This window comes from Apostichopus japonicus, chromosome 23 (assembly GCF_037975245.1).
Source record: "Apostichopus japonicus isolate 1M-3 chromosome 23, ASM3797524v1, whole genome shotgun sequence".
In the NCBI taxonomy this organism is placed as follows: domain Eukaryota; kingdom Metazoa; phylum Echinodermata; class Holothuroidea; order Aspidochirotida; family Stichopodidae; genus Apostichopus; species Apostichopus japonicus.
This window is the reverse complement of record NC_092583.1, coordinates 6,677,575-6,749,663: the sequence shown is the minus strand read 5'-3', so window position 1 is coordinate 6,749,663 and position 72,089 is coordinate 6,677,575. Positions and strand designations below refer to the sequence as shown.

Here is a 72,089-nt window from a genome sequence, read left to right as displayed (position 1 = left end):
TTGGCAAGTCCAGTTAATTGCTTACGTTAATTGTTATTCGATTGTAGAAACCTGTAGCCAGATGGAAATTAATCAAATCAATTCAAGAAGTAGCTTTTGGCATTAAATTCGTCAATTTCTGATAAGTTTACCCAACTCACTTTAATTTGGACTACAATTGATCATCCACGATCTTACGATTGAATATGCCTATATCACCAACCAGCCGATACTCATAGCTAGTACAGTAACTACTGGTTTCACCTGTAAGACATGTTACCGTGTTACAAACACAACGCAGTGATTGCAGATGCAAGGTTGTGGGACATGAACAGTAGTAACATGTGTTACAGGTGGCACCAGTAGTTACTGTACTACTACTAGCTATGTGTTTCAAGTATAAAGAAGGTACGGTACCGCTTGAATCCAGTTCATACCTCTCTTTAAATTACGCCAATTCGTCATGCCGAGAACGAAGAAATGCCATGTTCGGGTATATCCATATGCCTATACTTATAGCATAAAATGACTAGATACGACTTCATTTTAGAACTCGCACTCAATAGTTGGTACAGCAACTGCTGTTAATGTCCCGCAACCGTGCATCAGTAATAACTACTTTGTGTTCGTAACATGTGTAAAATGTATCAGAGGACTTGACAGTAGTTACTGTACGAGCCATGAGCATCGGGTGCAGCCACACAATGATAATTAGTTATTGTAAAATGCCTTCCGATTCTGATATTTTGCCACCCAGAAATAAACTTAATGTAACGATTATTAATGATACAAACAGCAAATGATAAATGTCCATAATCTTAGTCTTTTCCGTAGTTCTCTAACAACTTCATTGCTGTTGCATATAAAGTATTCATATCGACCCCCCCTCTCTCTCCACCTCTACCCTTCTCTCTCCACCTCTACCCTTCTCTCTCTCTGTTTTGTTATAAATGTATTTTAAAGACAAGAACAATGATTTTTCGTTATTTGTGAGTCAAAATCAAACTTTAGGTCCAATCTATTATTCTCACCACGATGCCAGTCATAATGTGGTTTGGTTGACATCTCAGTTTTCACAGTCCCACATTTATAGCGATAAATGTCCTTATCCGAGAAGTGATGACAATTGAAATTCATGCAGCATTAATGAGGTCCCAATCGTGCTTGTAATCATATGGAAGAAGTTTAAACTGAGCCAAGAATCGATGAGAAAGGATGCGGGAAATGTATGGATGAAATCGATGGAGAAATTAACGTCTCGAATAACTGGGCTGCATGCTTGTAATAGTTTGGTTGGCGAAGTGTAGATTGTCGAACATAACAAACATTAAAAGAGACAGGATTCGTATTATTCCTCGTCTATATACCTGCCTTCAGGTTAAGTTATTGTTAACGCAAATGGGAAGGTAATGGAAGGGTAGGATGTAAAAGTAGTGGGATGGTGTGAAACAGGGAGATTTTGAAATTCATACTACTATGTATGTAGTCAATTGTCAACAACTCTGAAACTGGACGACATAAATTAATCTGGGAGTGACTCGAATCGGGGACCTTATCATTGAAAGGCACCGGCGTTAACCACTGAGCTAACACACCAAGAGCCACTGAGCTAACACTATTACTTTCAGAAGAAGATAAAACATTATACGAGAAGAACAGGCAGACCAACAACTGACAGAAAGAAATCCTCAAGCCTGAGAAAACAAAACAACCACCTGGCAAATCTATAGAAGAATATTGATAGATAGAGTTAACATACAAGCGGACCATGAATCGAAAAACCTTAACTCCTGATGCTGTTACGCGGCTCAAACTATCTAAGAAAGCCTGGTTATGCAAGAAGATTAAGAGAGAAGCGTTTGTACAAGGGAAAGCTGTCTCCACGAGCCATTAATCATGAAAGGGAAATGAATAAACAATATCAATTAATATATCATATAAATTATAATAATATATGGAAATAGGAGATACTGACTAGATATATCACACCAGCGTCACTCCTTTATCACATTTGAGGTGCAGGGGGGAGGGGGTCGGGTGAGTGGAGGATTTCTGTATAACAGATACGGGACATCTTACTTACCAACAGGTTGGGATATTCCTGTATAATTAGCATAAACTCGAAATGTAATACTTTGTGGCTGAATTCTTGTATGTCTTCCTGTTACACAGTTCTGTATCTTTACTATGAGAAAAACGGTTTGTCTTTACCGCCATCTTTAAGGCCTAATGTCCGGCAAAGCAGATTCACGATACGACCTGTCAAGGCCTCCACTGCAACAGTCACTTTGCATGAGTGTATGATCGCGAAAAGGGAAATGTTATGTGACCGGAATAAATAATGTAATGAACACACAGACTTGTGTCGTAATAACGTGAAGTAAAGTGGTGACAGCAGGGGCGTAAAACCGGCCCGGGCATTTTCCACCTAGACCGGCCCATTATTCATTGATATGTTACTTACATAGTGATCGCCGTCCTGCAGGGGGAGGGGTCTAATGGGAGTGGCTTTCCCCCTCCCCATTGAAAGTTTTTTGAAGTTAAGATGCAAAATGGTGCTCTATTTCTCAATTTTGTAGGTTACAATAATCCTTTAAACATGACCCAAAATGATTTTCCAGAATCAACACTTGCTTAAACTGAGAAAAGATAAAAACGTAAACAAAAACAGACAATACTATATGTTTTAGATTGGATTTTACTTAGTTTTTCAAGCATTTTGTGACAACATGCTTGAAAAAAATTGAAAAAACCCTAAATAATATCCATTAGCACGGACGGGTTAATTGCTATAATAGCACGTTCTTTTGTTACGAACTAACAGACTTAGTAATATGGTGTATTCATGAGCTGATACCCACAGTTAAAAATATATTTCTACACAGCCCATCTGTATTCTATAAACTACTGTGAAAATGGCCCCATGTGTAACCCATGCTGTAATTTACTCCACAATTCCATAGTATATTACTATCGTATGGAAATATGATGCGTGGGTGTTATCTACTATATATAAAATACCAAACACCCACACCATTTGCTTTTTACTGCCTACGCTTTCGTCAGTAGTGTATTAACACGAGGTTCTGATACGTCCTATATATAAACATGCTGACATAAGTACGTAGGGTCTGAATATATTAGCTGCTGATATACAATTTGCTGGTTTTTATCTATCAACTCGGCGAAAGTATCCAAGTCATGACCGGTTCCCTAGGGTGGTACTAAGTACCTGTATCCATGTCTGATTTCAGAGACGAGCAATTTTCTGAGAAGAAGAAGGGGCCAGAATGATACAAGCTGTCATTATATCTCAGAGAAAGCAACAAACCAACAACAACCATATTTCCGTTAGTTCACATTTAAGATATACTTTTTGCCTACTGACATGAATAGTTGTACAGAGAGAGGAGACGGGGAGGGGAAGAGATGTGTATGGGGGGGGGGAGAAGATATTAGAGAACGTCTGCCAACCTAACCTCTCCCAACTGTTATTCAAAAACGTTTGCTATGTTATTGAGATGTTTTTTTTAACAAATATCTTGAAGATGACTCGACCTCCTTTATAGATGATATATCTATAACCGCTTCGAAATGTACAGCCTGGTTAGTTACATAACGAAGTTATGTCAAATTAAGCCCAGATATGGAAACTGATTTTCTGATGATAAAAGTTTGTTTATTTACAATTATGTCGGCTTTGACAGAGAGTGAAATTTTCTGGTAAAATTTCTATCAGATTGTTCAATCACACGTGGTATATGTGAAAACTGCATTTTTTTTGCGTTGAATTCTAAACATCCTGACAGAAACACATTGAAAGGTTACTCAAAAAAATAAGGTACCTGATAACAATTTAATGCGTGACGTCACTCAGTGAAACGTCGGGCAGATTGAAACGAGAGGTAATATTATCAAAGATTTACCCATTCAAACAGTAAACCAAAAAAACATTAAATTCGTTATACACAAATAATTTGTGTGCGTGCATGTGTTGTCTGAGTGTGTGTCGGTGTGTTAGGATAAATATTTCGGTGATTTGAATTCTTTCTGGCGGGATCTTGTCTTACATATGCAAAGTATAATACTATCTGTTAAATTTCAATTGTAATCTTAGCTACAAGAATTCTCTATTTCTTTGTCAACTAATTTGGAACAATAGTACGATTCAAGTTGATAACAAGCCAATAATTGCTTATCATGCATTGGAGTGAGCGTGACACATTTGCTTGTTACCCAATGGTAATACCAGTTCCTAATACCAAGGTTACGTACATTAGTTTACCCCTCACTCATTCGCACAATGGGAGAATCCCTGCTAGGGAGAATCCCCTACTAGTGAGTCTCTGCCAATCGTAGTTCACGTGATTGAAAGATTGAAAAGAGGTGGGCCACGGTTGTATAATTCACTTTCTTTCGATCTAATGTCGTTAGTTTTAAATCCATAGAGAGAATATAGAGTGTTTATTTTCAATTGGAATTTCTTACAAGAATGATTTCCCTTTTAGCATTCCTCCCATTTCATGGAGTATAATTCTTCGATAAACGTAATCTCTAATCCTCCAATGACTTGCAAGGAAATGCAAAGAATGTTTTTATAGTTCACATGTTCTAATTGGTTTATTCCTTCCTTTTGCTTCAGGCTTACAACAGCTCAAAGAATACTTTGTAACATGATGTTTTTTCAAGATTAAATAAGTTGCATGAATAAATTTGGTCAGGTGATGAAGTGAAAGTAATATAGAGTTCTGGATGCGTTTTGGATTCAATTTCAAAACCCATACTCTATATGAGAGGCGATTCAAATACCTCTTTTCAAATCAGCAGAAGAAGGAGGAAACTTTATCTTTATTCTGTTCATCGGAAACTTATGCAATTGAATATTTCATTGTCATAGAGATCTAATATACAATGTTCATGGTTCAGTAACGTACCGGAAAATGGTATGGGAAGGAGGGCGGCGGTGAAGGGACTATGACCATGAAAGGGCGGCTATTGCCTCCTATAACTTATGTTTTATATGAGTGATTATAGCTATTGATGTAGTCGACCATGTCAGAGTGTTGACTTGTATTGCACATAAAAAAGCTATAAAACATCCAAACCCATTCCTCGTCACCGTCCCCGTCCCTTCCTCATTACCATTCAGTCTTTCAAAATGCAACAATTGTAAACGACGTGATCAAGTTGGGTGCTAATAGATCCAAATTTGATATTTATAACGATGATTCTAATATTTTGTATTAAGCTAAATACACACTTTTATATGTGTGTGGAACACAGTCATTTGAGGCGGGGGGGGGGGACCTATCCACGCAAATCCTGCAGTTCCAGAGGATCAATAAGCATATCAAGTCACTGCGGACTTCTTGAACAAAGTCTCATAGTTGACGAATTCCCGATCCCCGTGTTTCGAAAATCTACTAGCATAAACTCAAAATGAATCCTGTTTCGGGTTTCGAATAACCGTGCTAATTCCAGCCATTCAGATCCCTAAATAAGATTAGTCACATGAAGTTAACGGTTTGACTTAATTAGTATTGTCCCTTCCTCGTTCAAAACGGTACTGAAATGTGAATAGGTATTGTTTGTTGAAATTTCAGGCTTACTCCAATTCATGATCGTCTGCATAGAATATAGTTGTAAAAGGACACAACTTACAGCAAGACCTCTCTTGCGAGCATAATCTTAAGTAACCTTTTGTGAATAAGAAGATTTTACTGAATCCGTTTGTCTGTTACTGCTTGCTTCGAAGTCATCGATATATCGGGCATAAGCCTATTGTACATTTACGTCTTGGAAGGAAGCGACATTCTTACTGCTTGCTGCAATGTAAACAAAGACAAGCGTGAGCTTCTTGTTAATAAAGATATTCAGATCCGTTGTTCTAATGATAGTAAAACAGGATGAATAGAGATTTCGTTGAAGGCAGTGTCGTTCACTGTTACCAATATATTGTGTCCAACCAACAATACCAATTCAAGCTCGTTAAAAGTTAACTCGTCAAATGGTTCAGAGGGTAGAGCAGTGGACTGGTAACCTGATGAAACTGAGTTCGACTCCATCAATGATTATACACGTTTAAAAATTCTTTTTTCTCTTCAGCAGTCCACGCTGAAGCCTTGATATATTAATTCAACCATATAATTTACCAGCTGATGTGGTGGCCGATGCTGTTAAGAGGGTGACGAAAGACTCATTCCTCGTCGGTCGTGTAAATCGTGGCTAGGGTTCAAGACAGGCCTCTGGCAATAATACCTTTGGCTGTGGCATGGTACTTTTTGTGGCCTAGGATCCCGTACCATGTCTCCCTTGTTGTCGCAAAAGAACCCGGGAGGATGCGCAGAAGGTCGGTCAATCGACCAGAAGCGTGCTAGGTGGCGTGCGTGAATCCTTGCCTTTGGCCAGAGGTGGTGACATCTCTGCGACCGGTATGCTTGCAGCCACCGTCCACTGAATACGTGGCCTGATGAGGCGCTATTCTCCTAAAATTGAGTCTACGGATGCCTTTAAGAGCCATTTAATTATTTTATATTAAGAAACACCCTGTTTCAAACTAGCGCCATCGAATTCCTTAAAAGGCGTTTTTTTTTTTCTTGTCACACTGAAGGTGGAATGAATTTTATTGTAATGGGTTATTTGTGGTAAGCCAAGCAAAACATTCACAGTCATGCGGTTCACAAGGGTTTGCAGGGACTTAATTAAACTCATTGTTGACATAAATGTGTTGGCAAAGATGTAGACTACCTACACCAAAACAAGCATTACATTCGTTGCAATACCAGAGACATACAAGCCAGCAAGCCCATGACATTAAATTTTAATATACATAAATTGCAATCTATATCACTTTTCAAGACAACAAAAGTGTCAATATGGTTCCATTCTAAGCCACAGTGTTGTAACAAATTCTCATACCGGATAGAAGGTAGTTTCGAAAACAGTGATTCTTAAGAACTTTGTTTGAGATTCCCCCCCCCCCAAAAAAAAATACCCAATATTGTGTTTTGATAAAAAAATAAAAAAATAAACTTTGATATGCCGTGGACCGTTAAAAACCACTGCTCTCATCTAGCTAGGGTTGTATTCATATAGCACAATTAATTAGTTTTGTTTTTGTTTTTTGATTGACCCTTTAAACAGTAGAGGTTCACTAGTTAAAGTGACTGGACCATTAAGTTTAGTACACAGCCCATCGGACTAGTTCCTCGGTTGCACTTCAAAACTCAATTGGAAAAATTAAGATTATATGGTCTCATATCACATGTTTATAATTTATTACAAATTTGTTAAGGACAAATGGTGTTGAATGCCATCCAAGGGTGCTCTGTTGCTTATATGAAGTTTAACGAACATATTCTGGTTGACCTCAAAAACAACGGATTAACATTGGGATTAACAAACTGGGTACGACAACCAAACTACCGAACGACTGATCCGCTCTCAACCCCAGTCCCCTTGCATCGAAACTGTGACTGTGTCATCATCGTCAGGTGTGTATAACCATTCCCCTCGAAAGGGAACAGATACTACACATGAGCTTCGGGGATGTCTTCAACTCTTCGGTCTATCTGTTCGTTGTACACGTCTCAGGGTAAAACTAGTTTGATCTCGGAAGAATGTTATCCGATCCCCTGTTCTTTATTCTGTTTGTTTTATAAGTCAATGAACTGCATTCTGATGAACAATGAACAGATGAAGATAACTGCCATTTCTGGAATACCAAGTAGTCCCAGTTATGTCGAACACGTAACTCACTAAATGGACTTTATCGATACTCAATGACAAACCACATCTGCCTTATTTGAAAAAAAATAGTTTATAACAATTTCCCTTCAAGTGGTCCATTTGCTTTCATACTTCTCAAACCTGTACGACAAGATGTTTACACTATATGAGCAGTCTAGAATTCACAGTGAACGTTTAGCGCTTTAATCGGCTTCCGGTAACACGTATCAAACATTCAATTGATGTTGGCAGTTGGCTTTCGTGGAGTGCGGACGTGTTTTCGCTCTCGCTCTTCATCTGTTACAGCTGTTTTTGTACTGTGCTGTGCTATACTTCCCGCCAGGCGGGTGTGATAGCTTGTGTTCGTGTGTTTTCCTCAGTTCGTATATCGTTTGTTGTTTCACTATCCGGTCCTTTGTTTGTTTTGTGTTACTCCCCTGTGGCCTAGCCACCTTCGGTATCATGGCATCGCGCCGTGATTCTCGGATAGTTAAGTTGTCGTTCACCGGTGAACAAGCTGTTCCACCGGTGCAAGTTTTTAGTATTTTGAAGAGCAAGGGTGTTGTTGTGCCTGGAGAGATTGATGCTTTGCAAGCTCTCCAGGGTCGTAATACGTACGATTTACGTTTTACCAGTGACGTGGCCCGTCAGAAAGGGGTCACGTTGCTGAGTAACGTCGAGGGGATGACAGTTACTCCATACGAGCGATCCGTATGGGTAACTATCATCCACGTAGGACTAGAGGTGCGGCAGGAACTTGTCGTAACGGTTTTGGGTCGGTTCGGGGCTGTCAAGGCTGCCAAAATGTGCTCCTATGCACAAGCCCCTGGGGTGTTGAACGGGCACCGACAGGTTCGGATCGACCTGAAACAGGACATTCCCTCCTTCCTGTTTATAGCAGGGCACAAAGCCCACGTGCGGTATCCCGGTCAGCCCCGTACCTGCTTCAGGTGTGGGGAGACCGGGCACGAAGCCAAGGGCTGCCCAAACAAGAAATGTGGGCGCTGCCTTCGTCTTGGGCATGATAGCACCGCTTGCCCAAACGAGGTTGTGTGTTCACTATGTGGGAAGGAGGGACATGTCTTTCGAGCTTGTCCCTCCTCTTATGTCTCTAGGACTAAGAGTGGGGCTATGTCAAGTTCCGACGCACCTAGTACTTCACGAGAGGAGGGGGAATCTGGTGGGGTTTTACCCTCCCCTGCACCTGGTTCACCCTCCCCCGTCGTTGCAGACCCCAACCCCGTGCCCGCACCGAGAAAGTCTCCACCAGCTTCCCCCATCAACTCGTCCAGTTCCGTCCCCAGTCCGCCGCCGGTATCGCCAGATCCGGAGGCTTTGTCTGACGGAGAATCGGTGGTCATCGATTCTCCGGAGGTTCTGTCCGACGGCGACTCCGGGGACTCGGTGGTCATCGGGTCTCCGGAGGCTCTGTCTGACAGCGACTCTGGGGGCTCGGTGATCGTCGAGCCAAAACGTGCCACTGGGACGAGCTGGTACGACGAGATGGGGGAACCCTCTCTAAAAAGGTCGGCCTCAAGTGACGACTCGGACGACGATATGTCGTCTAGAGCGCGCTTGAAGCTTACAGAATCGTCGTCGGCGTAGTTTTGCCCCATTGCCCTCTCATGGCCCATACATTTTCAGTTGCCACTTTGAACGTGAATGGCATGAGGGATCATCGCAAGCGCAGTCGCATTTTCCAATATTGTATTTCAATGGAGGTCGACTGCGTTTGCCTGCAAGAAACACATATTTTGGAAGAAGATGTCCCTCTATGGGCTTATGAGTGGGGTGGTGGGCTGCATGCTTCGTTTGGTTCGTCTTCATCCTGTGGCACTGTCATCCTTCTGTCACCTCGTCAGGCGGGTTGTGCCCCTAGGGTGGAGACGGATCACGAGGGCCGATTGGTTTGCATTCTTTTCAAGTATCCACAGGGTAACATCTCCCTCTGCAATGTGTATGCTCCCAATCGGCCTTCTGCTAGACGAGAATTTTTTAACACGCTGCCTTCCTTTGTTCCTGGTAGTGCACCATGTGTCATGGTCGGAGACTTTAACTGTGTCCCAGACTCGGGTCTTGACAGACTCGGGGCTTCTGTGTCTGCTAGTCTTGACGCTGGGATCACAGAATTGGAAAGATTCACTTCGGCACACCTTTTAGCCGATGTCTGGAGGCATATGCACCCGTGTTGTACGGTGTATACGTGGGTGAGGCCTAACGGAGAAGATGCCTCCAGGATAGATCGAGTGTATGCGCCCGTAAGTTTTACATTTTCGGGTTGCGAGACGCTCAGCTGTCCGCTCTCTGACCATGACACTGTGGTAGCACGTTTTGTTTTGCCTTCCATTTTCCCCATCGGGCGGGCCTATGGAAGCTTAACTGTCGGATTCTTGGCGAGGCAGAGTTCCGCCAGGGTTTCGAGACCAGGTACAAAGGATGGCAAACATTGAAGCCGGCCTTTGCTTCTACATCCCAATGGTGGGATGATGTCAAGTTGCGCATCAAACGCTACGCAATTCAGTATTGCGTGACCCGCGCACGGCGTCGAAGAGAAAAATTCTCCAAGCTGTGCGCGGAGGTGAAGTTTGGCGACCCTTCGGCTGTCACCGCTTTGCAGACTTATCTCGATGAAAAGTACCACGGTGCCCGCGTCAGGGCCCGTGTCGAAGCGGTGGAAGCCGAGGAGCGCCCTTCACTGAAGTTTTACCAGTCCGTTAGCTCATCGGCAGGTGACAGACGCGTCCCGTCTGTGCGCGCTACTGATGGGACCGTGGTTAGTGACCCTCACGGCATTGTCCGCGTATATAAAGAGTATTATTCGAGTTTGTTTACGCGTGGCAATGTCGACTTGTCGGCACAGGCTAAATTATTGAGGGGAATCTCAAAAACCGTTCCCCACGATGTCAATGATATTTTGGGGGCGGAATAACCACTGTTGAGCTTTGGAAGGCGCTTTCGAAGATGAAGAATGGCAAGTCCCCGGGTTCGGACGGGCTTCCGAGGGAGTTCTACCGAACCTTCTGGGCAATAATAGGACCCGACATCAGAGCCGTCTTCGAAGACGCCTTCCAAAACGGACTGTTAAACCAAAGTCAACGTATGGGCATGATTACTTTGCTGCCCAAGTCTGGGGACTCCTTGGATCCCCGTAACAAGCGTCCGATCACCTTGTTAAATGTGGACTACAAGTTGCTGGCTAAGGCTTTGTGCAACCGCCTTGCACTGGCTATGCCGCATCTTGTGGGTGATCTCCAGACCTGTGCAGTGAAGGGTCATTGCATCCAGCAGAACTTGTGGTTGATGCGCGACTTGACCGACTTTGTTATTGAGCGTGATCTGCCATGTGCATTGGTGTCTCTGGACCAGCAGAAGGCCTTTGACATGGTGGATCGCGGTTTTTTAATGAACGTATTGGAGACGTTTCAGTTGCACCCAAATTTTCGTAAATGGATTTCTGTTTTGTATGAAGAAAGTTTCAGTTCTGTTATCGTAAATGGGTTTTGTTCGGAGGTTTTTAACGTAGAGAGGGGGGTGCGCCAGGGGTGCCCTCTGTCTCCATTACTTTATGTTTTGTTTAGCGAGTCCCTCTCTCGTCTTTTGGAAAGGGACTCCAGACTTGTTCCATTCGTTGTGCCAGGGGGTGCCAAAGTGAAATGCGCTCAATATGCAGATGACGTGACATGTGTTGTTTCGAGTCTGGGCTCCTTTCGCGCACTCTCGCAGGATTTATCTATTTTTGAGAGAGCTACCGGGGCGAAGTTGAATCCAGAAAAGACAAAGGGCCTTCGTCTTGGTAGCTGGAGATACAGAGACTTACCATTCGGTGCGTCGTGGTCGGATCAGAATATCAAAATTAATGGTATATGGTTCGGCTACGATGCACCTGGTGATGTCACCTGGAGCGAGAGGGCTGAGGTATTTGAGAGCAGGCTCGAAACCTTTGGCACCCGCTGGCTTTCGATCCTAGGGAAAGTCACCGTAGTTAATCGTTTTGTTTCGCCCATCTTGTGGTACCCGGGCGCGGTGTATCCAATTCCTCGTCGCGTCCTGGTGCGGTTGGAGAGAGCGATATTTTCATTTATTTGGTCGGGTGGTACAGAGCTTGTCAAAAGGGCGGTAATGTACCAAAAACTGGAGAAGGGTGGGTTAGGGGTGGTTCATCTGGGAAGTAAGTTAACTTGCTTGTTATTTAAGCAGTTGTTTGTAGCGGTAACTGACCCAGGGTTGCCTTGTTCATATTTTGTACGTTTTTGGGGCGGTTTGCACCTGCGTCGATGGGTCCCGGCGCTGTTTAGCAACAGAGAACCGCATAGTAGTACTCCAAACAGGGCGGTGCGTGTCATTTGCTCCGCTCTGATTGAGTTGCACCCTGTTGACCTGTCACAGCCGGCCCTCGTTCACAGTTCGTTGCGGGATAGGGCCTTGAATGCAATTTTTGTACAGGGACGTCATCCTGTCGAAGTATGGCGTTCGGTGCATTCAAGGCTGAATGGTTGCAGGCTCCGTGACCTTGCATGGAGAATTGCACACGGTGCCTTGGTGACCAATCTGAAAAGGTATCACTGGCGATTGGGTGATGGACTGTGCCCGAGGACCGGCTGTGACAGCTTAGAGAGTACTGCCCATGTTTTTTGGCATTGCCCCTTTGTTTTGAACTTGTGGGAGTGGTTTCAGTCCTGGACCGACCGTTTAACGGGAGACCGTTCCTGGTCGGTAGGACAGGGTTTTGTTTTGTATGGATTAGATCCTCCAGTTTGTTCCGTTGCTGTGTTGCAGCGTATTATTTATGTTTGTTCTGTTGTAAAAAAACTTATTTGGAGGAATAGATGTGATGTTGTTTTTAGGGGGAAATTTGCCAGTTGGCAGGCAGTCCTGGAGGCGGTGAAGTCTGACATTCGCCTTCAGGTTGAAGGCGATTTTCGCCGTCTATCTAGGGCTGCCTTTTTTGGACGGTGGTGTGCTGGGGAAGGGTGTTTTGTTTCGCTGCGTGCTGGTCGTCCTTTTGTAGTTTTTTAAAATTTCAGTGGGGGGTTGGGCGTTTTGTCTCTGCAGGTCGGTGAGCGTATGTACTTTTTTTGGCTCGCTTGACCTGAGGTTCGTTTGTAAGAATGGGATGGTTTGGTAGTGCCGTTTGGCCGTGACGTTTTGTATCCCGTATGACGGGTCACGTAAAAAGCACATTCAATTGATGTATATATAACGACGAAAAGACATTAAGCATATGGACATTAATTTACTTTTACTTGAGGTACGTCCGTGGACTCATTTGCTTTCGTTATTATCATTTGCTGCAAAATCAACTTTGGTAGCATATTTCTCGCAATCTGGGAAATCAAACTCGACCTCTTCAAGAAAACTTAAAAGTCCCTGAAAAAGCACCGTGTAATGGTATCCCCTCGGTAAGACCAGGGACGATTATATAAGAAAACCCCTTTCATTGGTTCCAAATGGGCAAAATAGAAGACTGATCCAGTTATGTTTTTGTATTACGCTGTTTGGTCAAAGTAACGCAAACCCGGTCACGATGTGGTTCCAAACGGTACCATTATCTGGCTACAGCACTAAAGTCCAAAGGCGTGCACAATGATGGAGGGCGGGAATGCCCCCTCTTCCACAAGATCATTCAATCGCATCTGGCTTTTTCCATAAAATTTCAGCCTCCTATACCTAATTCCCCGCTGCTACTGGCATCTGTTGATGCTTGTTTACAAGTAATTCTCTAATAATATCTTTACATACCCATCTAGCTTAGAAGAGTCTTAGTTAAGGTAGCAGAAGTACACCCAACCATTATCAGGTGTCTATGTGATAGAGATGAACGACATTCCCCCAAAAGGTAAGAACATGTTTATTCCACTCTGCAGGGAAATAGTTTAAACTTAAAAGTTCTTTGACAGACAAAGGTGATGGCTTAAACAAATCAAAATATTACAGACCGACTCACATTTGCTTTGATTTTTATAGACTTATTATTTATTGCAGTACCTATTTTCCGTTATAAAGTTGGGCTTCACAAAATAATGGTGGATCGAACATGTTGAATTTCTGAGCATGTACCTAATAAGTTATGCTTTCATTCTTCAGTGTCAAGTGTGTTAATTCAGCTTGAAATGAAAGAAGGCAAAATGAAGAGAGAACAAAGAATAGCTACGGGAAGAGCCATGTTTCCACCTCCTGGCAACACTTTGTCATCATGACCTGACAAAATGACACACTCATGACACAAATTTAAGTCCTGATATCTTAGAAAAATATTTCGATTTATTCCTTGAAATAGTAACGTTTTATCTCAAAATGGTCAACAGACTATTTTAATCTCAAAATATCAACTTTTCTTGAAAATTCGGGATAATTACATAGTTAGGTGGTACTTTATAAAGAAGGAGAGTGTATGAGGGTACAACGAAAGGTCCAAATAAACTGTTAAATGATTTCGGTGTTTCCCTCAATCTTTCGACCTTTTCGACATTTCGAAATGTTAAAGGAAAAAGCCAAAACTTCCACGGACTTTGGTATAGGCCTATGACAAAACAAAGAATGATAATTTGACGGTTAGCTATAGCTGTCAATTTCCTCGTATAGAAATGAAACCGGGTACAGCTTTTACGTTTGTATACCAATGTGCTATGCAGTCATACGTTTAACATTGACTCGAATTTTCAATGATTACATCTGCCTGGGTTATTATTATACATGTTTAGACATGGCAATACTAAAAATGACAGATAAATCCACACCTCAGCTCCCCCTTCTCCGTCGTTCCCGTAGAATAACCGGCACGCGATTGTAGTAGGCTATATATAGAATTGGTCAAACTCGTGCAGAAAAGTGTGCTGCAAAGTCATTACCATAAAACGGAAATGCTTCGAACGCTTGAGCTTTTGTGATGGACTTTATGTTTTTATGTAACGTTGAACCTTCGTGGTTCACGATCCACACGCTTATGGTTGTCTGAATAATTCTTACGTCATATTTTGGTTCATTCTCCTCTTTTAAATTCGACCTCTAACGACTGTGTTTAGTACATTTGCTCTATACAGATGGCCAATACAATCGCTCTGTCTTTATTATTGATTACTTGCAGTGAGTTTATATATACCTTATAACACACACATGTATCATCGATGATAGATGCCATTCATTTTATCCCCGACGATTTGAGCAAATAACACGTAGGGCGTGTCTGTATGTAACGTTACCACCCACCTCTTGTCTTTAAACTTATAACAAAAAAATTAAATAAAAACCGCCGAGCAATAAGTCGATCTAATTTCCATTGTATCTGTAGGACAGACATTCAAGCTGAAGTTAAAGATTAAAGATCAGGTTGTAAATGCTGTCAACGTTTGCCTAAACAAAATCCCGGAAAGCATGATTATATTAAAGTTTAGGTAAAACCTCTGCAGATGATTTTCGAATCAGTTTGATATAGTACAGACGATAAAGACACTGGCTGCTGACACAATTGACCAATCATGGTTACAACAAGAAGGCAATCAATGCAGTTGATAATCCCAATATTTGCATGATGATAACTGCAAATGCATCTATATCTTATTTTGAAATTATTCGAGGTTTTCAAAATCCCCCCTTTAAATTTCATAAAACTAAATCGGTAAAATGGTTTGAAAGTCACTGGTATTATATTTAGTGGTATGAAGTTGCTTAGCGCCAACCAATGGTGGCGCCCCGCTTTGATAGTAATGTGCCTGCTCCCAAGCAAATGTCCCCCCCCCCCAATATTTGAAACAAATCGCCGCCCCTGTAGACAACCGTTGAGGTACAACCCCTATAGGAAAGTAATTTCGGGGAAGGAAGAAGCTTTTCTACTCACAAACCCAGTGGCGGCGGAACCGGGGGGGCTTGGGGGCTCAGCCCCCCCAATGAAAAAGTTGAGGGGGCAAATGCATGATAAGCCCCCCCAATATTTACCAAGGCTCCGAAACGTGAATCTGCCTATTTTTCAATGCATACTTGTCGATCTGTCCGATGCACACTTATACTATATAGGTGTATTAATTTTAGTAATTGCTGGGGGACCCTGGTCCCTCGGCCCGTTCCCTGGCTATAGACCACATTGTCACCCCAACCGCGTCTTCACGTCCCGTGAAAAGTGGAAGCAGTGAGTGTGAGTACCGGTAAGCGTAACACAACTTCGTCTTAGGCCAATGGCTTGCCTCATTTCAGCCAGCGTCCATATATACAGTCAGGGGGCGGACCCCCCCCCCCTCCTGACGGACTCAAATGGACTGCTGGCGCCCTTTTCAGCTTTTCACTACTTTTAACTTGTTCGAGATTATCGACTATTTTATTGCGCTCTCATATACCTATTGACATTTGTCATATTCTGTTGGTGTAATTTTCCGACAAAATGGCGACGACACCTATTTATTCTCCGTTTATCTGCAAATTAGCAAGGCCCGGAAAAGGTCATTTCCTGCAATCTAGGGAGTAACTTTACTCAAAAATTTTCTGTACGCTCCGCGCCAACCTGTGGTGGCGCTCCGCTTAGATAGTGTCGAAAGCGCCCCTACAGACAATTCTTGCCCCCCCCCCTCTGACCAATACCCCTAGCTCCGCCACTGCCCTTACTACACTCAAAAACGTCTTTGCGAGTACACTACGAGTAATAGCTATTCTTAAAACACCATCGAATATACAAATTACAATGTTTTTACAGACTTTTACGTGCAATCTGAGAAATTGCAGGCTTGAGGCCCATATTTTAGGGCTAGGTATTCGCAGCATAAAACACTCGGGAAGTGCCGTTTCCGGCAATCTGGGGGTTTGAAAAAACCCAAAATTTTCTTGTACGCTCCGCGCCAACCGATGGTGGCGCTCCGCTTAGATAGTCTCCACACATTAGCCCCCCCAATAATTTTTCCGTTCCGCCGCGCCTGCACAACCCCCCTCCCCCCCCCGAAAGTGACGCCCTGGACACAGGTACAGCGACAAACTCTCTTTGTATGGAGACCGTAAAGAAAAGCAATCAACTTAACACAGTCTCTCGTAGTGTTAACATGCATAAACACATACCAAAGATGTAACCGCCCCCGATCATTGATATGGTAGTGATTGATAGGGCTAAAGGTCACAAGCAGTTTTGATATAAGATGTCATCATATGTTCGAAACCGTGAAGGTGACATGGAGAAAACCAACCAGCGGGAACCCCACCATCCCACCCCAGAAGATAAAATGACAAGTTGGCAATCCATGGAGTTACACATCTCATCCCAAATTTGGGTTTCAAATGAGTAACATGATATCATCACTGCAAGCGCTTAGTCAGCATTCGTGGTGCGAGGTGGCCAAAGTTTTGTCCCCATTTTAAGGGTCAGAAAATTGAGGATAATTAACGCTTTAATTGATTGACTTTTCATGTAACCATATAGGCTCTACCCTCTGTTAAGATTTTGAATGTTAGGGGGAGGGGTCTAAGTTCCCTCCTTTTTGAGAATTTTCTTTCGTATACAATTTAATTCGATTAATGCGATAGGGGATGGAATAAGGCACGTTCACCCATGCCCCCAGTGACAACGACCCTTTGTACATTAACGAAAATATTTAACATAATAATACGTGTGGGTATGTGCACGCAGGTATCTCATATCTCAATATTATATTGACCCAAATGGAGATGTTTTGTTTCTATTAAAGACGGCAATCAAGGAACTTTGATTAAAGTGTCAATAACTGAATCTTAGTTAATTCGTTCAGAGAAATCTCGTTCTTCATAGAATTGCTAATGAGGACAACCTTATGACATGTAGATCACACCGTGCTATAGAGAAAAGTAGCTTAACCAGCATCATATTATATCATGGCTATTTATTTTTCTTGTGGAATTTTTTTTTTTATTGCCCTCCACTTTTCGTCTTCAACAATTTCTTGGGGTTTTCCCTGCACCCCTCCCCCACCCCATCTGGCTACGCCACTGAATCACTGCGTGTGCACATTGTAATACCAAGTTTGAATTATATGAGCCATCTTGTTTGGAGTTTACGGGGGGGGGGGGGGGCAGAAACAAAGTATTTATTTGCATGACATTGCGTTTACAGCTACTTATATAGACCGAGTATACAGTCTGAATATACCTCAGAATAAACCATTTGAAGTTTAAATAATTTGGTTCTAGGATCCCCCCTCCTCTCTTAATGATCCAAGGAAAAACACCTGCTTTATGAAATCCTCGATTAACATCTCTTCCTTACATAAAGGTTCGTGCCCCTACCTAAATCATTCATTCTGTTCCCACAAAGGTATACGCAAGGGTTGTGATTTTCCTCAAAGGGGGTCATGAACGAATAGGTCTGCCAAAGTAAAAGCTATAATCAAGGTCTTCATGAGAACCGTATGATCTCTGTACTTAAATGAGTATTGAGAGGTCTGTTGTAATGTATTTTGAATCTGTTGCCTCAACTTTATCCAGAGATACATTTGGCATTGGCATAGTCCCTCTCCCATCACCCTCAACTCACAGGTAATAACAACTATATATGCATAATGAATGATTACTGAGATTGTATCTGTATTGCCAATGAAATAAAGTGAATATTTACATTTCTTTGAAAGCCAGATAGTTCATCAGCTCTCAACTTTTCATGAAGATTTTTATACTTCTATACATACATGATAAAGATACTATGAAGAAAAACAGAAACACTTTCAGCTCAATTACCATGATGACATTCATTCTGTTAATGACAGATGCAATCACAACTTACTATGATCAAATTTGACAAATTCATATCTTCCCACAAAAAAAAAAGACTATGAGGATGTCCAACATTATCAAATGACAAAGAAATATGCAAAAGGGGTCTAGAAATTGGAAACTTTTGCACTTCATAAGACACAATGTTTACAAAATTTGTCAGGTTTCAACATCTGTTGACCTCAGCATACCTTCATAAAACAAAACTGATAGAGATTCTAAGAACAATGCATCTTCCATATGAAAATTCTGTCAGGTTACTGTTGTTCTTATATAGAAGGAGTTCACATTTTGCCATCTGCTGAATTTACATGACCTTTAAGTGCCACCAAAGCAATCACAACCTTGTACTCACAATCAGGGGGTTGGAGCCATTTGGCTATTTTCTATTTTCATAACTATTTTCCAAAATAGCAAATGTGCACTACTGGCAAATAAAATGTGCCCCTTTGATGAAGAACTGTCTTTTGAATATCTTAAGCCTTTGTTAATTTTAATATTTTATTTTAATTATGCACGTGCACCATAGTAGTATTGATAGCATACCAACACATCGTATATATTTAAGTGATATGGCCGGTGTGTATCGGTTTTAAGCATAACGAGTGGTGGTTGTGGAATGAGAAAGTGCCCCTTTGATGCTGTGTTCCCCCCCCCCCCCCACTTTTTGGAAGCTTCCTACCCCCTTGCTCACAATAGACAAGCTATACATCCATATGATCAGGTTTGGGCCACATACACGCACACACACATGCTGACATGTCTGTATATGTTACTGTAATTGTTTGCCTATTAAAGGCAAGTTTACCAATATGGACGAAGTCACATAGAGTATATACATACATAACAGTGTTAGACAAGGGAAGAGAATATTCATGTAACTCCTACAGGTGTAATTATACTTATATATAGTCCTGTGTTTATAAGCTCCAACTGTAAAAAATAGTTTGTACAAAATGTCTCACCGACTCCCCCCCCCCCCCCAAGTGAATAAATTCCTGGGTACAGCTCCACTGGTGATATGATGTTCGTATTCATCATTATTTGGTTACAATTAACCACATTATGATCTCAGTCATTATTCTGGGCACATTGTTGCTTGAACTACAGGATTTTTACTTCTGAATTTTCTGACCAGTTTTGCACTTTCTTCTTTGCCTTGTTCTGTTAGGGCATTTTCCAATTTTGTGATGTTTGTGGGAGATATCAGTGAATTCTGGGTCAGCTTCTCTAATAAAAGAGTTCCTGGTGTTTTGTGCTTCTTGATATCAGTAATTCCTTCCCCGGGAAGTTGGAAAATATTTGCCAGCAGGGTAGATTGGTCTACATCAAGATGTTCTGATAAGTTCTGCTTTAGCAGATCAAAAGATTTGATGATGTCTGTGAGGTTGAAAGAAAAGGAAATTGGAAATACATTAAATACATTACTCTACATACAGTTAATTCATCAGAACCTGTTTCATGCAAACATTCAGAATTGTGAGACAACAGTGATGTGTTTCTTACACACACTGGCAAAATAAACTTTAAAAGCTCAGTTTTCAATGGTGCTAAATATAAAATCTGATTTCACTCCAGAATGTATATTTTCAACACAGGTGTTTGAATTTCATCATTTGTTAGTTTACACTGCATTGAGACTTCAATACATTCTATATATCCAGTCTTTACATTTGTTGCTTTGGTGTCAGAACTGATTTTCCTTAATATCAAATATTGCAAATAGCTGATAGTTGGTCTACCAGTTGGCATGGCAATTGCAGCCAGGACTCCTCTATGCAAAGTAGGATTAGGTACACACATCTGATATGTAAGGAATTGTAGGCAGTATGAAAAGTAAGATTACTGTACATGTACACTCTCATATGAAAGGACTGTAAAGCAAACATCACCACTTTATATACAATCGCCTACATTTAATTAACATGCTATTAAATTTTAATCATGTAATTAATTATACTCACATTCCGGTAGGATGTGCTGGAATGGAGATTTGATTTGGTCAATATGTAGTAATTTGTCAATCTGTGAAGAGGAAATTAATCATTTGACAGTGTGTATAAAACTGTGGTTTTAAGTGATAATGTTAAGATATGCTAATTAGTACTAACTGTTTATGATATTTGGTATGTATTACATTTGTGATATGAAGATGGCTTATAATAAGGATACATTATGTTTTAATCCTGCATTACGGAAATCAGTTCATCAAGTTAGGCAAACAAAGTAGAGATTTCAATAGAAATAAAAACATGAGTGAATTAAAGAATGCAATAACGGTAAAAAAACAAAATAAATAAATATAAAAGGAGTCTCGGTAGTTAAGATAAATCCAAAGTGAACATTAAATTCCTTGTATGCAAAGTTTTCTTTGTGTTAATGTAAACCAAAATCAAGTTACCTGCAACTGAATATTAAACTGGAATAGACTCTTCACTGACATCCCATATCTTGCTTCTATTTCCAGATTGACAGTTTCTTTGAGCCCTTTATTTTGAAGATGGAATTCTACCTTGTGTCTGTTCTTCAACCATAGGGTTTCCATAGTGACATCCTTGAAGTGAGAAAAATCAAGTGATGATTATTAATTTATCAAACTTTTGAGAGCCTTTAACATGGTGGTCAAGTTGTTAGAGCACCAGGCTTGCAATTAAAAGAATGCAGGTCCCAGTACTGGTCGACTGTATCGTTATGATCTGGCCTTGGGCAGGGGAATTAACATCAACTGCCTGTCTTCATCCAGGTGTAAACATTGGAAAATGCAAAGTGATTTGTAAAGTAGCTTCGTACTTTATTTTGACAGATGACCAACTAATGCAATTATGCATATTGAGATTGTAAAGTCATTTGATAAGGCTTTGGTCTTCAGGCTAGACTATAAACTATCATCTTCATATTCTATTCAGCTCTTATAAGCTTTGAACTGAATGATTATTCGTATTAGCAAATAAATAAAAAATATATAACAGTTATACACATTACAAAGTACTTATATAATCGATACATAGATAGTCAATGAGGATGGAATGAAGGACTTCTCCAGAATGAAATCAACTGTATAGACAACTGCAGCTGGGACCATCTGACCACTTTTTATTAATTGAATATCATAGGAATGGCAGCAGGAGGCAATTTTAAAATAAGATAATGTTTTATTTCAATAACAACATATGCTTACATTATATACATACCACTCAATAGATGCATATAACTTTTCTTCCAACAAATGCAAATTACCCATGGAACAGGAATTAGCTGCATTCTTTTCATGTTGCCAACAAATAAATAAAAATATTTAACAAATATTACTAACCACTTTTCTAGGATGTGGGTTACACTGTGAGGTACTGGAGTTAGTGCTAACATGTAAAGTTGAAGCCATAGATTTGAGATGAACAAACACAGGATCATGAATTATGGTTCCCTTTTGCTGGTAGATTTCTTCATTGATAAGACTCTATTAATATAAAAAATGAAACAATTTAATATTATATGATTATTTATGTAAATTTGAATATTAACAACAATGCACACATTGCTCAGTTGTCCTATGTATGACCAGGAAGCTATAACTGCGCCCCCGTATCGCCCTCTCTGGTGTGGTCATTCTTCGAGAAATAAAAGGAGATACTATGAATATCTAATATAATGGAGTGTCTGATAGGATGCATTATCAAAGATCTTTAATAGTCTGACAGCCTATGTTCTGGAATATTAATCTTTGCTGTCTAATCTTGGACACCTGGTCAGGTGTGTTTACAAATGTGTCTGTAATTACATTTATTTACAATTGACTTGTTGTCAGTTGTCAATGACCACCAACAATAAATTATTAACATTCAATTTTGTTTTAGGACATCTGATCAGTGTGCTTTTGACCACTGCAAAGTTATAATTTACAACCATTAATGACCACAGATAGCCTTAACCAGCTTATCTCACTTGACCCTTCCCTTACCTACATCATCACTATTGACTGTCGGAGAGGTTTAAGTTTGTAGGGCATCAAGCTAGAACTTTACCATTTCCATCGTTAAATAGCTATGGTTAACAATGTATGAACCCTGTACACTTCTGTGTATGAACCATGAACCATGTGTCATACAGAAGGGCAGACAACTGGAATCCATAAGTTATTTAGCAATACCACTTGAGCTGACAAAAGCTGCTACTTACTTCATGTTCGAGTGTGTCATCATTATGAAACCAAAGATGGATTGTCAATTGATCCCCCGAATCAGAGACTCTGTTTACAATCGGTAAAATACAAACACGCTTCCTCATCTTAGGTATGAAAGGGACATGAAGACCAATGAGACAGGGTTTCTCAGCTTTAACTGCAAGGTGCTGACTATTCATAGAGCAGCTGAGGTGTTTCCTTTCTAAGCTCCATTTGACAGAATTATCTGAAGGAAATTTTGAAACATTTTGCTTGTAAGTTTTTATAACATGGTGAAGGTAGAACACCCATCCTAACACATACCACAGATGATTTTAAAGGGATAGTCTGGTGGTAGAAAATGCATCACTGCATACATAGAACATCAAAATAGTAATCTATTATCTTTCTAACTCTATGCATGGATGCAAGGTCACTAGATAAAACCCTGAAGTTTAACACAGCTTCAAGGGTATTATTTCCCTTTGGAAATGTTGCTTATTTCATTTGAAATGTTTGCTCTCAAAGTACAACTAAACGTTTCTTGAAATGGAGATGGAAAATACCTCCTTCTTGAGATATTGACTTTTACATTACACAGAGTCAGAAGGCTTACTGAATTTCTTCCCAATATTGTGTGTGTATACTCAGGTGGTTTCACATATCAAGTGTGACTCTAAATAGTACATATGAAGTTCACACAACCTTTCTTGAATCATTCTGCTTACAATGTTTCAGACTTTGACCTCTACAGAAGAAGCATTTTTCTTCTTCATTTAACATGGAACCACACACCCAGTGTCAAATAACACCATTATGCACTTTGAAGCATATCATCTAGTCAAGAGGTGGTACACACAAGCACATAGACATATTTCTGTGATAAAAGAAATATTATTGACTATATATAACGCTCACTGGAGTAGAAAAACACACGGCAAAAGTAAACAACAGACCTGTTTGTAAGACACCAGAGTACACATCAAGACCCATCTGGTTAGTTGTAGTGAAAGCACAGTGTGGAATAATCAATGTGACAGGCTTGTGTAAAGTAAGGCTTTCTGGACCAAATTTCACAAAGGGTGTCAACCTGAGACTCTTGTTTGAGGAAGGTCCTTTAATGGCAGGTTCAGTAGAAACCCACAGACTAACAATCCTTCCAGTGTGTAGTGCCCCAGCTGGTACATGCAGGCTAACACCTGCGATAAACATCTCTCCTCCACGCTGATCAAAGTATTGTTCTTTATAAAGATTTGACCCTGGGAACAAAGGAAGTCTCTCTGGAGGAGAAAAGTAATATATTTCATGTGAAAGGAAAGTATTTTGCCACTATCATTAAACATCTGTTAATTAAATATACTGTTTCAATTCACATCATGAAAATAGCCTCTTGAACACAAATCTGCTTTAATCTTTTGGCTATTTGTAGATATTACAATAATAAAAGGAGGAAGAGTGAACATAAGTCATGTTTGATGTGAGTAATGGAAATAGATGTAGAAGAGAAATTTTCATTAACAGTAACAAGAAGTAGGTTATTTACAGCATCTAGATTACATTTCTATTTTGGAGCTAATTTGTGAGTAATATTCCTAAAAATATAAATAAAAATATTTTTTTCTTCCATGAGCACTGAAGCAGCTAAGGAAACGAAATGTGGTCCTAGATTGATTTAAGTTACTAAATTCAGGAAGACATAAATAAGATATACCCATGTAGCTGACTATATGGGTACTTTACCATGCTCTTCCTTAGCAAGCAGCAATAGCCGTCTTCCCAAGTCCAGTTTTCCATGAGACAATTTCAAGGCTCTTTGGACATCCAGTTTCTTGTATCCCTCTTCTATCAAAATTTTGAAATTGACTGACAATTGTGGTTCCCTCTTTGAAATGACTACCGGTTTCCCTGGAACTTTTACCTGAAACAATAATGTTGATATAGTACAAATTGTTTATAAATTTCACATTTTTTATAACTCTTTATGAAGATAGAAAACTATTTACTGTGTTTGATTTGGCTAAGTAAATTTCTACACAGACCTCCTGTACATTTGATATATATAAACGTAACTTTAGGTATAAGCAGAAACTGTCACCATTAGTGCAAGGATGAATTTTCAGACAGACTTGTAGAACAGCTAAAAGAATACTTTTCATATCAGAAAGTACAGTCTGTACTAGGCCTTCTAACCTTGTAAGATCTTGATTTTATTCAAATTGACTTTTGCTTTGCTTCACGCTTAAAGTGTTAAGTCTTAACAATGTTTTACAAAGCACAAACCATTTTCTTATCATCTTTCTCTCCTCCGTTTTCCTTTCCATTCTTCTCCTGTGACGTATCAATGTACTCCAGCACCAGTCTTGCCACCTTATTATAGTGAATAGCTTTCAATCCTTCATACAGTCCGATCATTCTGTCTGGCATGATGAGCTCTCTTTCATCCAATATTTTCATCAGCGTCTTTCCAGATTCTGCTGCTTCCTGAATTGTTTCATTTTCTGCTGGCGTGAGCCCAAAGACCATACCTAGCTGTTTACAATGTTGTTTATCCAGAAGCTTTGCAATGTCTCCTTTCAACTTTTCATATTTGTCTAAGTCTGAAAGTGAGGACAACAACATCCACATTACATTCAAAGGAGAGAAGACTAGATTCGCATGTATCACTAAGACTGCATGAATCACAGGCTAATTGTGTGCCAGGTTTGAACAATGAGCAATGTTCACAACTAACATGCACAAGTAAGTACACAACTGGCCCACAAGAAGCATGCAACCTTTGCATGGAGAACGTTGGTGCGTGCACACAATAAATTGGTTAATTATACTGTCCACAACTTGCATGCAACTTTTCAACTATTAGCCCTCGTTTTGTGCATAAATTCTAGTCTTGTATACAGTTTCACTTACAAAAGTTGCTTTGAGCTACAAAGTAGTTGTTGGTGTTTCTCAATAACTTAGTTGTTATAAGTGACACTTAGGTATGTTTACTTCTAAAACCAAATGCTATTACATTTTCGCCTCTACTTTGACACTCACCTGGGTCCATGTTCTGTATGTATGCTTACCTTTTCATCTCTACTAATGCACACTTACCTGGTGTATGTCTAAGACTATTAGCATTCATTTTTTGTTTCAACTTCACTAATAAGCAGTTCAGGGTGGATTTTAAAACTAAGTAAAACCATTTGTTCAAATTCCACTTAAAAACTCACCTGGATTTTGTTCTCTAAAAAGAATTTCTTGGCTTTCCGGAGATAAGAGAATGTGCTTCACCTAAAGAAACAAACCGAAAAATATATGACCAATGAAACTTTACATGTAAGAATTGTTAACATACAATAGTGCAGACTATCTATCACACCCCTGTGACTGAATAGGATTAAAGAAGAAATGTAATGTAGAAAAATTGGGCTGAAACAGACATAGAACAACACATAATAAATGTGTGAAATCCCAAGGAAAGGAATCTTGATGACAACATACCTATCATTTATGGTGTATTTATTTGTACCTAAGATACCCACAAAACAAGTTTCCAGTAATTGTTGACCGGTGCGTTAAATAAACCACAGATGATATGTACCTTTTTTCAGCAATTCACTGTATTTTGAGTTACTCATCAATTACAGAATAACAGACTAATATAATTAAATTCAATTGACATCCACTATGAATATTACAAAGGAAAGGATCCATGAGAGAACATGTATGTATGTATTTTAGATCCTTCTGCAAGCAGGAATTAGCGGAGAAGCCATCAGTGGCTTCTAATAGCAGCAAGCTGACCGAAGTCAGTCTCTTACATTCATATTTTAATGTCCATGATTATGAATTGTCAACAACTCTGTAACTGGATGACATAAATTGATCTTGGAGTGACTCGAACTCGGGACCTTATGATTGAAAGGCACCGGCTTTAACCACTGAGCTAACACTCTTAATATGCCAACAAATAACTATAATTCAGTCGCAGCACTGACATTATTCAGTCAGCCTGAAAAAAAGTTGCAAGACTTCCAGCAGACAGGATATTACTAAGCAAAGAAATGATCAGAAGAGAGAATTATGTTATGAAGAGTCATATGAGAACACAAACAGCTGAAAGACAATAACAGCAGACATAACTCACCTTTGATTGGAGGACAAGGGCTGTCTGGTTCTTCTCATGTTGTGATACTTTTAACTTCACATCAACCATGTCAGTGTCTCCATCGTTGTTTCTTTTAAGTCTGAACTGATGAGAGACTCTACTGGCAGCACAGAGGTGATCAATGTCTACACGCTAATGGATTAAAGATATTGAAAATCAGTTATAATGAGGATGAGAATGCTTGATACAGTATGTACTCAAAGAAACAATTCCATACATATATAGAAACGAACTAACTGAAAACCTGGTAATTGTATCAAAGAATTCCATAACAATATTTAGGTTTATTTTGTCCCATGGGGTAGAAACCCTACAGAAATAAAGTCGAGCCATAGATGTTAATGGGATTGTAGATGAATATTGGCTTACATCAATCCTACTCTTTTTGATGAGTGTTCAGAGAATTACTGGGAATACATGTAATTGGCTCACTCATTTCTGCTTATAGGACAGCCACCTAATTGTCCTGCAAATTTGTCACAGCACCTGAAAACTAACTAAAAATACAAAGGGAGGTGAATTAAAGACACCCCCATTCATGATCACAAAAGTGCAGCCATGGTGAGTGAAACTTTTTATTAAACCATGTGAAAGAATATAGGACCAAACTTCACTTCCTAATTCATCAACTGAAAATACCATCCCTCACAAGATTCTGCTAAACAACACTGCCCACCAGACGTTTGCATAGATTATGGTCACTGTTGGGTATTTTTATAACCAGAAAGTAGTAGTTGTAAGGCCAAAATGCTAACCACTACAACATTTTGATCCACTTCAGGTAACCAATCCTTGACTACTAGTCTTACATGTAATGTTAGAAGACAAATTTTAATAGCATTGGTGATTACAAACCTTTCTTGATTCTTCCTTCATCAGATGGTAACTATCACCGGGCGATAACATCATCAGATCAATGTAAGAGGCATAATCTCTGCCGTCATTCAATGTCCGGGTAACTTGAAATGTTGTATAGTTTCCTAGACTCAGTTTGGAATTATGGTCCTCTAACAACAACTAAACCAAAAGAACATGGATAAGTAATGAACAAAAAGCAGAGTCAATTATGCAATTTGTTGTGCAGCTTCACTATTCTTCATCAATACTGCTGTAGCAAGTAACAGCAGCTTCTGTTCCCTTAAATTAATAAAATTACCAATAATGTTGCTTGTTTCTATCAGATCCTCAAAATCATTGTTGCAAATTAAGTGTAAATGTCTGGTATTTCAAATGTAACGGTGTTTCTTCTCATAATGAATCAATAAATATGTCACACAAATGTACCCTTCACCAATCACTTCATAATTTGCCAGTAATACATGATAACATTTCCTTATACAAATCATGAAAGTAAGCAAGATTCCCAGTATCCGACCTACAGATCACAGCACAATGCAGAATTCACCTCAAACTGCTACAGATATCACCACGGTAACAGGAAATTATCCTCACCTTGTACTCTTCATCACTGTCCTTACAGAAACAAACAGTTATTAAAACATCATCTTTGGCATCCAGTATCCCGTCAATAAATGGAACAATACGGAATATATGCTTCTGTTCTGTTTCTTGGCTGACTAAATTAACAAAGACGTAGCTCAGGATGTTAATATCAAGACTGATCCTCTCCGGTTCTAGCTTCCAATCAACAGATTTCTCTTCGGTCCAAGTGATTTCACCTGTAATAAGTAATATGATACAAAATATATTAACTTGGTAATCTTAAATACAGTAAATATGAAGAGCTTATTAAATTAGATATATTTTACCTTACTGATTCTCAGAATTTAACTCAATTTACTTCTGCTTACATCAAATGCAATTAAAGTGTTCTTTGGTCACCATCTTTACCTTCTTGTAAATTTTCTTCATTTTTCAGACCAGTGAAGATAATAACATCATGTCGATCTGGCTCAGGGATAATAGCAGAGTGAGGAATAGTCAGCTGGGCTGGCTTGTTGAGGGCGAGTCCTTCTGGCTCTAGTTTGATCAGGGGTGTCATTCTGCCTCTACGTGCACTTCCAGGGAGGTGTATGTCAGGATCATAAATCACTTTAACAGAAATTACACCTTCACAGGATAAAGTGTCTTCAGGAATAGTCAGATGTACCCCCATGATGCTAATAGTTCCACCTTCACATTTTATCCTATGTTCAATGTATGAGTGATTGTGCCTCATTTCAAGTATAGTTGAATCTTTTCTTTGTTTTGGTAGTTCTTCTCTCTCTGTTCTCTCCATCAAACTCTCCTTACTCTGGTCATAATCTTCCTCTCTTTCATCAGAAGCTTGTGATGGAGTTGATCCATCATCAGGGACAAGTTTGACATTTTCAACTAAAAATAGAATAATAGAAACACAATCACCAGTAACTAATGCTTTGATATAGAAAACCAGAACACAAAAATGCATTGTAGTTTCGATGATGTTACATGAGCAGTTTTCTTCCTGAAGCTGACATAATGTATACGTAGTGAGGGTCTACAACATACTTGATCTTTTAGTAATACAGTGAAAAGCAGTGTGATGTAACAACAATAACTTCACAATGACACAGGCTGTCCTGAAATGACCATTGATCTGAACAACAGGCTTCTTGTACTAAATGTGATAGATACTGAACATCAACAAACTAAATATGACATTTGTCCCCCGGTGAACTCAAACGACCATTGAACTCTGCCCACAACATTAGGCTTCTTGTACTCAATGTGGTACAATACCATACCCCCAAAATGCGATCTATCTAGGCTTCCCTTGTAATATTATGTTTAAGAATACCTGTTAGTGTAAAGAGACAGGTAAGAGGGGAGTGAGGTAAATGTTTGGCATTTGTTGACTTCAAATGACCGTTGACCTTGTCCAAAAGCAATAATAGGCTCCTTAAATTTGATATGGTACATCTAAAAACCAAATATGAGATCTGTCCAAGGTTTTCTTCTTGCAATATCAAGCTTAGAAGGCTTTCACGATTTGGTCTTTTGTCCCCAAATGACCTTCGACCTCCACCAAAATCAAAAGCATTCTTTAGCTTTATGTTATACACCTTCATACCAAATATGAGGTCTTCCCATACTTCCCGTCTTGAGATAGCATGTTTACAAGTTTTTCACAATTTGACCCCTGGTGACCCTAAATGACTTTGACCTCCACAAAAAAAAGCATCTTGTACTCAATGTGGCTTCTACAAACCAAATATGAATTGGTCCGACCTTCCCCTTCTTGAGATATCGTTTTTACACGCACACACTCCCACACATACGGCATCATGAATGCAAAGGTTACGACTATCATCATTTGCCATACTGAGCCACATTAATGAAACGTTCTTCAACAATACAAAAGCCTTGCAATTGATTTGTGAAAGAGCTGAGGTATTATGGAAGGAATCAAAATGAAAAAAAAATAATAGATATGTAACACAAGCAATATGATGTTAGAGAATTTGATGATTGGCAGCAGACAACAGGTGTATCAAAAGAATCTAGCATGGTGTCTAAGTGTGACCAGATGGCTTACATAGATCCTTGAAATATTAGCTAATCCTTGGACCTAAACTAAAGAAAAGTTATGTATTTTATTCTTTGTACAATAAAGAAATAAACTAAATGGCGACATATAATTGGTCAAAAGATCCACTTGTAATCATTTATACCATAAATACACCATTATAATTAGTAGTTTGAAGTGACAAATTGCCTGAAAGCTAAATGTTAATGCCTGACTCACACACATTTCTACAGTTTTTACTGTACTATTTTTGTTTTATGTATTCTGATTGCATCCATACATTCGTTCCTACCTGGCCAGTCAAGCAGTTCAGGAGATTGGTTTTCTTCAAACTGAAATGGGTCAACTTTAGACTGATATGGAGCTAAAAGATTTTCATTTGTTTGGTTTAGCTGAATATAAATCAAACCCTTTTGTAGGTTAGTGACATCGTACATGTTGATGATGTTTCGTGTTTTCATGAAGTTAATCAGAGTGATTCCTGGTGTCTCATACTGAGAGACCCGGCGTAGCATATCAGTTTCTCCCGGTGGTAGACCAAATAGAGTTGCTAATTTCAGGGTGCTGTCTAGAGTAAGATCGTCAGCAACATTGACCATTAATCTGCCGTAATCAGCTGAAACGTAAATCAAAGTAAGAATAACAAATAGTTAAAGATAATACTAAGCACAACAAAACAATTGATAAAACTGATTATTAAATAATCAATGAGATCACATTTTCCAATTTTTCATTTGATTATTAGATTGCTTTGTATCACATTAATCTATAACAACAAAGTATATTTCTTTAAAATCAGTTCAATAGCAGAAGAAGATATAATCAATTTGAATATGAATAAATTCCTTTTTGAAGTACTGTTGATGTAACTCCTCATGTACACAACAAGCATCTGTGTTACCATAGCAACTTTAACTGTCACCTTTTTAGATGAAAATTGATTTCCAAATCATAAATATACTCTTCAGCTTTTAGGGGGGTGTGATGACAGAAAAAGTAGAAACATTAGGAAATAAAGAGGAATTAGATGAGGCTTTTATTTTCTACAATATTTCACAAGAAAGACATTGCAGGTGTTGATATGCCTTATGTTTTATGCTTTTTTTACCCCGTATATATGTATATTAATCTATATGTCACACTTTACACTCAGAAAACATACCAACCATCAGGGTATTGTGATGTGCTCCTGACGCTATCCATGTATGTTTTTTTAATCTGTGCTTGTTAGTGCACTTAAGGCAATTAGGCTTGTGTTGCTAAGGAACAGTGAATCCTGTCGTCTGCTACTTACGTCAATGTGCACTGTACACATACAGTCCTGATATGCTGCATGTGTTTCATCCACAGTTCAATCATTTTAAAGAAACTAGCCATCTTAGCAATTGAAAAATTGCAGTAAACATTGGTATGTGCATCACTTAGCTAAAATTCTAGGTTTCTCAAGTTTTTCTCAAGACTTTGGTAGTTATCTGATGACATTAGTTGTAAAAGGGATACATTTATACAATAAATATGATACCAGTTTGAAATGTAACCATGGAGCACAATATCACATGACCCTCCATGGTTGTTATGTTTATTTTTAAACATCTCCTAATTGACATTTTGAAGTGGTCTAGCCTTCCTTAATGTGTCTATGATCGACTCCCAAATGACCTTAGTTTAATTGCAATAAATTTGTTTCAGTTATACAAAAGATACCTAGATGTGATATTTTGTTTGTATTAGGTAATGATCACATGACTACCAGAGGAGTAGTGCAACATTTGAAGTTCCATAGCAGTTTGGTGATTAAAGGACTAAGATAAATTAGTGACAGTGTTTTGCTTCGGGTGAGAAAGAAGAACCAGGAAAAGATTAACAAGGAAGACTACGCATCTTGTACAATCATTCCCATATCAAATCCGCATTGGCATTTAATGTCACAAATCAATTAATTCCCCGATTATCCATTTAAAACAGATTCAACTTGGTTCCATGATACCCCTTGATTTATTTACACATGTGTACAGCTCACTTGACTTTCAATATCTCAACATGATTGACAGTTTGACAATGCATCTACACTAATTAAATAGACTCAAGCCACCCCCCACCCCCTCTGTCCCTCTTCCTACTTCTCACCTGACAGCTTTGATGATATGCAGGTAGGACTATTTAAAAACAGACAGACCGATATAAGGAAACATTGTACTGGCTGCTTGAAATTCACATTGAGCAACAGTAAATTATCTTTACATTATGATACTACCTGCCAAACTTGATTCCTGTGATATGTCTGGAGTTTCACATTCTTCAAGGAGGGTTTCATCCGCCGTAACAGATGCATATGAAGCCTGCAAATAAATACATAGAAAAGATATCTTATTTGATGAACTGAAACCTTAGACCAGAGGGAAACGCCTCCCAGCGGTTACTTGCCTTGACCTCCACCCAACATAAAAGGGTTCTTGTACTCACTATAAAGAAGACACCTGCCAGATATGAGCTATGTTATTTTTTTTGATATATCATGTTTACAAGGCTTTTGTATAAGGCTTTAAAGAATATGATCTTTGATGACCCCAAATGACCTTTGACCTCCACACAAGCAATAAGGTTCTTGTACTCATTATAAGGAAGCCACAACATACAGCCAACAAAGTTTCCTATTTTGAAGATCTTTTTACCCCTGGTGACCTTAAATGAACTCTTGATCGACTACACCAACTTGTAAAGGAAAAACTACATAAGGCTATATCCTACAGTGCATATGAACTCCTTTGATCTCGGGTTCTGGAGATTTTTTGAGATTTTCACATTTTGTCCTCTGCGGACCCCAAATGACTTTTTGACCTCCACCCAAACCAATAGGGTTATTTTTACTAATTGTGGGGAAGCCACATGCCAAATATGACAACTGCAGAGGTTACCGATCTTGAGATACTGTGTTTACAATCTAGGGTGTCATATGTACACAGCACACCCGTGCGCACCCACACAACCCAACTTGACTGCATAGTCTGCCTATGATAAGTAACCAAAAGAACCTCAGTTTTCCTATCTATCAACTGTCAAGTTACACCAGTGATGTCTTCAGCTGATTCAACCAACTGATTTTAGCACAGGTGAATGTACTCTTACTCACTTTACACTGAATGTAATCAAATCGAGCATGAATTTAGAACATTTTTAAACTCATTGAACTATTTTCTGTAAAGCTCAAGATTATATTGTCACCTTGTAATACCTTCAACAGTGGAATATTTATCATAAATTCAAGACATTAATAGTTTAATCACAATATGATCCTAACATCATAAACACAAACTTCTTGTCTACTGGTGGTATACTGGCCACACATACACACTGATCTTAAGTAATAATTCACCTACTTAATTAATCATACTTTTAGAGCACATTTCACACTTTCCCAGATTGCGCACCCGGTCTTGCCTGCTCGGTACATCCGGCACATGATCCGTGGGTCTGATCTACCATGAATCGGGATGTTCCGTAGCAATCTGTGGCAACCCGTACAGATCCGGCCTTCCGATACGTTGTCAAATATTTGAACTTGCTTTACAAAAATAAGAGTCATAGATAAAATACCCTGTATAGGACCCGTAGATCTGTTTGTGCTAATATAGGTACGTATTGGTATATATGGAAACGGATCGCGCCAAGTATTGGTACATATGCACTACGGCTTGATACAACTTGCTATGGGTTGGAACATGTTGTGAAGGGTTGGTAATAACCCGTCAAGGATAAACAGCCCGTAGAAAGCCGTAGTAGAACCCTAAGTTTTCTGTTCATATACGGGATAGACCGGGGAAGATATCTGTAACAATCCTTATCAACCCATAACAACGCCGTAGTTACCCATACTGGACCCATATAAACCCGTCCTGGATGCGCAAAATCGCCTTGCGCTACGGATCATTCAAAACTCACACCCGATCTGGGAAAGAATGAAAGGGGCTTTACCAATTCTTGTTGATTCAAGGCTTCCCTAGTCTGTTTCAAGACCTCTTGTAAGGCCATGGATTCTTTGGCATATTCCAGTTGAGACTTCACAAGTTCATCTTTTGTAGCTCTCAGACTTGATTTAGCCTCTTCCAGCTCCTGTCACAGTGAAAGAGACAAAAGGGATGCACCTCCCAGTGATTACTTGCAACATATTAAAGTTTATACTAGCAGTGAAGTACGTCATGTCTGAAGGGAACATATTTACCAAGTTTTCAAATTTCTTCACATTTATTTCCAGGCAGGCTGAACTGATAAGATTTTGATCTTTACTTGAGGGTGTGTGTATTGCAATATTACTACCTGGCTCAGAGAAATCACATGTTCAAAGTAGATTAGTGCAGATAACTGTGATCTCTTTCAGGGGGAACGGCCAGGAATTGGGGAATTACTGTTCTAGAAAGAGGAATGTAGGCCTATCACATTGAAAGACAGCCGTTCAATTATATCAATTTGTTTGATTAATTTTATGTTTTGATGGTCAATAAGTCCTATATTATGCTCTAATCTACTACATATTGTACCATAGCACATGCAGAATTCCTCTATTTAGCTAATTAATTTAAACTGTAACTTGTAACTAAACAATTAGAATAATGTGGTGTAATTTCAGTTTAGTAGAGAACTTGCATATAAACAAAGGATTCAAGATCATACAACCATGCATTGCAAACTCTCTGAATGATCTGGCATTTAGATGAATTAAGGGATTAAATATTTTTACCTACAGTGGGAAAACAGAGAGACCTGTAGGCTAGGTATAGTACTCAAAGTTTTAAATACAATAGGGATATTGTACTTTTCATGTAAAAGTTTCACGCCTAGAAGGATCTTTGTCAAATTTCCACTTCTTGATTGTCTTACCTTTACATGTTTTGATTGACCTCACTTAACCTCAATGACCTTTGACCTCTATTAATATGTAAAGAGTTAATGTACATCACATGAACTAAATATCATGCTTGTATAAAAATCTTGCGATAAAGAGCTGTTAATATGTTCATCATTGGACCTCTGCTGTTGAACACATAAACATTCCCTAATTTCTGAAAATACATGTTGTGTCTGCAAATGGTAAGCTACAAATTCACTTTAACACCACTAGATCTAACTGAATGGTTAATCTTATTCATAATAAATTTTCATTACCCAAGTCAGGTAACTTGGTCATCAGATATCTATTATCACATGTTATGCGAAGTCTAACCTCTTTCTGCTGCTGAAGTAATTCTTCCTTCTCATCCTTCAATGTCTTCAGTTTGTTCTCAGCTGCATTCAATGTATGTCTGAAGTCTTTGTCTGTTGCCTTCAATGCATCTTTGAATTGTTGTCTTTCCTCCTCTGTTGTCTTTAGTGTTCCTTTCAGCTGTTGTCTTTCTCCCTCTGTTGCCTTCAATGTATCGTTTAATTGTTGTCTTTCTCCCTCTGTTGCCTTCAATGTATCTTTCAATTGTTTTCTTTCCTCCTCTGTTGTCTCTAGTCTCCCAGTCAGCTGTTGTCTTTCCTCCTCTGTTGTATTGAGCCTTTGAGACAGTTGTTGTCTTTCTCCCTCTGTTGCCTTCAATGTATCTTTCAATTGTTGTTTTTCCTCCTCTGTTGTCTCTAGTCTCCCAGTCAGCTGTTGTCTTTCCTCCTCTGTTGAATTGAGTCTTTGAGACAGTTGCTCTCTTTCCTCCTCTGTTGCCTTCAATGTATCTTTCAATTGTTGTCTTTCCTGCTCTGTTGTCTTAAGTCTTCCAGTCAGCTGTTGTCTTTCCTCCTCTGATGCCATCAATGTATCTTTCAATTGTTGTTTTTCCTCATCTATTGTCTTAAGTCTCCCAGTCAAATGTTGTCTTTCCTCCTCTGTTGCATTGAGCCTTTGAGACAGTTGTTGTCTTTCTCCCTCTGTTGCCATCAATGTATCTTTCAATTGTTGTTTTTCCTCATCTGTTGTCTCTAGTCTCCCAGTCAGCTGTTGTCTTTCCTCCTCTGTTGTATTGAGTCTTTGAGACAGTTGCTCTCTTTCCTCCTCTGTTGCCTTCAATGTATCTTTCAATTGTTGTCTTTCATCCTCTGTTGTCTTAAGTCTTCCAGTCAGCTGTTGTCTCTCCTCCTCTGTTGCCATCAATGTATCTTTCAATTGTTGTTTTTCCTCATCTATTGTCTTAAGTCTCCCAGTCAAATGTTGTCTTTCCTCCTCTGTTGTATTGAGTCTTTGAGACAGTTGTTGTCTTTCCTCCTCTGTTGCCTTCAATGTATCTTTCAATTGTTGTTTTTCCTCCTCTGTTGTCTTTAGTCTCCCAGTCAGCTGTTGCCTTTCCTCCTCTGTTGTATTGAGTCTTTGAGACAGTTGTTGTCTTTCCTCCTCTGTTGCCTTCAATGTATCTTTCAATTGTTGTTTTTCCTCATCTATTGTCTTAAGTGTTCCTTTCAGCTGTTGTCTTTCCTCCTCTGTTGTATTGAGTCTTTGAGACAGTTGTTGTCTTTCCTCCTCTGTTGCCATCAATGTATCTTTCAATTGTTGTTTTTCCTCCTCTGTTGTCTTTAGTCTCCCAGTCAGCTGTTGTCTTTCCTCCTCTGTTGTATTGAGTCTTTGAGACAGTTGTTGTCTTTCCTCCTCTGTTGCCTTCAATGTATCTTTCAATTGTTGTTTTTCCTCATCTATTGTCTTAAGTGTTCCTTTCAGCTGTTGTCTTTCCTCCTCTGTTGTATTGAGCCTTTGAGACAGTTGTTGTCTTTCTCCCTCTGTTGCCTTCAATGTATCTTTCAACTGTTGTTTTTCCTCATCTGTTGTCTCTAGTCTCCCAGTCAGCTGTTGTCTTTCCTCCTCTGTTGTATTGAGTCTTTGAGACAGTTGTTGTCTTTCCTCCTCTGTTGCCTTCAATGTATCTTTCAATTGTTGTTTTTCCTCATCTATTGTCTTAAGTGTTCCTTTCAGCTGTTGTCTTGCCCCCTCTGTTGCCTTCAATGTATATTTCAATTGTTGTCTTTCCTGCTCTGTTGTCTTTAGTCTTTGAGACAGTTGTTGTCTTTCCCCCTCTGTTGCTTTCAATGTGTCTTTCAATTGTTGTCTTTCTTCCTCTGTTGTCCATAGTCTTCTAGTGAGCTGCTGTTTTTCTTCTTTTGATTCAATTAGTTTGTGAGAGAGTTCCTGCCTTTTGTCTTCTAATGCCTTTAGTTGATCTCTTAGTACTTTTTTGGTAAACTTTGAATCTGAAAAGAAAACATATAAGATGCAAACATGGTTAAAAACTGTCTTGAACCCAAGAGATTTAGTTATTTAAATAAACACAGGTCATGTATCTTAATTATTTATGCTGTACAACTTCCAGGAAAATATTGTGACAATCTTTCACCAAATTTAGTGAGCTCATATTTTGGTCCAACTTTAGCATGTTATTTGAGGTGACACTTCAAATCTTTTACTTTCCTTAGTGTTGATTTTGGCCCTGCTTCTGAGCAATTGAACAAATTCAAGGCCCTTCAATGATCTTCCAATATAGCAAGGATATTAAATTACAAAATTTTAAGAGGAAAGGAAATTCCTATATTTTAACAATCTCATCTGAACATATCCCAATCCAAACTTTTGAGTGTGTCCCATAAGTTACAGACTTATACAAAGATTTGATTATAATGCAAGACCTTGAACTTGCATGAAATATGTAGTGTGAAATAATTTACACTTCTGAACATCCGAATTGGATTCTCTTTAACTGGGTTGAAGTATTTTATAGGCCATTGCAGTTATTGAATTTCTTGCCAACTTATTTATCAAAATATTTGTATCAAATTGTTAAAATTGAGGGTCATTTTCGTATCACACAAGGGTTTATTAAAGAAAGCAAATATGAATGGCATGTTACCTCAAATCGCATCTATTCTAAGTGTTGGCAATGCTTTTGCATGTTTTTTGATTCATACATAGTGTAACATGTTTAACTTGTGAAGCTCTCTAATATAAACATACCTTGAGCTTGTTGGTAGATGGTCAATACTGCCATCAATTTACTAAGTCCTTTGTCAGAGCATGCTGTCATTAAATAGTTGATGTCATCAACAGAAACCTTCCCTGCCTCTCTGAGATGGTGGACAAGAGATGAAAAGGGTGCATCACTCTTAGTAATGTCCTTTGATTTCTTAGCTGGAACTTCAAAGTAGTCAAGTAGCTTCTTACAATCATCTTTCTCAATCAATGACTCTGAGCGCATCAGGAGGTTATCAAAGGTAAAGATGTCACTCTACAAACAAAAATGGAAAAAAATTAAATAAAAATACTGGTGGTAGCAGACCATAAAACAAAATAGAAGAAGACATTTGAGGCATTGAGACAGCAACACACATTCAAAGAAGGGATTTCTTTTAGTATGATGAAGGTATGGATAATGTGACTGTGATTTACCTGAGTTACTTCAACTACAATATTTATTTTAGAAAAAAATAATAGTATTATAAAGCTGACAATTGGATGGATTGATTGTTAAGTTGTACATGTAAATGCTTCTATACTGAAGCTGTATCAGTCAGATTGTTGTAGATTTCCTTAATGATGCCACCAACTTATAATTATTCTTGATTGGGCTAAACATTATTCTTTAAATTTAACCAATAAAGCTACATGTACATTGTGACCCATGTTTGCATGGGAATGTAATCATGGACAGGGAACTACTTAAATTGTCTTCTACTCTGGGCAATGTACAGTAGGTGGTCAGTAACATTAAAACACACACAAATCACCCTTTCCTTACCCCTTCTTACCTCTTACATTCTCCTTAATTATTAACAGTGTTGTTTTTCATGAGTTAACATATTAATTACTATGTCAACCATTGAGGCAGTGTTGTATTTTACACAGATTTTTACTTACAGATTCATTTATTTAAGCCTACAATCTTGCATTAGATATGTGCTGAATGAGTACACAACTTACTTGGAAGCACTATAGGCTGGAAGATATGGTTTATGCTTGTAAGTTGCACAGCTAAACTACATGTGCTGCAGCACAAATGCCTGAATAATCAAAGTCCATATGCACTGTCAAGACTTCTTCAAGATTGGTGTATACACTAAACTTTATGTGTAGCTACTGCACTATGAGCTTTACACAGCTTCATGACAAACAATGCATGTGAAACATGTAATTATTGAAAACTGTTCGCAGTTATCAACTATAATGCTAAACCAAGTTTCCTGGGTTACTTAATCCTGTTAGACATAATTTACTAGTACATGGCCTGGTGACATTTATAACCAGAATGCAAAATGAATAGTGGTTTCAATGATGTCACATTCAGCTATTTTTTGCATGAATCTGACATAATGTATAGTGAGGATGTGCAACATACTTGATATTAGTAATAAAGTGAAAAGCAGTGGGATGTGACAAACAATAAATTCACAATGACACAGGCTGTCCTGAAATGACCATTGACCTCAACAACAAGCTTCTTGTACTAAATGTGATAGATACATCAACATACTACAGTAAGTATGACATCAGTCCTTGTTGAAAGATTGTGTAAGACATGGTTTCACAATCTGACCCCTGGTGAACTCAAACAACCCTTACTCAAATTCCATATCTGGTTTTATATCTGGCTATATCTGGATAGATAAAGTTTGATATGGCCATATAAAGCCAGATATAACTGGATATAGAGTCAATTCAGATACAGTAGGCATATAAAGGTTGATATGGTCATATAAAGCCAGATATATCTTGGTATAATTGTATTCCAGATACATCCATATCAAGTTTGATATGGCCATATAAAGCCAGATATATATTGGTATAATTGTAATCCAGATATCCATATCAAGTTTGATATGGCCATATCAACTTCAAGCCAGATATAACTGGATATAGAGTCAATCCAGATACGCATATAAAGTTTGATATGGCCATATAAAGCCAGATATATCTTGATATAATTGTAATCCAGATACATCCATATCAAGTTTGATATGGCCATATAAAGCCAGATATAACTGGATATAGAGTCAATCCAGATACAGATACGCATATTAAGTTTATTTGGCCATATAAAGCCAGATATATCTTGATATAATTGTTAGCTAGATATCCATATACATTTTGATATGGCCATATAAAGCCAGATACAACTGGATATAGAGTCAATCCAGATACGCATATAAAGTTTGATATGGCCATATAAAGCCAAATATATCTTGGTATAATTGTAATCCAGATATCCATATCAAGTTTGATATGACCATATAAAGCCAGATATAACTGGATATAGAGTCAATCCAGATACGCATATTAAGTTTATTTGGCCATATAAAGCCAGATATATCTTGATATAATTGTTAGCTAGATATCCATATCAAGTTTGATATGGCCATATAAAGCCAGATATAACTGGATATAATTGTAAGCCAGATATGCATATAAAGTTTGATATGGCCATGCATATGAAGCCAGATATATCTGGATATACTGTATTTGTAATCCAGATATCTATAACAGGTTTGATATAGCCATATAAAGCCAGATATAACTGGATATAGAGACAATCCAGATAGGCATATAAAATTGTATCTGGCCTAATAAAGATATAAAGCCAGATATAACTGGACATAGAGTCTATCCAGATATGCAGATAAAGTTTTATCTAACCATATATAGCGAGATATAACTGAATATACATTTAAGATTGTGAATTCTTTGGAACAAAGGACATATGTGTATTGATACTCTGGGATCGAGTGAGATAGGAAAACAGTTTACACATGGTAGGGGTAGAGAACAGAAGGAAATTTAATAGAAAGAATTGGAAGGGTGATGGAGATTTGTAAAAAATAACCTATTGAGTTAGGACATTGGCAAAGGATTCTACAGTGAACTGAACAGTCAGAAGTAAGGAAGAATATTTTTGGAATGGATGGAAACAACATATTTGGGACTGATCTTCAATACTGAATGGAACATATATCGCCCTCCTGGAACTTATTTACTAAAGCAAGTATATCAAATACGGGAATAGCACACTGCAATTTAGTATCAACCTCTACAGGACCACAGAAGAGTAAAGAACTCAACCTTCAAGTATTTTATTGAACAGCGGTCATTTTATGACCATAGCAGTCGGATTAGGTAACAGCAAGGAGCTTTTTTAGCGATATGTTTGAGGCCAAAACTGCAGATTCTTAAGTCCAAGATAAGTTGATCTTTACCTCCAATTAAGCCCTGCTTTTTTTGGTCTAAATGTCTGGAGATTGGTTTGTCAGACACAACTTGAAATGATTTTGAAATCTCTTTCTAGTTGGAAGCATTGTGAGTCATAAATAAAACTATGTGTCACAAAAAAAAGTTATGTACACAATTGGGTTTGGAATGTGCTGGGAATAAAGTAATCCCGACTTTATGTCTTCGTCATTGTTTTGAAAATTGTGTCGATGAAAAGGACTCGCAGACCTTGCAGAGACTGAAGACAGCATAGAGACGGCAGAGTGATGGGCATTTTGTCATGAAGCAAGCTTTCAAGTGCCAATTAATTCGTGGAGCATTTTATCATGCCAGGATATTTTATTCTCTTAACCATGTATTTTTGTTCTGACGGTCATATTGCCTCAATAATCGTCTGAACAGAAGACCCTTTTTTAATATTAGTTTATTATTTGTAAAGGCTTGGACATACTGTGGGTAAAGTGAAACAAGAAAGAGAAAAATACCTGCTGATGGATCAAACAGGAAATGTAATTAATGGCCAGATAATTAAGCAGTAAATAAAGAGTTGCTTTATATGCGTCATATATTGCCCTTATTTGGTTTCAAATTATATTTCTTTACAATCGCCAGATGAAGTTCTGGCACAGATGAAGCCATTTTTTTTTTAACTAGTTCAATCTGGATTTATCATAATATGGGGCAGTAATGGATTTGCCAAGGGCAATATATATGGATGTGGCATATATGAGCCAGATATGGATTTGCCATATATGGGCCAGATATGGATTTGCCATATATATGGGCCATATATGGATTTGCCATATATAAGCCATATATGGATCTGCTATATATGGGCCAGATATAGATTTGCCATATATGGGCCAGATATGGATTTGCCATATATGGGCCAGATATGGATTTGCCATATATGGGCCAGATATGGATTTGCCATATATGGACAATATCTGGTCCAGATAAAAAGTGACCCATATAAAGTTTTATCTGAGGCAGATATGGCCTTTATCTTATATCAAGTTATATCTGCCCAATTCTTGATATGGCCAGATATAAATTCCATATATGGCACAGATATGGGCCAGATACAAATTGCCATATATGGGCCAGATATGGATTTGCCATATATAAGCCATATGGATCTGCTATATATGGGCCAGATATGGATTTGCCATATATGGGCCAGATATGGATTTGCCATATATGGTCCAGATATGGATTTGCCATATATGGACCATATCTGGTTCAGATAAAAAGTGAACCATAAAGTTTTATCTGAGGCAGATATGGCCTTTATCTAATATCAAGTTATATCTGCCCAATTCTTGATATGGCCAGATATAAATTCCATATATGGCACAGATATGGGCCAGATACAAATTGCCATATATGGGCCAGATATGGATTTTGAGTAAGGGAACCATTGACCTCCGCCCACAACATGGCTTCTTGTACTTAATGTGGTACAATTACATTCCAAATATGCAATCTGTCCAAGCTTCCCTTAGGATATTATGTTAAGGAAGATGTGTTAGTGTGGAGAGACAGGTAAGAGGGGAGTGAAGTAAATGTTTGGCATTTGCTGACTTCAAATGACCTTTGAACTCCACCAAAAGCAATAATAGGCTCCTTAAAGTTAATATGGTATGTACATCTACAAACCAATGAGATATGTCCTTTCTTGCAATATCAATTTTACAAAATTTTACAAAATTTTCACAATTTGACCTGTTGTCCCCAAATGACCTTTGACCTACACCAAAAACATTAACCTTCCTGTACTCAATGTGGTACGTCTACACACTAAATAAGAGTTGGTCCGAGCTTCCCTTCTTGAGATATCGTGTTTTCAAGGTTTTCAAATTTTGACCTCTGGTGACCCCAAAAGACCTTTGACCTCCACCAAAAACAAACAGACTTGTTGTACTCAATGGGGTACTGTACCTCTAAACACTAAATATGAGGTCAGCCCATGCTTCCCTTCATGAGATAACGGGTTTACAATGTTTTCAAATTTTGACCTCTGGTGACCCCAAATGACCTTTGACTTCCACAGAAAACAAAAGGCTTTGTGTACTCAATGTGGTACTTCTACACATTAAATATGAGGTTTGCCCCAACTTCCTTTCTTGAGATATCGTGTTTACAAGGTATTGGCATTTTGACCCCTAGCGACCCTAAATGACCTCCACAGAAAACAATAGGCTTCCTGTACTCAATGTGGTACTTCTATACATTATATATGAAGTCTGCCCAAGCTTCCTTTCTTGAGCTATTGTGTTTACAAGGTTTTCACAATTTGACCCTGGTGACCCTAAATGATCTTTGACATCCACAGAAAACAATAGGCTTCTTGTGCTCAATGTGGTACATTTACACACCAAATATGAGGTCTGCCTAAGCCTCCCTTCTTGAGATATTGTGTTTACAAGGTTTCCACATTTTGACCCCTGGTGACCTCAACTGACCTTTGACCTCCACAGAAATCAATAGGCTACTTGTGCTCAATGTGGTACATCCACACACCAAACATGAAGTTGGTCCCGCTTTCCCTTCTTGAGATATTGTGTTTACAAGCTGGGGGTCACAAACGCACACACGCACCCACCCGTACACACACATACGCCATTATGAATGCATACTGTATAGGTTACGATATTCATCGAAACCAAAAAAGGCCTTACATGAAGACCATTGTTCTTACACTGGTTGACATGTGGTATAAATGCTCTCCTATGCAATGGATAGTAATGATCATGTTTAATCCATGTTCATAACAATTGCATACATTACACTGTATGCTTGGTCACTACAATTAAGTAATGTACTGCACATTTAGACGATCGAGCAGGATATTGTGTATCGTCACTTGCACAAAGTGATGTCTATAATCGTTACTGTCACAAAATTGACAGGAATACACTGCACAGTCCATTTTCCATTTTTGCCACCATTTTCCTGCTTATTCCTATATGGTCTTCATTATGAGTGTAGTACAACTAAATTGTACCTACTTGGAATTTCTCAGGAATTAATCCGAAATTTGTTACTTATATATTGTTACTTATAAGGACTACATTACACTGTGCATTACTGGAAATCATTGGCCATCAGTGAAATGAACTAATTCGAATAGAACTGAAATAAGACTGCCAACTGACTCAATACAATCCATATTAAAGTAAAGCCTGTACTTAACTACAACTTTCTCTCCTCAAAAGTAATGAAAAATGATATCAATGGCTTTGTGAATTTTGCAGTCTTAACTCTGTTGACCATGTGAAAATTAGCACCACGGGCTAAAATCAAATTTTCCCTTCTTTATCTGCAATTTTGACTTATTTGCACCAAAATAAACTGCACTACATCCCAAAATAGAAGCAAGCTTGTGTCATATCATTTTATCAAGACTTTAATACTGTCATCAAATCAAGACGTGTATTATCACTGCAGTATTTGCTATACATGTGAACTAGTGCCAAGCTAATCACCATGGCCTAAATTAAGATAAAAATATTGCCCTTACTTTTTCTTGAAATTTATCTCATATCATGGAAAATTGCACCTCTGGTGTTTTTAACAACATTTTACATTGATTTATGTCACATTTGTATATTTGACAACCAAAAGTATTGATAAAGAAACAAATACTTTATTGTCAGAGCTGTATGCCATGCACCATTCATCTCGCATCCCTTTTCATAGAATTGTTGGCCTAGATTTTCATTATATAGACATCATTGCCAAACAAAATTTCACTTATTGCACTATTGAGACTATATATGATTGCATTCACTACAGTAATACCAATTTTGACAGCTTGTAAGTTGTAAGCTCAGAAAATAAGAATTTTTTTCCAAGTTTAGTGTGTAGCCCTAATATTGCAAAGTGCAACGAGCATCCAATGGCCTAAACTTTCATAAAATTGTGCACTCATTTTTCCACCATTTTGATCTCCCTCTGTACAAACCAGTAATAGTTGTGTTCTTCATAAAATTCCGCATTCACTGATACCAAATTTGTAATAATTAGCAGCTTATAAGCTCAGAAAATAAGAACAAATATTTGCCAAATTTTGTGTGTTGCTGTATTATTGCACTTTGCAATAAGCATCCTATGGTCTAAAACTTTGAAGAAAAAAAAATTTGCACTCACTTTTCCACCATTTTGATCTCCCTCGTAACAAACAAGTAATAGTTATGTTCTTAATGAAATTCCGCATTCACTGATACCAAATTTGTAAAAATTAGCAGCTTATAAGCTCAGAAAATAAGAACAAATATTTGCCAAATTTATTGTGTTGCTTTAGTATTGCAAAGTGTAAGAAGCATCCACTGGCCTAATTTTTCCTAAAATTTTGCACTCTATTTTCCACCATTTTGATCTCTCTCTTAACAAACAAGTAAAAGTTGTGTTCTTAATAAAATTCCGCATTCCCTAGTACCAATTTTGTCAATATTTGAAGCATGAAGGCTGAGATAATAAGGAAAACAAATTTCCCATTTGTACATTGACAGAAACACTTCCAAGACAACCTTATCAGAATCAGCAAATCACATGGAAAAAAATGTTCTCAATTTTCTTTAAATTTTGCAAAGCAGATCTCAAAACATGTAAAAGTATCTTCTCCTAACTTTTTCGCATAGAATGTTACCCAATTTGTTAAGCTTCAATCAAAGGATTGCTTTAATAAAAGTGATAGTCCTAATTTTTACCATAGGCCTATAAATCCTGTATTAGTACTTACTGTGTGATATTCATATACTTCTCCAGTTGTTCCAGTAACCAAAAACAATATGTTTATGTTATTATTGATCCTGATTCTCCTGGAATTATGAGAAACATTAAAAGAAGCCAAGATATGACCACCAGAGATGGAAGAATGACCCCCAGAGATGGAAGAATGACCCCCACATAGAGAGTAAACAACAACTTGTCTACCCACACCACTACCCCATAATATAAATATTAATCCTTTCTCTTCACTGACTGTTATACTACATGCATATCTGTACTGTGTGTTTGTATATTCCTGTTCTATTTCTCCCTCACTATTACACACTAAAGCTCTCCTAAAGTCTGTACAGATAAACAGTTTATTATTACTAACTGTTATATCCCCGGGCCATTCTCTACCTCTTAATCCTTTTAAGGTGATTGTCTTCTTTATTCTCCATTTTCTTGCATCTAAGACAATCACCTCATTGGATCCTAAACCGACATAGACTAACCCATCTCTGGTTGTCATACACCAGGCTGTACCGTTAAACTTCCCTTGCTTGACCAGACCGCCATTGCTACTATCGTACAATGTTATCGTATTTTTACAACACGTTAAAAACAGACGATCATCCAGGAAACAAACAGACCGCCATTCTGAACCAAACTCGAAAAATTCCTCAGAATAGTAAGGCTCTGACGTCAATAATAACGGTTTTTCTTGAGAATCAGGATCAAATTGTAACATAAACAGATCAATAAAGCTGCAGTTTGTCTTCTTATTGTATCCAGCGACAGCCAAACGGCCTGTATCTAGCACGTCCATCGCCGACACCTCGAAACCACCATCTTGTACAGTGAATCGCGGTATCGTTGTATGCACTCTGTGTGTGTGGAAGGCAAAAAGTGAAAAGTTAGGTCAGGGTTGGAAGGTTGTATCCGTGGTAACGAAGAATTTAGAGTTGATTTTTAGATCGAAGGAATATTGATGAACAGCTCTCAACCTGCGAAATAGCTATATAGCCTAGGTCTTACAAACGGCACTTATTTATTTCAAAGCTGTTGATTTATACATGGAACTACAAAGTCGTGACCCACAATAGCACGAAATGTACACATCAAATTGATCGGCATGGTAATCTCGAAGATATAAGAAATGAGACGTTCAAAGGCCTAATAATTAGGATACTGGCCCTGCAGATCCATGACTTCAAGTTATGCTGCATTGGCCCCAAAAATGATAGATACACAAATATGGTCACCTTTGGTCAAAATTTTTAAAACTGATTTTATTACGACCTTCGAAAAAATTGTCCTCACTGGGACATTTAGTCATCTTGTGTATTCCTTAAAACTGTTTGAGAACAATTTGGAGAGTAGAGACCTGCAGAAAAGTACTTTTCGAATACTTCTAGCAAGTATAGCATATTCCCCTTAAGAACCCTCTGCCGCATAAACGTAAAGAAAAACGTGTCGACCGCATGCATGTATATATGGCGAGCAGAGTAAAAAGTGCTAGAAATTGGAAAATCGACCGAATAAAATACTTTCCTATTAAAGTATCAGAGATTAATAGACAAACATTTGAAATTAATTACTGTGTGTTTATGAAATATTCCTTTCACAAATTTGTCTTACATATATAACAACATCGACTATAGGCCTTGTTAATAGGCAGTTTCAGTAAAATTGATGAAATTGCATAGTCTTTATTTAGTTTGCACGAACACGATGTATTTATCTTCAATATTCATCGTTATCATACGCATGTACTGGTGTAACGTTCTGATTCAACTCTTCCTGTGTGTTAACCACATACATAAATTCATGCGCATTCAACGCCAAAAACTGAAAGAAAGTGACACTCGGTCACAAGATGTAAATGATGGCGCTATTCCAAAAAGCTAAAAAAGTCAAACGGCACCGCTAATGATGATTGATGGCGCTATTAAAGGGAGCCAACTTGGTCTAAAGTTTTCACGGGGGGGCTTCAGACAGAATTTTAGTCTTGAGTTTTTTGACGTATTATAGTCCCAAAAAACAAAGGACAAGTTTCACTTCTAGTGATTATGTTTCTATAGCTACACAGGTTTCCAAAATATTTACCTTCAAAATATGTCAACACTTTGGAATGATCAGTTATAAGGGATCGATGACGTGAGCGCCTCAGTGCAATCCTAAATCTATTGTTAATCCATTGTTTAAAAATTCTAACAAATCCACCATAACATATACTTTTATCTACATAAAGCACCATTGGATGATATCGAACATTTGCAATGTATCTTAACATGGCATTTGAGGCCATAAACGTCTTACACGGTGAGTTTTGTGTTATATCCGAGAAACTGAACTTTGTATAAGTCTAAGTACGGTCCAGTACTTTCAAAGGGATGAACCTCGTTTGTATAAAGGGACATCCAACATGGGCTGATAACATATGTGTTTTAAAGGTCTACAACATATCGACTTTAATTATGCACCTAAAGTAAAGTCATCCTCTATGTCTACCAGGCTAAGCTTTGACATAAACCTTTTGTGTTAAATCCAGGGGCGATTGACCCGATGCCTAGGATACGAGGGGCAACGTTCCTCCTGTTTTGTAACAAAGACGTTAAGAAATGCTCTGTTTCATAGAAGATGTACCCATTTTGGACAATAGCCGGACTTTTTCATTTTGGTATTAAAATAAGTCATTTTGTGGAGACATTTAGGAAAAGTGTAAACAGGAAGTGCTCCTTTACTAATACATAAAGTAATCAATCGAAAGGTGCTGTATCGTTGTCGTATTAAAATAATGGCATTCGTGGCATTCGTGGCGCAGAATGCAGAGAGGATCCATTTTATCGGTGATTTTAGATGGCTTTGTGCTTTACCTCCCCCAAAGAATCGACACCGTGATGTCCTACTACCCTTTGGAATTGTATGCCACCCCCCCCCCCCTTCGATACTGAACTCTTTCCCACATTCAGGAGTTATTTGGAGAACGTCTTTTATCTGTTTATGAAAGATTTTCGGCATACACATTGCTTGTGCAAAGGTGAATGTAAAGTAAAGAAAAATACTTTTCTTATATACTGGAAATACATTGGGATCATTTATAAAAAATAATAAAAAATATATAAAATATAATACTTACGAGGTTACTTTGCTGGCCATTTTTGATATGTGCTTAATTAGTTCTACGAGAATATATTAAAGCAGCTGGAGTCCTGATCTGTGCATAGAATAAGAAGAAACAAATTAAGAAACAAATATGACTTTCTAAAGAATATTCTGATAGAAGAATATCGCAATAACCACAGAAATCATTAGAACGGAAAGAAAACTTCTGTAGGGTGAATCCTGTGGCCTTCTTCTAATGTTTAACAAGCAACCTTGAATTTAATATGATGAATGAAATAATGGTTTTGGTCATCCCCGATTCTAAAATTACAATTTCTACGATCAATCAGGAATTTAACATCAAAGTTTAATTTATTTCATGGTGAATTGCGAAAAAGACGACGAAATCGTGAGAAAATAGGTAAAATTTCGAGAAAATGATAAATTCATGTATATACGATGGTCAAAAGTTGAAATTTTCTTTACATTTTTCTATATTTTTTATTCAACTTGAATATCCCGTACAAGCATGTTGTTCAATTAAGCTATTCTTCCCTACAATGGAATGCTGTTCATAAAAATTCATAAAAATGTTACTTACAATGACAGACGTCTGTGATGGTCAGGCATAGGTGAGGTACAGTTTTTATTCTTCTTGAATAGTCTTGAATATAAACTTGTTCTTGATATAATTCGGTTTGTTTTTTACGTTGAGTCACTGCCACGTCAACAAACGTTAAGTGATAACACAGATTTCACACAGAATGCCCTTTGAGATCACTTCAAAAGACAATGAAATACTATGACTTTGATCAGAGAATAAAACAAATACTCAACTAAATATTAGATAATAATCGCTGAAATGTGGAGCACGAAAGAGAGTTGAATGCTATAGTGAAAGAGGAGGACAGGCTTGATATGAACTGGTATCTAGCAAATGAATAAAAAAAAAATGAATCCAAAAAAAAAAAAAAAAATACGCCCACTAACCTTGACCTCTTAGATATAAACCATATCGCGTGATGTTTAAGTCAATATTGAACTTAAAGCAGTTCGGTGATATTTCCATTTTTGTTTTACTGAGGCTATTTGAGTGTTATTTTGAATGTTATGACTTACTTAATCAATACATGGGATTTCCAATACTGAAAGGAAAGGAGAGGGCGGGGAGTGTGTCGTAAAATCGCTACAGACCCTATACAGTCTACAGACCATCGAGATAATCACGTAACCTGAGATATCCCCCTCCCTCTCCCTCAATCTAACTCTAACATTGAGTAAGTGGGCCACTATTATTTGTCTCTCTAACCAGTCTAAAATAAGTCTGGAAGTAGCGAGTACAGTTGTAGCGTCTTTCATTTAGTTGCGGCCGATTTGTGTGGTAAACGGTCCTATAGTCTTCTCTATAGTAGAGGAATATTGAAAACTCTACGATTTTTCAGTTACGATTCAATATAGAAACCTGACAAAATAAGGAAATGAAGTGTTTCATATCAGAGTATATTGGACTGGTGGGGGAGGGAGTGTGGTTGAGGGATTCAGACAGGAGTAACTAGGGTGGATGAAAATATGTTCATTCGGTTCATCGTGTTTGTCAGTGCACATGGATGTGAAGGATGCTGAGCTTCCTGTATGAGCTACGTTCTTAAATGGGTCAGCCTTAATTTCCATTCCCAATGAAACACAATTCCGGCCTCTAAATAAAATTAACATAGTAAGCCCTGTTCAGAGTATACCGGTGTTTAGGAGAAACCTTAAATTTATATGAAGTCTATTGCTTTAATACTTAACTTCAAAAGTTCCTAGACAATACTGACATAATCTAGCACCTTTGACTAACCAACTACTAAAGGTAGTTTCAATTCAGCTCGAGCTGGTTGTTTAATCTAACACTTCAAGCCAAACAGTCCATGTACGTCACCAAGAATTTGATATTGTATTCTTGTTTTGTGTTAAAAGATCGTTATTGTTCTCACTTAAAGTAAATATTTGAATAGTCGGGTACTGCTGATGATACTTAGCCTATAGGGCTACAAGTGTATTGCCTACACACTGCTGTTCCAATGCAGCATGTTTAACACAATGCCCTATACACATGGCACCGTTTATGGAAAGCTCACAACGAAGTTTCCACATCATGTGTCTATATAGGTAGGGGTTTCCCGTTTCGATTCCCGGTGGAGGCTGGAAGTTTTTTCACTGTTTTTGATTTCCCAACTCATCACGATTTCAATTATATATATATATATATATATATATATATATATATATATATATATATATATATATATATATATATATATATAAATATATGTGTGTGTGTGTATACAGTTATGATAAGCAATAATTATAAATATGTGCATTATGTATGTAGTTAAACTGCATACAGGGGCGGCGTGCGAAAATAACTTTTAGGGAGGCCCGTGAGCATGGTGATAACTATCTAAGCGGAGCGCCACCACAGGTTGGCGCGCAGCGTACAAGAACATTTTTAGTCTGGCAGACCCCCCCCCCCCCCCCAGATTGCAGGAAACGGCACTTCCCGTGCCTTATGGCAGTAAGCAACACCCCTGCAATTGATAACAATTTCCAGCAATTTTTTATTTTGGGAAATATTCTCGAAGGAAGTGATCGCCATTAATTCTCCAGTTTACCAATTCCTCGTCTCCCACAAGCGCCCAAAATTTAAGAAATCGAAACATTTTTGTTGTTGGCTGATCCATGATTGCCGCCCATGCCCGTGAGAAGTGGTGACTGGGTGAAGAAAAAGCTATGCCGTTTGAAAACATGGGCAGAAAAAGCGAAAGTACCAAAGGTAAAACGTGCGATAACGAAGTGATTATTTTTTAGGTTAATTTGTGACTGTATTTAAAATGAATATTATTATTCCTTTTTTTCGAAACTACCTATCAGATCATGAGGAAAATTTATCCTGGTGGACCTTTTAGCGAACTTATTGCATTACTTAGGAAGAAGTTCACGTGGAGTCCCATAATCTCTGTTCACTACATTTATCTTAACTTTCTGAACTTTGTTACTGGCATAGAAAACAATTAAAAAAATTGCCATTTTTTTTCATGGAAAATTGACTGACTTTGGCAAAGGTAACGGGTTGCACTTACTCTGGGACTACCAGTAACCAGTAATTATTAAACTGTGTCGATTGACTGAATATCAGCAATTAACAACCATTGACCAAGCAGTCAACAGAAGCCCCATTTCTCGTAGGCCCTACAAGAAAATCAGTTGCTGACACTGTTCTCATTCAACGTACGTCGCTGAGTTAGGTTCCAAAATGAGTCAATGGCAGTCTGCTTGCACGCTTCCGCGCGTCTTTGAGGTGTGTGGAAAATCCGCCATGACCATCAAAGAGCAATTGACTATTTAGTCTACTTTTCGATTTCGAAAACACTTTTTTTTTTTAATTATGACAACATTTTATGACACCTTTGACAAAATTTGGAGGGGGGGGGGGGCTGTGCCCCCGGGCCGCGAATATTTTTTTCCCAAACTGAACTGACACTGAAATTATTTCCTCGATTCTGATTGGCTGATCAAAACCGGAATGGTAGTCTGCGTTTATCAATGAATGTATGTGACACTGTTAGTGTTGATCATCCTAATCCTCGTGGGCCGCATCATGTCAAAAATAAGTTCGTAGGCCTTATACAGGCTAAATTAAGATATGTAGGCCTAAGTGTGACTACATGTAGATACAATGTGAGGCTTCCAGTTATCAAGAGCTACTGTAAGGGCGGTAGTGCCTATATTAGTGAACTTGAGATCTCGAACTAATACGAATACGTATATAAGGTTAATGCAGGCCTACTAGGTCACCATACCATGTACAGGAACTTCTATAATGGTGCCGGTAAACATATGTGTTTCCGTACGTATAGGTAATAAGGCTATATACAACTAGTTAACAAGTCAAAAGACACAAACATATCGTCAAATGCCATGTTTGACGGTACACTCAATGGCTGACACACTCGCTCGCGCGTCTTCATGGCCACTGCCACTGCATATTCGACTAGGCCTATCTTGATTCATTGACTGAGTACATTTTGAATTAATGATTATAAAACTAAAAATATCGCAACCCCGAATGTACACAAACACCTCGTACATATGTACATCGGCTACCTGTATACAATTACAAATGCACTGTGTTTTATTGTGTTGTATACTATACACAGTACAATAGGCTACATTACATGTATGTGCTGTGTAGAGCGGAGTCAAGCGAGTAAACAACGATCGGGGACTGCCTATAATGGGCGCAGTAGTTGGGGAAAGATGATTCACTATATACTTTCGTTCATATATACCTTCCAAAAGTTGCTAATGTGAATATCTTAAATTTGATCGTGTTGATCATACTGATATCGACAGATTATGGAGGATCCATGTTGAAAACTAAAGTATATCACGTGCTCGCTGAGAACCAATCAGAATCGAGGAAATAGTTTCAGTATCAGTTCAGTTTGGGTTAAAAAATATTCGCCCGGGCCCCAATGGGCACGATGCCACTGACTGCATAAGAACGTTACATGAAAGCGACATAGTTACATTACCATTCGGGTAAGATTGGTTCGGATATTTCTTACAAACAACTGCATACGAAAGGTTAGCAGAATCGCATTTGAAAGGACACGTGTTAACCACCGTAACGATTCTTTGCAGAGGCCAGTTTTGCTTTCGATGATAATCGTACCTATGCAGTCATGCTGGCGGATGTGTGTGCGTGGGTGTGTATGTGTGTGACGCCTCTCTTGTAAACACTCAAGAAGAGAAGCTTGGTCCAATATCATTTATCGTGAGTAGAAGCACCAGTTTAGGAAGCCTATAGTTTTTGTGAAGGTCAAAGGTCATTTGGGGTCACTATGGGTTAAATTGTGAAAACCTTAAAAACACGATATCCCAAGAAGAGAATTTCATATTTAGTATGTGGTTGTGACACGTTCAGTACAAGATGTATATTGATTTTTATTAAAGTCAAAGGTCGTTTGGAGTCACCAGACGCCAAATGTAAAACTTTTGTTTAAACAAACAAAATGTAAAATGTAAAAACCTCTTTGATAAGCTAAAGTATCTCCCACCTACCAGCCTATCCAATAACATGTGCGTTACGCCTCATCCGAATAGGAGGCTGTTGGCAATTGGGAATATGCTTATGGGCATCCGTAGAATCTAGAATCTAAAACTCAAAACTGAAAACTCGAACACATTTGCACAGGCTTCAACGTGCCGCTCGGAAGTCTTACTTTGCGTGCAAATAGGTGTACTGTGTGTACGTACAGCGATGCTATTGGACGTTTTCCGTCGTATTTCAGGTTGGATTTAATTTCGTTGTGACCAGGCTCCGTTATGAAACTTGCAGACGTCTAGTGCAATGAAGTCATAGAAACCTCAATGCATTTTGAATTCTAGTTAACATGTGGTTTTGTGTCACATCCCAAGTGTTCAAATCGATGCCAAGTCTGTCTCAAACTTTGAAGCGACTTCAGAGTGGTATGACGCCCATGAATATAAGATTAATAAAACAAAATGAAAAAAAAAGAAAGAAAGCTAAACCAAATGGTTCTCTCTGTTTTTCCTTTATTGTTGCTAATTTTCGGCTGTAATAGTTTAGTATTTTGGTTTTATTGTATGCTGACATATTTTATTGCTTTCGTCTTTAATATCCTGAATATTAATTATTGTTAAGTTATTTATTTCTGTAATTCTTAGGATGCAATATGTTTAGCCTGTAATATTTTTAAGCTGTAATATTTTTTTAAACGATTATGCGATTCTGTGAAGTGCTTTGAGATCATTCTTTTGATGTAAAGCGCTATATAAGAATAAATTATTATTTTTATTATAATATTTTTCTTTCAATATATGATATAGCTGGATGGTTTACGACCGTGCAGGTGCGCACATTATTTTTTCGTTTTATTCCCCCAACAATTAGTAAATTTTTTGCACCAAAACAGGAAAATTTTAGTACACAAATGAAGTTTTAAAAAAAATGGAACCATTTTGCATCTAAGCCCTTTTCGAAAAACATAAATTTTCAAAAAGTGGAGGGCGACCCCTTCCCTTTTACCCCTCCCCAGGACGGCGAACCACCGCTATGTGCCTGAAATTTGACTTTGTCCCCACCCCACAAGATGGCTACGCCCCTGGTTCCTGGGGTTGAATTTATAGTATAATGATATGATATGTTTTCAAGAAAGCTTATGTATGACGTACGGTCGTAAATGAAAACTCCAAATATTTAATTTCGACCTTTCTGTTTGTTAAAAGTAAAGATAAAATTGAAGATATCAAGATATTGAGTCATAGTTTCGAGACAAACATTTCGAAGAAACAACAAACCAAAAACAAATCGTGTTTGCTCTGTTCTATGCATGGACATGTTATTTGATGTTTGTAAGACAAATATTTTTCAAATGGTATTTTATTGTCAGCTATTGTACATGTACCGGTACGTTTCATCTAATTCGCGTATCATTTAAACTATTATGAATTGATATAATAATGATTTTTCTTCATTTAGTGCGATTAAGCCGATCATTCAATAGAGAAGATAGCATTTGTATAGAAAACACACAAGAGGGGAGGATTCAAGAAATTAAAAACTAAAAAAAAAACTTAAAAAAATATATATATTAATGCTGATAAGTATAATTACAATGACGTCAGTTTTTATAATGGATATGTGACTTCAGTTTCTGTACTCAGTTCCATAACTCGATGAAATTGAGCAACTCTTTACTAATTCCTATTTTTATGTACATACTTTTTTTGTATCATTTAGTTATGACACAGTCGATACTCTGGCTAAGTTAGCTACCAACACAGTTGACGCGAAAACAACCATACCGATCGATAGTTCAGAAGAGTCTGTAGAAACGGCTGAACGCAGGTAAGTAACCATAGAAACAAGTAACGATACTGTAATGGTAGTGCACACAAGTAACGTGGGCATACGAATTCTTAACATTTTATCATTAATTTTCACCGGTTACACCGAAAATTGTTTACACTGAAGCTTAATATTTTGAGGGAAAAAAGTCATATTCGAGAGGTACACGACAAAATTCCAATCGTTGTTCAAATTATAAAGTCAACTTGAAATACTTGAATGCATGATTTAAATGTTACAGACCCAAAGAAAGCCCCTTTTATGAAATAATGTATTAGTCAGCGAATTTAGAAATAACAAGTCAGCTTATAATACGGAGGAAAGCAAATCTTACGAAGAAATTGCGTAGTGTGGATACGTAACGGTGCTGTCAAAATGCTAATTTTTCTTTCTGAAATTTGTGCTGCTTATTCATCATTTTGCTGCGAACCGTCAGTGTGTTACTACAAAATTGATTTCACGAGATTTGATTGAATGATCAATTTATCATTTTCATCACATTTGATATAAAATCATTTCTTTTCATTTTGCAGCAAACTTGCTCACTTACTAGATTCAAATGAATTTGTCATTGTTGATGCAAATTGTTAATATCATAATATATCAACTTAGCAATTGATCAGTTTGTTTGAAAATAGCTTTACAGTAACTAAATAATCTTGACTTAAAGATCCTAACATTTTGACGGAACTTTCAGTTAAGAAATTCTAGTTAACGCACTGACTGACAACTATATGTAATTATTCCAAATGTATCAAATTCCAAGGGTGAAACAACAACGAATATATATATTAGGAAAGTCATTTTTAATAAGAAAACCAACCATGACAAACATAGGCGTAGGAGCCCAGTTTGATTAAGGGTGTGGAAGGGGGGGGGGGGGCTGTAACGACTTGCCCGAAAAATATGACCAAAATTTTTCGCACGCTCCGCGCGCATTCCACCTGTTAATGTACATATCATAAAGGCATGCATCAGTTATTGCATTATATGTCGATAACATACAATCATTTTCCGTGTTATAACTCTTCCATATTGGTTATAATTATTGGGAAAGTCGTTACATGATAATGATAAGAAAAATATTAGTTTAATCATTGAAAAACACATTGCGAATTATTTTTCTTTCTGTACGTGTCCCGAAAAATTTTCAGCATATTACCCGAATTTTCACAAAAAGTTTTGGTGGGGGGGGCTGCAGCCCCAGCCCCCGGTCTTCTGCGCCTAACAACATCACATGTACCACCTATTTTGATCATTTCATTTTGATTTTTTTTTTAATACATTTTAAATACAATTTTTAAAATTAATTATTATTAGTATAATTTACATTCACACAACCATGTCTAAAGTTAGGAACAAGATTTTGAGATGCGTTTTGTTTTTTTCAACTTTCGGTACGGAATATTTTCTTCCTTCATGTAAACGGTCATGTCTGCCAGCGTTATATATATGTAGGTATCAAAAGACGGAATTTGTACACCGTTGAGATCAGAGACCTATTATATGCAGTACAATTTAGTATAGGAAGGGAAAATACTGTTGATGGTTATCACACAGGACTATATACACCCTTATTCATCATTATCACTTCTGACGAGGTGAGTCGAAAAAGAAATAATTGACAAACACACCCCACCCCCCACCCCCCAAAAAAAAACCTTTTGTAAAAGTAATGTTCCATTATATCATATTTTTCTTATAGAAGGGAAATGATCGGAAGGGGTTTACATTATTACAGTTGGTTATACGCCATACACATTGCCAGTATTACGAGATTGTTATCATAACACGAGTATGTATGGTTTATTTTGTTACAGTATCGTCCCAGCTTTCAGGTTTATAGATCCCTGTCCAATCAGACACGAGTTCAGCGGCATTGTCTACGGCGTTACTATCAAGAATGATTTTGTCCTTGTTCTGTGGCCACAGACTTTCCACAAGGCCATATGCACGTAAGTAACAGCGACTCCATTGCGTTATTTCTCACTCCATTTACCTTGAAGAATTCTCAAATGTGACAATGACATTAAAGAATTGACATCCGCCATTGACATACAAGACGGGTAATAATTTTTGGGGTCAATATACATTAAAAAAAAAATATTACATTGAAAAGATCGACGAATAAAAGATTGCTATTTGATGTTGTTCTGCAAGACTTGATACCTTTCATAACCTCTGCCACTCGGACTGATGATACTGATTTTCGTATGTAAGCGTAATCAACCATATCACAGTACATCCCCGTCAATAAGTATCTCAATAAGTATATAGGGAACAAGGTTGAGATGGTGGAAGGGAGGGGGTGGATTGGAGCTTAGAGTAGGGCACATATATCAGGAAGCGCTATACCCTCATAGTTATAGCTCGATTGTATTGTGACTGGATAACTGTAGGAGTAACTTAAGATGACTGGAGTAGTGCGTCCACATGACTGAATAATCAGGAGCCTTTACTTCCAGAAGACTGGATAACTATAGGATAACTTAAGATGACTGGATAAATACATATAGTAGTGCGTCCACATGACTGAATAATCAGGAGCCTTTTCTTCCAGAAGACTGGATAACTATAAGAGTAACTTAAGATGACTGGATAAATATATAGTAGTGCGTCCACATGACTGTATTAATCAGGAGCCTATACTTCCAGAACACCGGATAACTATAGGAGTAACTTAAGATGACTGGAGTAGTGCGTCCACATGACTGAATAATCAGGAGCCTATATACTTCCAGAAGACCGGATAACTATAGGAGTAACTTAAGATGACTGGAAAATTAGGAGTCATCTCAGATGCCTGCAGGGGTAACAAGGAGAACTTCAAGTTGTTTCTTCTTACAGCTAGACTAATGGTTTGATTCCATTCACGTGATTCCTGTCACGGAGTTTCTGAATTATTCGTAAGATTTAGACTCTTCAAAAGCCATTGGTGTGTTTTATTTCGCTTCAAGAGATCTGTTCGTGTTGCGTAAAAAAAAGAATAAGATGAGTTATGTAAATCAAGTTTGTTAATTTGTTTTGTGGTCCAACATAAAGAAGAATAAAGTAAAACAATGTTTCTCTAATTTAAATTTCATTTAACCTATTTTGTCAAATTGTTCATGTACTAAGTATATAACGTGTTCCTGATTGATTGACTGTCATCGTTGTTGTGGATATTTGTCATTAGGAATTCTACTTGCCCTTTTATTTGTTATCTCCAAAATCATCGATTAGTTATCACTACAAAATGTTATTCATATTTAAATGTTCGATTTCACAGACCAGGTAACGATTTTCCGAAATGCAGTGGAAATTGCGTTCAACAGTACAAATATGAAAATGCCTTGGTGTTTTCCCAGTGTTCAATCAGATGGGATCTGATCAAGGTCGAATCTGGATGTTGCTGTCACCAATACCAGCGAAACTCAATCACTTATCTCGCTGACGCAACGATCTAAATTATAAGTATACTATGGATACAGTTTGAACAGAAAATGTATGGGTAGTTAGTGATATTAATCTAACAGTATTTGCTTAAAAGATGGAACTAACCCTTTCCTTTTTTTCTTTCAAAAGTGATCACCAATTAACCTGGACCTACCATACTTACATAGCAGAAGTTTAATAAATAGCCTTCTTTGTATATATATGTATATATATATATATATATATATATATATATATATATATGTGTGTGTGTTAATATCCAACCGATTCACACAGAGATTACAGTAACTACTGTTAATTTGTAAATTTTGTGCCAAAGTAAAAATTGGATTGTGCTGATAAATCTGATACATCGGCATAGCATGTGCTATTAGGTTTACAGTAAGAACTGAGAATTTGTGTAATCCCCTCAAAAATGTATCAAACTGGATTTGTTGGGGTTAGACATATCCTCAGTTCTTACTGTAATCCTAATAGCACATGGTACTGATTTATAGCACGACACAGTGGTACAAACTTGTGGTAAAAGACATGTGTATTGGAGTTCAATATCGGAGCTGAAGATGTTGTTATAGTAAGCGTTTTGGTATTATTCTAGGCTGGTTGAACTTGGATTTACTGGAGATTATTTTTAGAACTCATACAGACCATTTGTATTATTACTTTGGTGGTATCTGGTATAGGAAGTGAAATACATATAAACAGCATGTGTTATTATTGTATTAGTATATGTATATAGGTAAGAGGACTACTACAGTTTATATCACTGAACGTGAGCCTTGCTGCTTTCCCCAGCGTATGTTAGTACAACAAATCATATTTTGTTTTACTGCATGTAACATAAGTATGTAACTTCTAAGCCTCCAAGTCGCAGATTATGAACTCGGAATAAGTTCACCGTAGAGTAATTGAACTATGATGTGACTAGGTGTCGATGACGTATTCGCATTGACCAATCAGAAACTTCAATTTCCATAGTTTGTTAAGGAGGGGTGGGGCTATGGGTGTGAGGAAGACTGTGAGGTATGGGAGGATATGTAAATGGGGACAGGTTTATTATTAATTATTTTGCTTCAGTTAATGGTAATTTATTATTACTCTTTAAGTAGTAATAAGGTTTAACATGCTTAACCTTACTATGTTCCAAACGTTTCCAAAAGTGCCGGTACTGTTTCTAGGCTGGAGATTCAAACCATTCAAATTATTCATGCATGTTGAAAATTGTGAAATAAGGACTTTGTGACGAACAATTAGCTTTGGCTAGTGACATTATTATCACAACTTCAAAATCACTTGGTTACAGGCTCAATGCAAGGGGCTGGGACGGTTGAGAGTGGATAATTTTTTTTTTCTCGCAAAGGCTCTACCTTAGGTGAATTTATACAAAATACTTATATTTATACCTACTTACGTATGCTTAGGTTATATAGAATTTCATTTGTGGTTGTTTAAAGCAAACCATTGAAGTTCAGAATTCCTTTTTATTTGATGCATCTAAAATATTTCGGTATAATACTCGATCGCAACGAATAAACATAATAGCCTTTAAATGGAAATTGCAAACATTGTGTGTCCGATATTTCTTTTCGTTAACAAATAACCTATACGGTAAAAACAACTATGTTCACGTCTGGGGTAACTGGCTGGGGCCTCCGTCGCCACCCAACGGAAAAGGACAAATAAAATGATTCTAATTAAGAAGGAGAAAGGTAATAAACAAGCAAAAATAAACAAACAAACACATTAATGAACGTAGCTTTTATGATTCGAAGGGCATTCGACCAGTTTAAGGCTAAACAAATATACATACATATATATATATATATATATATATATATATATATATATATATATATATATATATATATATATATATTTATATATATTTCCACGTTTACTCCAAAAGAAAATATTATTAATTAATTATAATTATAATTGACAAATAAGGAGTAAGTTTTAGAATTTTTTTTTTCTATATCTATATATATATATATATATATATATATAAATATATATATAAATATATATATATATATATATATATATATATATATATATATATATATATATATATATATATATAACGAAAATCCACGTTTACTCCAAAAGAAAATATTATTAGAGAAAACCAGAGAAATAAGATATGACTCATAATTGACAAATAAGGAGTAAGTTTTAGAAATTTTTTTAAAACTTACTCCTTATTTGTCAATTATGAGTCATATCTTATTTCTTTGGTTTTCTCTAATAATATATATATATATATATATATATATATGTATATAGATATAGATATATATATATATATATATATATATATATATATATATATATATTATATATATGAATCGTCACTTGCTTAAAGGGTCATTTCTTAAAGAATTAAAAGTGTTTTGTAAACGTAACTTGGACAGATAGCAGTGTGTGCATGTTAATGGTCAACAATGTATAAAGTTTGCACCTTTAAAGTCATCCTATACTCAGGGGCGTATCCATGATTTTCTAACCCGGGGGGGGGGGGAGGCGCGAATTACTATTTAAGCGGAGCGCCACCATCAGTTGGCGCGGAGCGTACAAGAAAATTTCTGGTTTTTATAACCCCCAGATCATCGGAAATGGCACTTCTCGGGCTTGAAAATGAGCAACCAGATGTACACTTTTGCCTGAGAACCAAGTATTTCCCAATAGTTTTTTTTTTCCATCCATAACCTTTTTGAAGATTGTCACCTGTCACACATCATGTTCTACCTCATCGCATGTCTTGTGGATCATTCATTGCTTTTGTAGGTGATTCTACGTCACTCCCACAATATCCGAAAGCCCCACTTTTCAAGGTTTTAAGCCCCAAATTTTTTCAGAATTTGAAAATTCACATTTCTCGTGAATAAAATCACTGCAACACATACCCATAATGTTGCAAAAAATTCAATCTATGGACAACCAATATAGAAAAACCTCCTTGAACCCCTAACAGACAGGTCAAAATTGCACTAGTAGAGGGAAGTATGATGAAAAAATGTTGGTGAGGAAATTTTGGAAAATTCAGACAGAGTTAATTTATTGGTGTAGAAATATTGCAACCTCTTATAACGGCTATTATAACACTTGGTTGAAGGAAATGAAAAATAGCAGATATTTCCGATATCAGATATTTCGAAACCAATTACTACACACACAGGCGTAGGAGGCGGGGGGAGGGGGGCTGCAACCCCCCCCCAAACAATTTTCCCCCTGAAAATTCGGGCAATATGCTGAGAATTTTTCGGGAACCTACTGAAAGAAAAATAAATAGCAATGATGTAGCGGAAATGAAAAGTTTAAAAATGATCTCTTTGGTAATTAAAATAAAGTTCTAAGCTTGGCCGACTAATTCGCCTTTACTACTGTACTACTACCCCCAACGCCCTCCCTGGATACGCGCCTGAGAACATGGTGATTTCATGAGCTGATACCCACAGTTAAAAAAATATTTCTACACAGCCCGTCTGTATTCTATTAACTACTGTGAAAATGGGCTGTCATTTCTACCAGGCTCCCCAGCCTACCGGCCTACCGGGCCACCGGGTATTGCCCAAATGCCCGTGTGGCCAGTCCGCCACTGGGTGATAGTGTAAACATAAAATGTGACAATGTAAACTTGAAATGTGACGTCGTAAATTAGTGTGGTGAGAAAATATTTCGTGACGACTAAAAATAATCGTGTGATGCCGTGCAAATTCATTCGGCGACAAAATGTTGTGTCGAGAAATTTTACTGTGGCGAAAACCTTATTTGAATCGAGCAGCTTTACTGTTAATTACCGCAACTTGACATTTACATAGAGTATCTTGTACCCATTGTACCAATGTCACCACTGATAGTACGCTACATGTATGGCATTAAGATCAACGAGATACTAAGATTTTAAATTATCATAAGCGTTACATTATAAAAATTTTGCTCTCTGAAGCAATATAGAATCTTTTTGAACACAATCGATATGCTTATTCCAATTCAATTTCGCAATCATCACAATCTCCAGATATTGATATGACGTCACGCTCTCCACACTAATTATAATTAAAAAAAAATAAGCAAAAATGGAATTGTTCATTTCTCATCGAAATTTCCTGGCAAAAGTCCTGTACCCAAGTGTGATGTGCAGATAAATACCCCTCAATATTTACCCCTCGGCTATGCTCGACTATAGTGTATGCAATATTGTTGTAATCATGGACTCGGCTGGTACCATGTCGGCTTATGTTACAAACTTGTGTAGACTTACGTAGTAGCTACAACCAGGCGCATAGCCAGGAATTTGCCAAGGGAGGGGCGAAACTGTAGATTAGGCATTGCAAACTATCTAAGCGTAGCGCTACCATGGTTGGCGCGAAGCGTACAAGAAAATTTTGGCATACCTGCCAGATCGCTGGAAATGGCACTTCCCACGTGCAGGCCTTGTAAGTTGCATCTTAGCATTTTCTCTTTTGAAAATACTCCCTAGCGATATCATAGCCTAATAACATTATGTTTTTTTAAAATATGCTCAAGGGGGGGGGGGGGTGGGGTGGCGACTGCCCCCTTCGCCCTCCTTGGCTACGCGCCTGGCTACAACGGGGAATTCTGGCTCAATCAACCACGCTCACGTAATAATTTCTATGATGAACGTGCATTTTCGACCTGTGCACCACGCCCATGGAATAAGCTTCCACATTTATTTACCTCAGTTGACGAATTTTATCATTTTAAATCTAAATTGAAGATTCATCTCTTTGAACTTTGAAGAGTATTTTTAATCAGACTTGTTTATGTATTAATATCTATTCTTTTCTCCCCCCCCCCCCCCACCCCCCCCCCGACACCATCACTCTCTTTTGTTCCCCTTTCTTTCTTTGTATTGAAACGCTTTCACTTTTTCAATATCGTTGGGAGGCGCCGCCAAGAAAGATACATTATTAGGCTAACTTGTGGCATCGGATAAAAACTTATTAAAATGACCATGGTATACATGCTTACGTTACAAAATTTGAACTCAGTTGATATCCTCCAGTGAGTCTATCAGGCCCATAGAGATTGGCCTGATTTGTGAACTGTACGTAAAATTTCACTTCTATACACCCGCGGATCACCAATTCCGCGAGAAAACATCGAAGCCGCGCCTGTAATGTATTACATGGTATTGTGTGTTGGTAAAATCAGGCCTACCCATCTTTGATCATTTTTCAGGCATTTTTGTAGTAACATTGCTATTCACAGCTAAGAAAAAATCTTAATGACAAGTTTTGAAGCGTTCATTAAGTACAATGGCCCAATTTGAGTGGCCGTGGCAGTACGAATTTCCACCCTTCTTCACGTGAGTTGTCATGATATCAGGAGAAAAAACTTTTCTCTAGCCTACAGTACAGTAGGCCTAGTCTAACTTAGGCCTAGGCCTACTGTAATTAGGCCTAACTCAGTATCTGTAATCTGTAGGCTAGGCTTGGCCTAATTTAGCGCCGTTACAGTAGCCTAGGCTATACATGCAGGAATTTTGGCTAAGTAGGGCTAACTTAGACGACAAGCGCTCCAATATATACATAACGAATACAGTCGGCCTAGACCTTATGTGAAAATAATTGGAATTTGGACTCTGGGCCCCTAGGGTTGTTACTAGGCTATTATTATAAATATAGGCCTAGTTAATAATAAAAGGCTTCTAGGCCAAGCCTATGCAGTGATAAATGCCCTTAGGCTATGTGCAAATTTCACAAAGCAAAAATTCCCTAACATAAACTAAAGATTTCTTTAAGGCCTAATGTGAGGCCCAAACAGAAATTTCCAGATGTTGGAGAATTCTGCTGTATTCCAGTTTTGCAGCAGAGTGCCAAATAGTAAATTGGTTACAAGATTCATGTTTAGCCATGGTAGGCTGGAGTGGATACATTCTGCCATACCATTCGGCCATAGGTTTTGATCCTTTCCGCCATGGCAGAAAGGCTCAAAACCTATGGCCGAAAAATACGTTTTAAGAATGGAATTTCCCCTGGTGTATTGGTGAAACTTTCTTTGAATCACGTGGAAGGATATGTACACCACCATTCTGGAAAGTACTTTTAACATACACCAAAGAAATACGCCAAGGTGGATGTGGTTTTGTTCTGTATTTGTACACCACACTATCTAAGTGGAGCGCCACCATCAGTTGGCGCGGAGCGTACCCAAAAAATTTTGGTCAATAATGCCTCCCAGATTGCAGGAAATGGCACTTTCCGGACCATATAACTTATATCTGTAATTGTATATTTGGAGGTTTTCATGTAATGAAAATTTGGGTGAAATCATCATGTGTAATGGGGATAGTAATATGAGTACCACCCTGGAACACATCACATGACCCTCCATGCATGGTACGCGCGTATTTATTGTGTGAAAGTTTCTCCAGATTTATTAAACTCGATGGTCTGAACCATGTTGCGTCACTTGCACTGTTGCGGCTGAATTTTCCTCCACGCTTACGCGATACGCCAACTGTCGTACTTTTCCTTGGGGCAGTAGTGTACGCCGTACGCCAATTTATTGGCGTACATTTCCATATGCCAAAGATCTTTGTGTGAAAGGTTGACTTTCCAGTATGGGTACCCCATCTTCAAATGTGACAGTTCGCTGGATAGACTGAATTGAAGTTAAACAAAATTTGGGGAATTGATACACAGTCTTTAATGTACAGGTTGATTCAATAGTTTAAATTGTAAGTTCGTAAGAGTCGATACACTGTCTTCAAATATGTAATTAATAGTTGGTTGAATAAATCAAATTAAATTAGGCTGACTGTTTCTTAAAAGGACCAATTCGGATTGTTGATTTAAATGACCGAGTTTGTGGATTTTGAGGGCCTAGATAGAGTGAAGTAAATTAAGCAATATACAGTGCATATACAATAAGTGCTTTATGCCATGGGGGAATGGCCATTCTTCTATATGGCGGAAAGAGTACATTTTCCATGGCAGACTGACACAGCCCCCTGCTAGAGGTAGTCTAATTTAAATGCTTCACCAAGAGTGGCAAAATGAAATGCCACTTTTACAAGTCGATCTTTTCCACAATGAAAATTGCAGGTTGAAAAAGCATCTATCTTCCACTTGTGACCTTTGACAAGTGAAAATCTGTAAACTCTTTGCAAATCATGTTGGTGTGAGCTGTCTTGTTGTTGCTTTATCTTTGGTATGATTTAAGGTTTCAAGACAAATACTGAAGGGGATTTTCTGTTGTAGAACACATAGTACAGAACACACAGAAGAATTCTTCAGCATTTGACCTTGCATCAGCAAGGTCATTGTGTCATACTCAATTAATATACATCAATGTTAGTAACTACAGTAAAATTGAATCGCATGTTCTCTGCATGAACTTGTATGATTGTATCTATAATATTTTGCACATTTTTTTTTTCTGTTCTCAGGCTGCAGCCTAATTTAGAGACACAGAAAAAACAAGTTACAGCCTGGTGTGATCTTGTCCTGGCATATCACAAGCATCACAAGATTTATACCCTAGATGTCAAAGAGGCAGTTAGCAGCCCTATCTTCAATAACAGCAAAATACAGAGTATCCTTGTCAAATAGGTTCTTCTTTGTGGTCGTATGGGCTTTGTGTCTGTAAAGGTGATGTAGTCTGTGTTGTTCTTGTTCCTTTGAAGATGGTGGGGTCTGTTTTGCAGCTAATGTGGGGTGTATGATCCTTGTTTCTTGGAAGGTGCTATGATCTTTATTTTCTTGGTGTTGTTTAAGACAGTGTGGTCTGTATGGTCCTTCTTTGTTCAAGATGGTGTTGTTTGTATGGACCTTTCTCCATTTAAGATGGTGTGGTCTATATGGACCTTTCTTTGTTTGAGACAGTGTGATCTGTATGGACCTTTCTTCATTTAAAATGATGTAGTCTGTATGGCCCTTTCTTCATTTAAGATGGTGTAGTGTATATGTATATTTCTGTGTTTAAGATGGTGTGGTCTATATGGACATTTCTGTGTTTAAGATGGTGTGGTCTATATGGACCTTTCTTCATTTAAGATGGTGTAGTCTATATGTATATTTCTGTGTTTAAGATGGTGTGGTCTATATATGTATATTTCTGTGTTGAAGATGGGGTAGTCTTTTTGTATATTTCTGTGTTTAAGGTGGTGTGGTCTATATGGACCTTTCTTTGTTTAAGATGGTGTGGATTGTATGTTCCTTACTTTTTCTTATGTGTTCTGCATTGGTCTTGCTTTTTATTAATTTGGTGTGGTCTGTGGGATCTTTGCTTCAGTTGATATGGTGTCAAATGTTTGCTGTATACATGTACGTTTCTATCCCCACACGGCCCTGTGTTTGGTGAAGCCATGTAACAATTGGGTAACTTTGTACAATACTACAATTATGCATTATTTCTTTAATTAATTTGGTATTCAGGAAAATTATCTGAAGAAGAAGTAACCAAGATACTGGATGCCCTGAGTGCAAAAGGTGAGAATGCTGCAACAAACAGTAACTTACTGATGTGTTTGGAAGAAGTGGAATTCTTCCTTTGCTTCAGCCAATCACATGGAGGGTCATTGGAAGAAAGTGGATTTCTTCGTTTGGTTCAGCCAAGCAGATGGAGGATTATCAACTGTTCAAAAGGCTTCACGATTTGAGAAGATATTTTCATTAATATCAAGTTTAGAATGCTTCCATTCCTATAATTTAATAAACTGATTGTTAGACAGGTCACAGAGATTAGGATACAAAATCTAAGACTACTTCACATATTCATCTGCCATAGGCAAGGTGAGATTTTGATTCCTAAAATGGATTTTAAATTCTATGGTGGTAAACCCACATTCTGAACATTACCTTGATAGTATGTTGCCAAGTAAGTAACATTGTCGCTGACACATTCCAGCGTAGGCCACAGTTTAATGATGTTGTTCTGATGTGGATCTTTCTGTCATCTTTATTCCTAGAAATTAAATTTCTTTTGTAGTGTTTATAGTTTGATTTTTGATCTGCTCTGTACAATATATGAAGTTAATTAGCTCCAAGTACAGTATGATTAGAGCATACATAGCATTCAGTAAACTTCAAAGTATCTCCAGTCCAACCTTGTCTCATTTCATTTAGATGACCGGACTTTTTCAGCAATATAGCATGCCTTGACAGAAAGTTCAAACAACAACAATACTGGTTTCTAAAGACCAATTACAGTATTATTCAAAATGCTATGGAACACCCTAGATTACCTGAATAACTCCCCTCCTCATTAAAATGATAGGAACAATGCCCTATTGATGTTTCATTCCTTCTATAGAAACACATGTGTGGGCTTCCTATGGTATATAAATATATTATATCCATTTTGCCAATAATGACAACTAATGGCTGCGTTGGTAAACCTGACGACTGCATCATTAGATTTAACAACACAGAAATAACTGTATGCAGAAATAAAAAGGGTATAAAATGACCTCAGTTATAACCCAACACTCTTGAAGGAATTTTTACGTGGCAGTCTATTGGGTATATGACCGAAAGGACTGGATCCCATTTTTCACTAAACGATTCCTTTAAATAGCTTCACAATATTGATTTTTCCAGGTGACATTCGCAGTAAAAACAGTTATTCTATAACTTCTATAACTACAATAATTTCTTGATGGATAGTTGATATTTTATATCTTGCAGGTAATATAGAATGGTCAGACAAAACCAAGACGAGGTGTATGGTAATGTGGAGGACACCAGCTGAGTGGGGAGACCTTATATATAAATGGGTGAGTTACCACCAGCTGAGTGGGGAGACCTTATATATAAATGGGTGAGTTACCACCAGCTGAGTGGGGAGACCTTATATATAAATGGGTGAGTTACCACCTGCTGAGTGGGGAGACCTTATATATAAATGGGTAAGTTACCCCCATCTGAGTGGGGAGACCTTATATATAAATGGGTGAGTTACCCCCTGCTGAGTGGGGAGACCCTATATATAAATGGGTGAGTATAAAAGGGCTGGATGGGGAGGCTTATATATAAATGGTGAGTTACCCCCAGCTGAGTGGAGAGACCTTATATAAAAATGGGTGAGTTACCACCTGCTGAGTGGGGAGACCTTATATATAAATGGGTAAGTTACCCCCATCTGAGTGGGGAGACCTTATATATAAATGGGTGAGTTACCCCCTGCTGAGTGGGGAGACCCTATATATAAATGGGTGAGTATAAAAGGGCTGGATGGGGAGGCTTATATATAAATGGGTGAGTTACCCCCTGCTGAGTGGGGAGACCTTATATAAAAATGGGTGAGTTACCACCTGCTGAGTGGGGAGACCTTATATATAAATGGGTGAGTTACCACCTGCTGAGTGGGGAGACCTTATATATAAATGGGTGAGTTACCCCCAGCTGAGTGGGGAGACCTTATATATAAATGGGTGAGTTACTCACTGCTGAGTGGGGAGACCTTATATATAAGTGGGTGAGTTACAACCTGCTGAGTGGGGAGACCTTATATATGAATGGGTGAGTTACAACCTGAGTGGGCAGACCTTATATATAAATGGGTGAGTAACCACCTGCTAAGTGGGGAGACCTTATATATAAATGGGTGAGTTACCACCTGCTGAGTGGAGAGACCTTATATATAAATGGGTGAGATACAACCTGCTGAGTGGGGAGACCTTTTATATAAATGGGTGAGGTACTACCTGCTGAGTGGGGAGACCTTATATGTAAATGGGTGAGTTACAACTTGCTGAGTGGGGAGAGTTTGGAGACCAAACAGTTGTTCGTTATAGTGGAATGTATTTTCCAACTGCTGATACCAGTGTTGTCAGTACTGTACATAAGTATTGTCCTATTATGCAAAATGGAAATAGAAATGCTATGTGTCATCATGCTCAAACTGAAAGATAATTGAACATATTTATACCTTTGTTACTATTGATGTGTTTATTTTGTTTTGGCATTTTTCAGGCAATAAAACATGGAATGAAGAATACAGTTTGTACATTATATGAAATTGCAAATGGAAATGACACAAAAGGAGAAGGTAGGTATTACTGTGCAATAATGTTAGATATGTAATGACTGTTGTCCAACATGGAAGGTTCACATTTTATGCCAACCTTGAAATACTCTTTAACTTTATGATTTAAAACTTGAATGGGAGATCCCCATTAATATTAAATTGTGGCCAGTGTTTATTGAAATCTTTTATAATGGAGATCCCCAGTAAGATATAATTGTGGCCAGTTTTTATTGAAATCTTTTATGGTAAACTTATGGTATCAATGTTTGAATGTTTAAAAGGGACAAATTCATATATCGTTCAATTCCTCCACACCCTAACCTAGGAATTGGGTTGCTGTCACCAATCTCTGGTGAAGTAATAAGAAAGATGAAAGTTTTAATTAGGATTTGTAAGGTAGTGCGTTGGATATATTTGGCCGATATATTTGTTTCATTACTTATAACTGTTGTGCACATGATGCCAATGACCATAGTAATGTAATTTACTTACTCTAGTAAACATTGTCCCATTAATTGACCAAATTGTTGGCTTTTGTCCACAAAGAGGGCTAATAGTTAGTTGTTCTTGCTGATGTGAGATGGGGCCCGCAGCAAGTGTACTTATTATACTATTTTCCAATTTGGGAATTGCAGTATTGGTCCAAATAACATCAACTCAGTATTATCACTTGCAATCTACTTGTTATCTAAGCAAGGTGTTGATTGCATTCAAATATATAGTGGGATAGATTTTCATTTTTCATTATTCAGTTTAATAATGTTCACCAACACATTTTACAGAACTGAATTTCAACTAATCTAGCAATGTCTGTATTCAAGACACGGTAATTTGTCTGAGACATTTGAGCACCCTTTTTTTTCATATTGTTGCTAGCATAAAGTACTCCCAGAGGCTCCAATATGTGAACATTGGGGACTGCTGATTTTGAGTGTCACCTTTCTTGTCACCAGTCATGTTCATTTTCTAAAATTGCTTTTAAATTGACAGTTCATAAAGAATTGCTCTTGACATACCCTGTTGTGTTATCTGTAGACCTCACTAGTGTCTTGAAACAACCCACAAGCCTCAGCCTTTTGTACATGAACTCAAGTTGAAATTCTATAAATAAGAAAGTTGTTCATAATATAGAAGTGGAATTTTGACATAGACAGATCTTGAAGCAACTTACGGCTTGACATTCCCACACATGTCAAAATGCTTTTGTTTTAAAATTTTAGAGGATTTTACATTGTGCTTTCAGAATTTTCTGGACTTGAAGACTGGTTATTATCAAGAGCTTTGAAGACATTACAGAGACAACAGAAGGCTGAACTGATCTCTTTCGATGGTAACGAAGGTGTAAAATTCTTTTAACATTAACCTGATCAAAGGTTGCAATGGGTGGTGTGCCACTCACAGCATTATGGGTTGGAAATGATGTCCAAATGAAATCAAGAATCTTTCAAGATCCTCATCAAGTGTTGGTATCCT

At 37.8% G+C, this 72,089-nt stretch overlaps 3 protein-coding genes and 1 long non-coding RNA gene across 6 annotated transcripts in view; 2 read left to right on the top strand and 2 right to left on the bottom strand.

The window, feature by feature from the left end:
• Positions 1-19,145: 19,145 nt before the first annotated feature.
• LOC139964903 (uncharacterized) lies at positions 19,146-46,988 on the bottom strand. Its single transcript, XM_071966959.1, has 19 exons — positions 46,191-46,988; positions 38,204-38,474; positions 35,459-37,446; positions 34,213-34,350; positions 32,495-32,579; positions 30,533-30,856; positions 28,584-29,066; positions 28,185-28,411; positions 27,588-27,749; positions 26,712-26,864; positions 25,795-25,855; positions 24,863-25,179; positions 24,323-24,500; positions 23,539-23,862; positions 22,600-22,829; positions 21,737-21,880; positions 20,825-20,977; positions 20,388-20,448; positions 19,146-19,803 (listed from the first exon to the last, which is right to left on the bottom strand). Exons 1-19 carry the CDS (start codon positions 46,986-46,988, stop codon positions 19,502-19,504), a joined length of 6,399 nt encoding a protein of 2,132 aa, XP_071823060.1. The 3' UTR covers positions 19,146-19,501.
• A 69-nt stretch (positions 46,989-47,057) lies between these two features.
• LOC139964743 (uncharacterized) lies at positions 47,058-50,224 on the bottom strand. The gene is made up of 3 exons (XR_011792077.1): positions 49,869-50,224; positions 49,302-49,379; positions 47,058-47,516 (listed from the first exon to the last, which is right to left on the bottom strand). It is a non-coding gene; the product is annotated as an uncharacterized lncRNA (long non-coding RNA).
• A 1,129-nt stretch (positions 50,225-51,353) lies between these two features.
• LOC139965026 (uncharacterized) lies at positions 51,354-59,797 on the top strand. 3 transcript variants are annotated; one of them, XM_071967187.1, is made up of 4 exons: positions 51,354-51,418; positions 56,076-56,183; positions 58,004-58,138; positions 59,452-59,797. In XM_071967187.1, exons 1-4 carry the CDS (start codon positions 51,363-51,365, stop codon positions 59,627-59,629), a joined length of 477 nt encoding a protein of 158 aa, XP_071823288.1. In that variant the 5' UTR covers positions 51,354-51,362; the 3' UTR covers positions 59,630-59,797. The 3 variants fall into 3 exon arrangements, 1 of the variants encoding a protein (XP_071823288.1); XR_011792156.1 differs by lacking the exon at positions 51,354-51,418 and adding an exon at positions 51,714-52,082; XR_011792155.1 differs by lacking the exon at positions 51,354-51,418 and adding an exon at positions 52,099-54,086.
• Positions 59,798-64,654: 4,857 nt separating this feature from the next.
• The window catches only part of LOC139964768 (vacuolar protein-sorting-associated protein 25-like), a 9,469-nt gene continuing 2,034 nt past the window's right edge, over positions 64,655-72,089 (top strand). The window contains exons 1-6 of the mRNA XM_071966717.1: positions 64,655-64,950; positions 67,036-67,181; positions 68,024-68,077; positions 69,275-69,363; positions 70,562-70,637; positions 71,860-72,089. The exon at positions 71,860-72,089 is cut by the window's right edge and continues 2,034 nt beyond it. Coding sequence (XP_071822818.1) covers positions 64,901-64,950; positions 67,036-67,181; positions 68,024-68,077; positions 69,275-69,363; positions 70,562-70,637; positions 71,860-71,972 — 528 coding nt within the window. The 5' untranslated portion in view covers positions 64,655-64,900 and the 3' untranslated portion in view covers positions 71,973-72,089. The remainder of the gene's footprint in view (positions 64,951-67,035; positions 67,182-68,023; positions 68,078-69,274; positions 69,364-70,561; positions 70,638-71,859) is intronic.

Coding starts and splice junctions, on each gene's coding strand:
- LOC139964903 (XM_071966959.1), bottom strand. CDS start 46,988: ATGGACGTGCTAGATACAGGCCGTTTGGCTGTCGCTGGATACAATAAG. Junction 37,447..38,203: donor CATCTACCAACAAGCTCAAG/GTATGTTTATAT, acceptor TTTTCTTTTCAG/ATTCAAAGTTTACCAAAAAA. Junction 23,863..24,322: donor GCTTGCTAAGGAAGAGCATG/GTAAAGTACCCA, acceptor TTTCTCCTCCAG/AGAGACTTCCTTTGTTCCCA.
- LOC139965026 (XM_071967187.1), top strand. CDS start 51,363: ATGGCACCGTTTATGGAAAGCTCACAACGAAGTTTCCACATCATGTGT. Junction 51,419..56,075: donor CACATCATGTGTCTATATAG/GTAGGGGTTTCC, acceptor TGTATCATTTAG/TTATGACACAGTCGATACTC. Junction 58,139..59,451: donor TTCCACAAGGCCATATGCAC/GTAAGTAACAGC, acceptor TCGATTTCACAG/ACCAGGTAACGATTTTCCGA.